This window comes from Melanotaenia boesemani, chromosome 19, assembly GCF_017639745.1.
Source record: "Melanotaenia boesemani isolate fMelBoe1 chromosome 19, fMelBoe1.pri, whole genome shotgun sequence".
NCBI lineage: Eukaryota > Metazoa > Chordata > Actinopteri > Atheriniformes > Melanotaeniidae > Melanotaenia > Melanotaenia boesemani.
Window position 1 is genome coordinate 27,907,787 of NC_055700.1, and position 60,948 is coordinate 27,968,734.

The 60,948-nt window shown below is 41.4% G+C and overlaps 4 protein-coding genes across 5 annotated transcripts; all 4 read right to left on the reverse strand.

The window, feature by feature from the left end:
* Positions 1-1,515: 1,515 nt before the first annotated feature.
* On the reverse strand, positions 1,516-12,354 carry lmnb1 (lamin B1). Its single transcript, XM_041970108.1, has 11 exons — positions 11,510-12,354; positions 7,992-8,148; positions 7,779-7,904; positions 7,445-7,615; positions 5,771-5,896; positions 4,813-5,033; positions 4,513-4,741; positions 4,329-4,433; positions 4,087-4,206; positions 3,747-3,851; positions 1,516-2,168 (listed from the first exon to the last, which is right to left on the reverse strand). Exons 1-11 carry the CDS (start codon positions 11,863-11,865, stop codon positions 2,127-2,129), a joined length of 1,758 nt encoding a protein of 585 aa, XP_041826042.1. The 5' UTR covers positions 11,866-12,354; the 3' UTR covers positions 1,516-2,126.
* Positions 12,355-17,122: 4,768 nt separating this feature from the next.
* LOC121630253 lies at positions 17,123-25,159 on the reverse strand. The gene is made up of 2 exons (XM_041970420.1): positions 25,056-25,159; positions 17,123-17,875 (listed from the first exon to the last, which is right to left on the reverse strand). Exons 1-2 carry the CDS (start codon positions 25,084-25,086, stop codon positions 17,463-17,465), a joined length of 444 nt encoding a protein of 147 aa, XP_041826354.1. The 5' UTR covers positions 25,087-25,159; the 3' UTR covers positions 17,123-17,462.
* Positions 25,160-32,885: 7,726 nt separating this feature from the next.
* On the reverse strand, positions 32,886-46,710 carry prrc1 (proline-rich coiled-coil 1). 2 transcript variants are annotated; one of them, XM_041970017.1, is made up of 9 exons: positions 46,635-46,710; positions 42,081-42,306; positions 40,804-41,160; positions 37,540-37,685; positions 37,328-37,430; positions 37,076-37,239; positions 35,665-35,768; positions 35,488-35,590; positions 32,886-35,384 (listed from the first exon to the last, which is right to left on the reverse strand). In XM_041970017.1, exons 2-9 carry the CDS (start codon positions 42,172-42,174, stop codon positions 35,175-35,177), a joined length of 1,281 nt encoding a protein of 426 aa, XP_041825951.1. In that variant the 5' UTR covers positions 42,175-42,306; positions 46,635-46,710; the 3' UTR covers positions 32,886-35,174. The 2 variants fall into 2 exon arrangements, with proteins under 2 accessions (XP_041825951.1, XP_041825952.1); XM_041970018.1 differs by having other exon boundaries at positions 42,081-42,213; positions 46,635-46,704.
* Positions 46,711-47,423: 713 nt separating this feature from the next.
* On the reverse strand, positions 47,424-60,636 carry LOC121630600 (long-chain fatty acid transport protein 6). Its single transcript, XM_041970998.1, has 10 exons — positions 60,059-60,636; positions 57,540-57,743; positions 57,153-57,311; positions 55,640-55,764; positions 52,912-53,106; positions 51,448-51,538; positions 51,176-51,374; positions 49,123-49,220; positions 48,188-48,318; positions 47,424-48,107 (listed from the first exon to the last, which is right to left on the reverse strand). Exons 1-10 carry the CDS (start codon positions 60,534-60,536, stop codon positions 47,931-47,933), a joined length of 1,857 nt encoding a protein of 618 aa, XP_041826932.1. The 5' UTR covers positions 60,537-60,636; the 3' UTR covers positions 47,424-47,930.
* Positions 60,637-60,948: the final 312 nt, after the last annotated feature.

A 60,948-nucleotide genomic window follows, 5' to 3' on the forward strand; every position in this document is an offset into this window, starting at 1 on the left:
TAGTTAATCTGGACATGGGTAAAACACGGAGGCAAATTTCCCAGCTGGGATTAATAAGAGTAAAAATCTAAAATTATTTAATGCCATCTCTAAAATTGATGGCGTTTTGTGAAGAGAATCTGATTTTCTGGACCACATTTTCTGAAGAGGACATCCCCACAGTGAGACACGGTGGTGGAGACATTATGCTGTGGTACCTCTTCATCAGCAGGAACTGGGAGGTTTTTTAACGTGAAGGGACGATGGTCGATGTTTAATACCAGCAAACCTTTCAAAGGGTAAATGGTCTGTACTTATATAGCGCTTTACATCATACACACATTCACACACTGATGGAAGAAGCTGCCATGCAAGGCGCTCAACCACGACCCATCAGGAACAACTTGGGGTTCGGTGTCTTGCTCAGGGACACTTCGACATGAGCTTGACAGGACGAGGATTGAACTAGCAACCCTCAGGCTACAAGACGACCCCTCTACCTTCAAGAGATAAGGTTTGAGTCTTCCAGAGATTTGAGATGTGTGGAGTTTGACCCAGCCTTCCTGGTCGAACCCTCTTTCCCTCCAGAACTGCTTTAATTCTCATTGATGGAAACCTTCCTCAGAGGTTTTCTCCATATTAACATGACAGCATCACACAGTTGCTGCAGGTTTGTCGGCTGCATCCATTATGAGAATCTCCTGTTCCACCACATCCCAAAGCTGCTCTACTGGACTGAGATCTGGTGGCTGTGGAGGCCGTTGGAGTCCAGTGAACTCGTCATGTTCTAGAAAGCAGGTGGAGATGATCTGAGCTTTGTGACATGGTGCATTATCCTGCTGGAAGTAGCATCAGAAGATGCTCCACTGTGGTCATAAAGGGATGGACATGGTCAGCAACAATACTCAGGTAGGCTGTGCTGGTTACACCAGGCCATGTTGGTACTAAGGGGGCCAAAGTGGGCCAAGAAAGTATCCCCACCATTACACCAGCAGCAGCCTGAAGCGTTGATCCAAGGCAGGATGGATCCATGTTTTCATGTTTCCAGCAGATTCTGATCCTAGCATCTGAATGTGGAGCTGAAATGGAGACTCATCAGACCAGCAACGTTTCTCCATCTTCTATTGTCCAGTGTTGGTGAGTGTGTGTGAATTGTAGCCTCAGTTTCCTGTTCTTAGCTGACAGGAGGCACCCGGTGTGTCTTCTGCTGCTGTAGCCCATCTGCTTCTAAGTTGGACATGTTGTGTGTTCAGAGATGCTTTTCTGCAGACCTTGGTAGGAACCAGTGCTGAGAAGACATGTGTGAATTATTTTGAATCGGGAGGATTTAAAAAAAAAAAAAAAAAAAAAAAAAAAACTTTCTTCAGTTTTTATGATCATGCAGTTCATCCGTTCACCATCAGAGGAAGATAAATCCAACATACTGATGTGTGCAATTAAAAACTAAAACCTATTTTTTGTCTCTTTACATTGAGGATTAAACCGTGAAAACAATCATTTTTGCAGCATCTGCAGATTAAAATGAAGACAAACAAGTACAAGAAAACATTTAATTATTCAACTATGAAGGTTACTTACAACTAAAGCATGCATAGCAATACCAACACAACTTACTTCAAACACTTCAAATATCAAAATTTAATACAATCAGCAATTTAATTTTTCTGTAGTGTCTCGGGTCTGATCTTTGACGGGTCACCGAAGCGTCCAGATACAATCACAAAGCCATGGCTTCTTCCTCAAGTCTATGACCATCATCAGGAGGATTCATGTCTTTAAACTAGCTCGAACCTAAACTAACCAACACAGAGGTTTCTTCTGCTTCTGGAAAGGCCTAAAATGTTGCATCAATAATAACAGAATAATTATGTTAATATCAAACCAAGTACAAAAATTTCAAATTAAAGTTTAAAAAGTGACGAGTCATTTTAAGACTCATGTTTAGCTTCAGGACCAAAAACAGTTTTCTCAATAAACACATTTTGGTTTTTTCCAGATGAAAGTTTCACCTAAAAGCTGTTTTCATGACATAAAAGAAATAAAACCAAACACTGCTCAGAGATAAACTAGAAAAGATAGAAAAATAGTCCTATAGTTGGCAGCAGACTGGCTGGGCTCAAAGGTGGAGGCTGGTTGGTGCAGGTGGATCACATGATGGAACAGCCTCTATTGGCAGCCCGAGGGTCTCCCTGCAGGAAAAACACAAACATTTACACCACAGCTCCATCATCCGAAACTCCACCCTACCAATAAAACTAATAATGTTCAGAAACACAACAAAAAGTATCAACCACCAACAGGTCGGACTGACCTGATAAACCCTCCCTGTTCCCGTACAGTCCTTATCATTTTCACCCAGAAACACCCACCATGTATGGAAACAACACAACTGTTTGGTTTTAAATGTTCTGGAGAAGTAAAGGTGAATCAAACGCTCACATCCCAAGCAACATTCCCAGCATCCTTCCCTGCATCATTCCTAGCATTGTTCCCACTATCTTTCCTTGCGTCATTCAGAGTGTTGTCCCCAGCATCCACACCCCAGCATCGACCCCCCAGGCATCAACACCCCAGCATCCACCCCCCAGCATCAACACCCCAGCATCCACCCCCCAGCATCATTCCTAAACGATTTGTCCAGATAATCTAGACCAGAGAAAAGATCCAACCCAGATGGTCTCATCCAGCTCAGTGATGGTTAGAGATGTCCGACTGTCTCTGAGATCTTCACCACAACAGTTTCTGTCCAGTTAGTCTGACTCTGGTCCAGATCCAAGCAGAACTCTAACAGAAACTTCTGGGAAGCAGAATCTGATCCGAAGTCACTCTGAGATCAGATCAATCAGATGATTTCTCTAAAGACCAACTCACTGCAGAGCTCAGTCTACCCATCCATCCACCTATCCATCCGTCCATCAAATCGTCCATTAATTCATCCACCCATCATTCGTCCATACATCCATTCGTCTGTCTGTCCAGACTGAACATTTTTGCAGTTGCATAAAATCAAATGAATCTCATCTATGTTCATTACTAGTCTATATTAGTTTTATGTACAGCACACAAAGATTTTTTTCTCATTAAAATGTGACAAATGTGTCATCCAGTGGACACATTCACTTCTGTTGTCTTCAGATGCACTTTTGAAATATTTCAGCCACCCCAGCACCATTTGCTCCAGTCCCCTCCGCCTCATTCTGGCCCAGTTACACATCATCAGAACCAAAAGTGCACCAGAGAAGCTTCTCTAGCGTCAAGCTGATTAAAACCTACCTAAGATCTACACACTGAAGCTTCCTTTAAGGACAAGCTGAAGCAACACTAAAATAAATAAATCTCCTGAGTCTTACAACTCAGGCATTAGACTCAATGTGGACTAGATTTATTCACCTCACTTAAAAACAGCTGACCTGCCAAACTCTTTCCACTAGATGGCGGAGCAGTTATAACCTGCAGTGAAAAGATCAGCTGTGGTTCAATCAGAACTGAGGTTTACATCATGTGACTAGGTTGTTTATGATGTGGGTTGCTATGGTGACAACCTCCACAATCGATGAGTCAGAGAGATGAAGTCTGACACTAGCTCTGCTGGAGCTGCTCATATAAACTCTCACGGTCCACTTCATCGGCACCACCTGTTTAACAGCTGTTAACACAAATATCTGACCAGCCAATCACAAAGCAGCATCTGTGTGATGTCATCATGTCAATATGGAGCGGAATCTCCGTATGAGTGTTAAATATGTTGAATGAAAGTAAAACTTTACCTCCTGTTGCAGGAGCTCTTCCTCAACAGCCTCGACTCCATCTTCTTCATCTTCCTCTTCCTCCTCTGCTGTTGTTCTGTATGTGGTAGTTCTCTTTGCCACCTCCTGTCGAACACCATCAGGCCCATAAAATCTTCATCTTATCACCATCATCACCACCACCACACTCATTATTATCATCATTATAATAATAAATGTAGTAGAATAGAGTATTATAAAGCAGATAAGAGTAGATGAAGAATAGAAGAACAGTAGATAAAGGTAGAAGAGTAGGAGTGTAGAAGAACAGAATATGGAAGAAGAAGAAGAAGAGTGTAGGTGTGACATGGGTGGATCTGACCTCTCCTTGTGGGTTCATCAGCACCACGCTGACGTCCTCCCCTGAACCCCAGGAGGACTGATTCTTCCAGACCAGGTCTGTAGGAGGTTTGGAGCTCACTCCAGCATCAGAGGCCCAGACCTGCAGAGCAAACATCCCACGGTGAGCTGGAGAGCAGCGTTTCTCACGTTTCAGACAGGATTTTACACACAGAATATTTCACATCTCGACCAAATCTCCTATTAAAGGACGGAAACTCTTACCATGACTTTCTGTCCGGCCTTTAGGACATATTTTGGTGTGAATTTGTAGGTGGCTGTGGCATTTCCGATGGTCTTGGTCATTTCATAGCCCACCATGGCCTGGTCCTGAGACAACCAACCGTTTAAACTGAGAAAATGAAGAGAAAACGACTCCAGGTATGAAGGACGTAAACCAGCAGCTCACCTCGTCTCCACTGTTGTGGAGGCAGATAAACTTCCCATCGGTGTCAACCTCATCGATGCAGATGGGCCCTGTGGCTGAAGCAGAGTGAGCAATGGACACAGAGCTGCTGGCTTCCTGTTCCTCCACATCGATGCGCTTCCTCTTTCCCAGAGTGGTCCTCACGCTGCGACTGCTGGACGAGGCTCGGGACACGGTGACGCGGGACGAGGGGTTGGGAGACAGCTTCAGTCTGGTGGAGGGAACATGAATCAGAGGCTGTGTGGGGAAACACAATGCTGCTGCAGCCAGGTGGTCACTCACCTTTCCTCCTCTCCCTCCAGGAGTTTGCGGTATGCATTGATCTCCATGTCCAGGGCCAGCTTCACGTCCAGCAGCTGCTCGTACTCGTTCAGCTGCTGCTGCATTTTGGCCTGGATATCAGCCACCTCTCGGTCTTTGTCTGCCAGCAGCCGGCGACTCGTGTCCTTCTCCTGAGACAGAGCTGCTTCCAGCTCAGAGATACGATCCCGCCATCCACGAGTCTGCAGAACACCAGTCGGTCAAATACATGAAACATGGTGACAGCATCTCCACCTACGCTATGCTATGAGGAGCTTTACTTCTTTACCACACAGGATCTTTTCACCAATCCTGACATGTAGCATACCAAAACTACGTTACCCACTGCTAGGACTACTGTACCCACTGCTAGGACTACTGTACCCACTGCTAGGACTACTGTACCCACTGCTTTACCAACTATATGCTTTATTACTTTTATTATTTAGTGGCAATGTAACACAGTCCATCTTAATGGGAGCCCAGTTTATGGTTAAACTGGTTCCTGTTAAACGGGCTCCTGTTAAACGGGCTCCTGTTAAACGGGCTCCTGTTAAACCGGGCTCCCATTAAGATGGACTTTTACATTGCCACTAAATAATAAAAGTAATAAAGCATATAATAAATTATTTTACAATATTTACATATTAATTACCTATAATTAAACATTTTATTAAAATAAGCCATTTAAAAACATAAAACAATGAAATTATCAATAACAACAACAACATGTTTTCCTTGTGTTTATATCAGACTACATCCGATTTGGACAACCAGTGACTGCTGGTTGACATCCAGTATTCTCAAGCTGCCCTACAACCCATGCTTCATGTTGTCTGACATCATTTCTCCATATTTACTACCAAGTCGTGAATCTGTGGGTTTTCTTTAACCACTGCTGGGCAAACCAGTCCAGATTGTGTCCACAGAGTCTACCTACCTCTTTCTGCAGCGCTGCCAGCTGGGCCGTCAGGCTCTCCATCCTCAGACTGGCCTCTCTGAGCTCCTCTCTGGCCATGCTGGCTGATGCCCCGTTCATCTCAGAAAAACGATGCAAGTCTTCTAGCTGGAAACAAACAGATGGGTCGAGAGTCAGTAACATCAGCTCAGCCTCCTTTTCACACTCTGAAAGAGGAACTGAGCAACATTAACCACTTCCTGATGTACAGGAAGTTAGTCAAGAGCTGTCGCATATACAGATGCTTCTACAGGTTTGATATCAAACAACAACAACAGCTGTTGCTAGCTGTGTGGGAGGATTTCAGCTCATCTCTGACAGAAATGATGCTATTAATGCAAACAGCTGGGCCATGCGACCTGACCTGAGGTTCATTTATTTATGTGTTGACAGATCAGAGAAAAGGTCCATTTCAAAGTAAAACAATAAAAGAATGTGGAACATGAGCTGATCACTTTCACAATGTAGCATCACTACCTACCACACAGGTAGGACTGGGTCTTATACACACTTCTTACCCAGAAATCATTTCTCTCTGCTGGATGAAGTTCCAGAATCCCAGTGAAGGAAAATTTAAATAATAATAATAATTTAGTTAATGGACTGCTCAGAGCTCTGGCCTCGATCCAGGTGATAAAAAATCAGCTATAATAATCCAGCTGATATTCATAGATGTCAGCCAGATTATACACACTTTCACGTGATGCCATGACTGATGTTTTTTTTTTTTTTATTTATTTCTCTCCTATCAATCTTGTTTTTATTGTGTTTTTGGTATTTATATTTTTGCATTTTGTTTGCCTGCCAAGGGACTAAAAATGGAAATCATATTGCTTTAATCTTGCATATTTACATGTGTGTGTGTTCTGCTTCTTCAAAGCGAGCTTTTAATCTTGGGTACCTTCCGACCGAAAGTACCACCGTCGACCATAACTTCCTATTAAATCGACCCAGGTGAAGTTGGCTCCCACAAATTCTTAAAATCTAACAAAAATAGTGTCAAATGTTTGTTGGTGCCGTTACTACATCGAGCATTAGCTAAAACAACGCCACTAGCGTTATCGTTTCAAGCTGTAAAGTTCAACAGATGTCTGTTCAGGACAGTTTTCTGAGTATGAAAAAACTTCAAAGCAGCATCACGTTTTATTTATACAGATCACATCGTCATGGCAACTTTCAACAGTGTTATGGCATATTTCATGTTTTCCTGATATTGTGCAGCCCTGGCCTCTTTTTTAACTTAAGGAGGCCAAAGGTCAAACAAAAACAGTCCCTTTTAATGGGCTCGACAGACGGGGGTGAAAAACAACAGCAACATGCGAAACTCATCCCCACACAGGTGAAACCAAAAATCACAGGGCACGGCAAACAGCAGCATGGAGAAGGAGCACCATCGCCTCCTGTGTGTCCAGCCCATTATACTACAAACAGTAACCCTGGCAGAGCATCAGAGGACGAACAATAAGTCTACAGGGTAAAACTACCTGAATTCAGAACAACTGGTTAGCTAACTTTCTGAGACTAATGTTTGATAAAATTTCCAATCTGCTGCACACTTTTCAGCTGGCTTCTCACAAAAACATTACCAGGTAAATAAGGATGAAGAACATGCACTAAATGTCCACAGTGTGTGTGTGTGTGTGTGTGTGTTCATACTTTGGTTTTATAGGTGCTCTCCATGTTGTCTTTATAGATGTTGATCTGCTCCTCGTTCTGAGCCCTCATGTCAGCCAGGGCCTGGGTCAGTTTGTATTCGTACTCCTCCTTCCGGCCAGAATCCACCTCCACCAGCCGGGTTTCGTACCGCTGTCGCGCCTCCTTCACTTCCTGTAGAAAACAGAACATTTATTACTCAGATTCTTCTCAGGTTTGTGTTTTTGTTTTTGATACAAGTCAGCTGTAACATGGCAATGTCCCATAACTGGACAGACTCATTTCTCTCAGGCCAACAGAAACAAACCGGCCTCCTGAGGTCTGCTGATGTCCTCACCTCTTCATGTATGCTCTTACGGAAGTCTATGTCTTCTGTCAGACTCTGGCAGCGGTTTTCCACATCAACACGCTTCAGCATCTCATCTGCAAGGTGCTTCTTGGCCTGAGCAAGACTTGTATCCAACTGACATGACACAAAACAAAAAGCTGTGAGGATCAGAGTCTGAGTCCGGAAGGAAAATAACATATTCCTGTTACAGCAGAGTTTTACCTCCTGAAGCTGCTCATTCAGTTCGGCCAGCATGGCTTCCAGGCCCCTCTTCTCAGATAGCGCTGTAGCCAACATGGCTTCTTTGGAGTTCAGCTGAGCCTCCAGGTCCTTTAGCCTGGCCTGAGCTCCTGCAGCTTCTGAGTCCCTCTTGTTGTAGCTGGCAGGAGGAAACGCATGAAAACATTTAGTGTTGAAAATTTGGAATCAAGCAGGCAAACTCTCCTCCTGATATCTGCCAAATCTGCTAAAACTCCAAGTCATCTTTTGCCATTTTGCAAAACTGCATGTAGAAGCTCAACCCTCTGAATCCCAGTCAACATCCAGACATGATTCAGGACAGGCTCAGTTGTCAGAGTATGAGGCTAAAATGATGTCAAATTAATATATGCAGCTTATAAAAACTTTACTGAATCATCAGCTAGTTAAATGTAGTCTGTATGCTTTTACTTTTAGGTTGGTTTATGACCCAAAATAAAAAACAGCACAGCTGAGTGATCGCCTCACCATCCATCCTTAACCCTTCTATCATTAGTGTCTAAGGAACGGTAGTGTGTAACTCGGTGGGGTAAATTGTGATGGATTGTTTACCCTTTATGTGATCTACGGAAGTTTTCCAGGCACTTATATCCTGTGCAGGAGGTTTACAACCAGCCACAAAATGTGTTGATTCAGAGACCAGGGGCCTCATTTATCAACTGTGCGTAGCAAAGCAAACTACAGGTGGGGTTCATAGGGAAAAAGGGAAATGCGGCGCACAAATTTATCAAAGCGTGCGTACTCACGTCCCACACCTGTTTCCGTTCATAACTCAGAATCAACTCTAAAGCGGGCGCACGTGAAGGGTCGCCTTGCCACACCCCTGTGGTGGCCATAAATGGTCAGGTAAACGCCTTTAATGAATATTCATCACATCATTTCCATGACGGCTCAGGAGGAGAAACTAGGGAAGAAGAGCATTTTTCTGTGTGTGAGACAGAGATCCTGATGGACCACGTTGAACATAAAAAAGGTGTTACTTTCAGGAGGCAAGACAGGCCAGAGACACTGGATGTTGCGGTTGGATATCTCAGTCAGTAAAGCATCTGTCTGCCATACGGGAGACCAAAGTTTGAATCTCACAAAGGTGAATCGCTTTGGAGAAAAGCATCTGCTAAATGACAGTAATGACGCCGTTAATTTAAAGACGGTCTGGACAGAAATTAGGACAAAAATAAAAAGCATTGAGTCAGAATAAATAAAAGGGAAATCCTTTTCTTGTGTGTTTCATTAGCGTAGCATCACTTCTAGACCTCCAGCCTCCAGCCTGGTCCCGCTCTGCTGGAATGAAGGACCAAAGCTACTTTCACCACAGCCTGCTACATGCAGGCAGCAGACTGCACCTTATTTAGCTGGATGGGTTTTATAACATGGAAGTTTTTTTTCACAATGACAGAACATGTTTTAGTGGTTGAGGTTATTATTAATATCATCTCATTTTTCCTGAAAATCCTGTTTTTTTCCCTCCCGAGCATGCGCTATTAGGAGAATATGGAATGTGTCTTCATTCATTTCTGCAAACAGCTTTAATATCTAACATGTGGTGTGAAAGGTAATAGTGGATTGTACACAAATGTCTCACAGTTCACATCAATTCCTCAATTTTATATATGTAAAAAAAAAACGTCAGAAGTCTGGGATAACTTCACGTTAAACTTACAAAATAAATTAAATACATGTGAGATTTGTAAAGTGGACTTTGTGTACCACTAAAGTACGTCTGCAGTGCTCGAACATTTAAAGAGGCGGAGCATTGGACTTACTTAACAACCTCATGCAAGATTTCAATGCTAAAAGTGAAATAAGAGCCATTTAATAATTATGAGGTACATAATCCAAAAATACATAATCTGATGGTTAAATTAATTGTCGACTAGTCGTTTTAATAGTCGATGACTAATTAACTATCAAAATACTCATTAGTTGCAGGCCTAAGTCAGACAAGGGAACGTTATCTAGATGAAATGTAGAAATTATGCTGAATTGGCCCACACAAGCATGGGGAACGGCCCCAAAAATATAGGATGTGTGCAGCCAGTAAGGCTTGATTCTGAACTACCTGTAAGCTGTATATTTATACACATACATGGGGACACACACTGGTCAGTGCACAACATACACAAACCATTTTATTAAGTAACAGTTTTCTCTCCTTCACAAGGAACTACCAAGCTTAGTGGTACTGTGCTGCTTTAAATGGTGTATTTGGTGCATACATCTGCAGCCGCCCTCTCATCCTGAGGTGTGCTAGCTGTCTGGTCTCCTTCAGCTCATCAAGCCGATAGCATCCCCCAGGGAAAGCAGGTGTTTTGACTTCAGCACACTAATCCAGCACTGCCTTTAATGTCAAACCCATGGTCTGCCAACACCCACAGGAATTTAAATAATATATATTTTACATGTACTTTGTAAGAAGACACAAGACGACACAGATCATACATGGATAACAGTGAAGCAAACAGTAAAGTTGTAGGAAAAAGAAAGAATGTAAACTAAAGTCATCAATCACTCCACCTTCACATACAACTAATGCTGACTTTCTACTGTGAAAAATGTGCGACAACACATTCCCAAGCTTTATTTTTACAAAGTTCATAATTTTGCATAATTTGTCCAAAAACACGATGTCTGTATGGTGACTGGGATTAAATGGTTACAGCTTCCACATGCAGTATACACACACACACACACACACACACACATACATACATATAACTTGTAGTTTTTAGTTTGGAAAAAAACTTAAATTCCAGTCACTAAATGAATTAATGACCTGCACCGATGAACCACACATGTTGTCAGACTACATTCAGTCCTCTGTTCATCAGCTCCACACCTGTCTCCTCGCACTGCAACACTTGGCAGCACATGTCTCTTACAGGAACGCATGTCCTGCAGCACAATCACAGCAGTTCATGCTGATATGAGCCTGTGTTTGGAAAGGACGACCCAGTATTTGTTCAATATGGCTTGAACTGAAAACCACGTCCTCAACGAGAAAAATGTAGTGCATTATTTCAGATCAATTACAAACTGAAATACTCCAATTTTAACACTAACGCGCCACCATGTGGCCTTTATCGAGCATTACAGAGTTTATAAATTAATCGTTTATATTACGAGTCAATATCTTTGATTTTTCCTTTTAGTTCCAGTTTCAGCCATGCTAACATGTCTCATCATCACCTGTCACAGTGAGCGTGTAGCTGCTCCGTCACCTCTAAATTAATCATATTTTTAACACAGATTATTAGTAACAAAGAGCAGCCCTCCCCCCCAATAAGATGTGATTCCCTTTGTAAAAACATCATACAATTAAATAGCAAAGCGTTTCTTTTATAGGCAGAGTTCAATGACGTCCGCGTGCGTAACACTGAAAAGAAAAAAAGGCTCGAAAATCAAAACATGCACCCAGTCCTTTAGCTAGTAATGCTGAACTCCTGTTAGCGCCGAACGTTAAGATTAAAACGCTGGAGGCTTACCTCTGCAGCAGCTGCTCGTGGTCGGATTTGATCTTTCCCAGCTCGATCTGGAGCCAGGCCCGCTCCTTGGAGGAATCATCCAAAGACCTTCTGGCGTCGGCTAGCTCCGTCTCGTACAAGGCTTTCAGCCCGGTCAGCTCCCGGCTCCGGACCTCTTCCTTCTCGCTAATCTGCAGGTGGAGGATGTCGTTTTCTGACTCCAAACTGCGGACTTTATCAATGTAAACGGCCAGGCGGTCGTTGAGGTCCCTGAGCTGTTGTTTCTCCTGCAGTCTGGTTATCCTGGTCGGGCTCAGCGGTGTCCTGCTGCCGCACGTGCCTCTTTGGCCGGTCGGAGTTGCAGCCGCGGTCGCCATTGTTAAAAGAGTGGCTTAAAAAGTCGTGTGAAATACGGTAACCGAAACGGAGCAAACCAACTGGCTGTGAAAGTGTGTCGGTTCAGTTTCAAGCGCTCAACAACAAATAGTAATCTTAAAAACAGTCTTGGAAGGCTATCCTCCCTTTTTTAACCGAATGAAAGAGGGGGTTGGCTTCCTAATATGGCGGCCTATTGAAAATGTTATGATCTGTACTCGCAGCCAATGGCGTGGCTCGACGCAATGCGTTCTTTCAATTTCAACTTTTGGTTGAGTTGGAAAATGAAATCGGTGTTTACCGGGGAAAAGGCGGAGTCTATTCCCTCACGCATTAGTTTCAGCTGCTATCTTGACGTCAAACCCGAGCGTCCCGGTACTTAAAACAAACAGACCTTTGACTTTTTCACAACGGCTGAGCATTAATTCTTTTTATTGTGTCTGCTATTGATCACATTAGTGGATCAAACAGGAAAGAAACTCTCTATTCTGTCATTTTTTACTTTTGAAGCCTTTAACACTAAAAAGTATAGTAAATTAATTGAATGAAACAAATGTGTACTTTTAATCCCAGAATTAAAATTAAATGCAAAATATGACATTAAATTATAAGTATTAATATAAATTACTAAGTGAATTTAATTAATAATGAAGTTAATTGGACAAAGGTAATGGTAATGTCCCAGAATAAAACTAGGGATGTTGGGTTAATTGCGCGATACAGTCGTATTTATGTTTTTAATCTATTTTTTAATCTCTAATTTTACTGTTATTGTTTGCGAGTTGCGTTTATTATTATTATTATTATTATTATTATTATTATAACGGGGATAAAAAACAAACAAAACAAAGGTCAGTCACACCCTAAAGTGGACATTGTGGTCCACTTTAGGGACCACAATAAGTGGCTGTATTTTGGCTTGTCTAGCAAAATGCTGATAGGCGCTCGTCGTATTTGGGAGGGCAAGGTCAGGAGTCGTTAGTGGGAGACGTGAAAATGGAGGAACGTGTAAGAGTTGTCGGTCCGATGAATGGGAAATTACCATTGATAAAGGTAGCGTGATATGCCTTCTTTGTAAGGAGTTTGCTTTAATTAGCTCAAGTTTGTAGCCACAGCTAACGTTAGCAGCGAAGATGTTAGCAAGTTAGTGAGCCACAGCAAAGCTTTTCGCCAAGATGAGAAAACCCCGCGTATGAGCAAGTCTGCGACCGACAAGCTGACGATTGTGATTGCCAAGTGGACAGCGGTGAACTGCAGGCCGATAAACACAGTGGAAGACGAGGGTTAACGGAGGTGTTGCAAACTGCGTCCAGTGACCCATCATACAAGCCACCTCGCAGGACTGCAGTGATGACCAAAATCATCAAGATGTACGACGGCAAAAAGAAAAACAAACTAGAGATTTTAGCGGAGGATTCGCCCAACTATGTTGCCATACTGGAGATCACTGGCCGTCTGTTGGCAACCACAGCTGTTTGGGGTAACCGGACACTTTACTGATGGCGAGGTGCGCTTACCGTCATGAAAACAGGAACCAGGCACTTTGCTTTCCCCCACCGTTTCAAACTAAAGGTTGCAGGCAGCAGCACAAAGTAAACTGCTAGGACTGTATCTGTTCAAGTCTAATAAAAACAATAAATGACTTTATAAAGCCACTTTTTTTGTTATATCAATCTTTCGATCAGCCAAAATAATGAATTTAATGCAAATAAAAAAATTAGATTAATTACAGATTACAATTAATTAATCTTAACTTTAAATTAATTGATAGCACTAAATAAAACTAATCAATAATGAATAAATTCTGATTGGTGATTGTTGATCTTTTTGCTTTATCATTCCCTCTTTTGTGGAAATTATTCTTCAAATTCATAGGTAGAGAAAATTTCAGTGTTTTAAGTGAAGGAAAATCTTTTTATTTTACAGAAAGATTAAAACATCGTGGAAATCATGTAAAATAATTTATGATTTGATTATTGATTAGTCACATATCAAAGAATTTGTTAAAGCTCATTCCAAACCTTAGCTGGTGGGATATCCACACCCCACTGATGGTCCACATCACTACAACTCGTAGAGCTATTTAAGAGGCCTTGCGAAGGGAAAAAATGGAAAGATTCCCTTAACTACAGCTGATGATTGCAGGAGTTCAGGTTGTCGTAAGAAGCGGTGGCAGGAAAAATTACTAATTTGAAAATGGTTTATTCAGTTTTTCTGTGACAGAAGCTGCAGAACACACAACAGTGTACAGAAACGCTGCAACCAACACAAACGTTTGAACCGCAAACACACCATCATCAAAGTTAGGAACAAGGCTTGGCTTCAGTCTCAAGTTCACCAAAAATATTCACACACTTTTATCGCTGTATGACTCCTTAAAAAAGACTAGATTTACTTTACCCTCAGTTTAATCTGATTCCATCAGAACACACGAAGGTGTCAGAAATTGTGCGTTTTCAGTCTTTGTGTGATGCAGGAAACAATCCTGATATCACAGAGTTGGCAGTATTTGGTTCTCCTGATGGATGAGACGGCATGAAAAAAGCCACATTTACAGCTGTAACCCAGGAGGAGGCTGATGGTTCGATTTCAGTCTTTAATTTCAAATGTCCTGGACTGGACTTTGCCACCAGTGTGTGTAAATGGGTGAATGTGGCTTCTTGCTACATTAGCTGCATTTGATTCATGTCAAATGTAGACCAAACACAGAGAAAAGACTTCCTGATAACACTCCAGCAGGTTAACACAGTTACTCTCAGGTAGATGTCAGGAAACTGTCAAATCAAACAGAAAAGCCTTAACTTTAGCCGCTAGGCTAACTCCGTTCATTAATGTGCAACATTTCCCTTTTCAAGTAAATAATAATAATCCCAGGAGCTGCACTAAAAATGGCTGGACTTGTCTTTCTCACCTGAAAGGCTTCTTTACTTCTAACTGGTGTGTGCGGATTTTCAGGTTGACCAAACCTGCCTCACCAAGACTCAGTGTGGATGGCTGTGAAACCTCCGGGAGGAGAGTCGATACCTGACCACCTGCTCTGTTCATAGAACCTTTTTCCAGTTTAACATAGATTCTTCCCTCCTCTCTCATGTTTTTCTCTGTCCTTTATTTTTTTAAACTTAACACAAAAAGCCAGTAAATGAGTGGTTTAATCATCCCAGCTGGTGTTGTGTTACACATGTTGCAACCAGGTAGACCTGGTAGGGTGGAGCTTCTGTGGAATGAACAACATGTGGGTAGTGACTCCTAAAAACATCGCTCAGGTTCTGGGATTCAGGTGCTGCAGGTGTGTTTCAGTCACAGATGATGACTGACACCTGATTGATAGATAGACATAGAATGAGATTCTGGAGCCAGTGGTGATCCAGATCTCCACATTCTGGGACGCAACGCCCATAATTAACGTGTAAAAGCAACTGATATGTGCTGTTTTTTCTTCTTACTGTGGGAAAGTTCAATCATCTAATCCACCAAGAAAGTCAGATCTCTGGGGTCAAGGATGAACGGGTCACTGGTGTTTAACCATCAGTTCATGTGGAAGGATGTGCCATAAGGTGGGTTCGGTAACCTCAAACTTTCCATCCACTCTAAATGGATAACATGTAAAAGACACTCAATTCAGTCCAAAAGGTCCTGCTCAGGTCCAGATATCCAAACCAATAATCTAGCTTTAATCTGTTGATACCCTGTTTATTCATTAACTAATCGTTAAACCTGTGGAGGGAGTTTTTTTTACTGCATTAAACCACAGCGGTACTGGTTAAAACCTAACCATCCATAAATAAAACCTACACATGTATGCTCTGACATTTAAATCTAACAACATCTGGAACCAGAAACAGTCATTAAATAGTGTCACAAAGTGAGTGTGTCTGTAATTTACTGACTCAAAAGCAGTTTTAGTGCTACATCACTCCTTTTCTGGCAGCTTAAGTCGGCTTATACGCAGCAGAGAGGCGAGGAAAGAGCTTCCCTGCATGGGTCAGACCCCAGTTTGACAGAAGTGGCTGAGGTCGGACATGTTCAGGCTAAGTTTCTACCTGAAAAAAATATATACATATCAAAAGTTGTAGTACTTCAGTGTTACAAGTCTAAATTTCCTCCTGTTATAAAGAAATTCTTCTTTTCCCATCATGCATCTGTCAGCTGTTCTGACAGTGAAAATCAGACAAATCTCATCCACTCCTTCTTTGATTAGTTCCTTATGAACTGTGGGCCTCCGCAGCACGTTATTCCAGCACAATCCAGTCAGCTTCCTGAATGAAAAGCTCAGGAATGCAAGACTGGAAGTATGACAGGAATGTTCAGGAGGATTTAGCTCATCTGACTTTGAAATAATGTCCATGTCTTTTCCTTCTTTGTCTTCAAATAGTTATTCCAAAGCTTTGAGAATGAATCCTGCTGCAGCATTTCCATCTGTGTAATGTTTCCAGTGCAGCTCCAGAACAGTAAACAATATTTCAGTATTCCCACTAGAGTACTTTTCCTCAAACCCTCAGAGAGATTCTGATGATACACACGGCCCTCTGTTAGTACCACCAATATATAACTTTCAGTCCTTCAGTTATCAGCCCCCCCCTCAATGAACTGAATTGAATGTGTCTGTGCCTGTAAAAGTTCATTGGGATGACTTTGTTGTGAATTAGCACTATATAAATAAAGCTAAATTGAATCACATTTGGTACAAGAACACAGGCTGTGTAGCAGAAACGACAGTGGACGGAAGCCGGAGAACCCAGAGAGAACCCACACATACACGGGCAGAACATGCAAACTCCACACAGAAAGGCCACCGCCCCCGAGGTTCAAACCTCCCACAGCCGAGACTCGAACCAGCAACCTGCTTGCTGTGAGGCTGCGGTGGTTTGCAGCCCTTTAAGTTTAAGAAGCTTAATTTTATTTAATTGTTCTGTGAGTCTAATAAAGAAACTGCATCAAAAACTTAAATTAGTCTCTGGCTGCATGATGCTGATAGAACGAGTCTTCATGATTTTAGCTGCTTTACTGATAGATTTCTGCAGCCTGTAACTATTATAAACTAATGTAGTTCTATAATATTTAGGTGGGTTTGGTGAAAAGAGAAAGAAAATCAAATCCCCAATAAATCCATGAACACTGACCTTAACAGCAAAAATAAATAAATAAATAAATAAATAAATAAATAAAGTATGATAAAAAAAAAACATTAATATTGACTATAATTTAAAAAAAAGAAAATTGGCCTAATCAGCCAAAATTATAAATGTACTGAGTCAAAAACAAAGAGAAACATCTGAGGAAAACAAAAGCAGTAACTGGAGATTTGGGTGAATTTATCATCTTCACAGCTCACAAAATGGAGACATTTTAATCAGATAAAGAAACTGTGATCAGCAGACTCCGAGCAAACCAAACACCAACCTATTAAAGTTACTAGTTAAGGTGCCATCTTTCCCACACCTACGGCTTTTCAGCCAGTAAATATTCACACATTCGGCTGGAATTTTTTCCAAGTAGGATAAAAATAGGATTAAAATCCAGCCATGCAGCAGAATGTGAACATGAGACTGTGGTGTGAAATGTTTTCCTGTCTTCATAAACACTGGTGTGAGTATTACAACTAGGTCAGAGTGTAGTCAAACTGGCCCTTCTCCAGACCATCCAGGCCATCAGCCCAGGTTGAGGTCGGCATGCTCCGGTACGGATCCAGCAGGATCCGGAAGCATCGCACGATGAGGATGAGAAGGAAGACAAAGAGGAGAATCACAAGGGCAAATGTAGTCTTCTGCTCCAGGGACATGGCAGTGACGACAGAATCAGATGAGGAAGAAGAGGAAGAGGAGGAAGAGGAGGAGGAGAGGGCTACAAAGTGTCCCCCAGCAGAGTACAGCAGAGAGGAGAGAGCCGAGGTGAAGGGCTCTCCCTCCATCTTCCAGAACCAGAGGAGAGTAGAAGGGATAAGACAGTGGTGGGGGCGCTGTGGCATCCTGGTCACAGAAGCCCAGTCCAGACCCTGTCCATGGACTGACCCGTCTGGGGAGACACAGCAGACACAACTGCTCATTGACTTTAAAAAGGATTATTTCACCAAGATGACCAAAGTGGTGACCAGTCCAGGTTAACCCTACCTCTCTCCTGACTCCAGATGGATAGATTCCAGCCCCCCCAATTCCCTGAACTGGACAAAGCCGGTACAAAAAATGGATGGATGAATTAAAAAAATAAAAAGAACTAGAAGCACTCAGAAAGTGCAAACCTTCACCAAGTCATTTTCATTTGTTTTTGCCAATGATTGTAGGCAGTATATTTGAGTTCCAGCTCTAGTGGCAAATTATCCCTATCTCCACATAGTAAAGTATTCTTAAAAAAATTCCTGAATCCCGGCGGTGATCTGGGTCACACCCAAAATCCTATCTCTTGTTCCTTATTCCAATTCTGAGATTTCATGAAAATTTACTCAGAATCAGTCCATAATTCTTAGAGTTATGTTGGCGGAGGTAATAATGATGTTGGGAATGATGCTGATAATAATACTGGGTATGTTCCAGGGTAATAATGCGAAGGATGAAGCTGGGAATGACGGTGGGAATGATGCTGGGTATGATGCGGGAATGATACTGGTAATGATGATGCCAAGTTGATGCTGGGAGTGATGATGGGTAAGATGCTGGTAATGATCCAGATAATGATCCTGGTTATGATCCTGTTGATGATGCTGGGGATGATGATGGTAATGAGAGTGGGAATGATGCTGAGTATGATGGGAGTGATCCTGGTAATGATGCTGGGTGTGATCCTGGGAATGATCCTGGTGAGGATGCTAGGGATGATACTGCATATGATTCAGGTAATGATTGTGGGAATGATGGTAGGTATGAAGCTAGGAATGATGCTCAGATGATGCTGGGAAAGACAGCAGGAATGATGCTGGGCCTTATGCTGGGAATGATCCTGGGAATGATGCTAGGAATGATGCCAGGTGTGATCCTGGGAATGATGCTAGGGATGATACTGGGAATTAACCTCAAAATTATGCTGGTAATAATGCTGGAGTTGAAGCTGGGAATGATGCTGGGGATGATGCTGGGAGTGATGACAGGTATGATCCTGGGAATGATGCTGGGAATGATGATAGGGATTATTCTGGGAATAATCCTTGTAATTATGCTGAGGTTGAAGCTGGGAATACTCCTGGAGATTATCCATGTAATGATGCTGGGGTTGAAGCTGGAAATGGTCCTGGCAATGATGCTGTAAATGATGCTAGTAATGACGCTGGGTGTGATCCTGAGAATGATCCTGGTGATTGTGCTGGAGATGATGCTGCGGTTGAAGCTAGGAATGCTGGAAAGGATGCCGAGTTGATGCTGGAAATTATGCTGGGTATGATCCTAATAACGATCCAGGTATGATACTGGGAATGATCCTGGTAATAATGATGGGAATGATGCCAGATATGATCCTGGAGATGATGCTGGGGATGATGTTGGGGATAATGCTAGGGTTGAAACTGGGAATGAGGCTGGGGATGATGCTGGGTATAATTCAGGTAATGATGGTGGGAATGATGCTTGGATGATGCTAGGAATGATGGCAGGAATGATGCTGGGCATTATGCTGGGAATGATGCTGGTGATGATGCTGAGAATGATCTAGGTAATGATGCTGGGTGTGAGCCTGGGAATGATCTTGGTGATGGTGCGGGGATGATGCTGGGGTTAAAGCTGGGAATGATGGTGGTAATGATGCTGGGTGTGATCCTGGGAATGATTCTGGTGATGATGCTGGGGATGATGCTGGGGTTGAAGCTGGGAATGATCCTGGTGATGATGTGGGGATGATGCTGGGGTTGAAGCTGGGAATGATCCTGGTGATGATGCGGGGATGATGCTGGGGTTGAAGCTGGGAATGATGCTGGTAATGATCCTGGGTGTGATCCTGGGAATGATTCTGGTGATGATGCTGGTGATGATGCTGGGGATGATGCTGGGGTTGAAGCTGGGAATGATGCTGTCGATAATGCTGCGTATGATTCAGTTAAAGATGGTGGGAATGATGGTGGGAATGACGCTAATGTTGGTAATAATGCTAATGATGCTGGGTTTAATGCTGGTAAAGATGCTGGGAATGTTTACTAAGGTGGAAGTTATGTTGGGTTCCTCCAGCTGCGGATATGTATTGTCTGTGTTCTGTAACCTGATGGTTTTGGTATTTATTTCTCTTGATTTCTGACAGATAACCTCCTAAATCATTAACTGCTCTCCTTTCTCTCTTTGATATTTTTTATGACTTGAATAACTGAACTAAAAATTCATTTTTTGTTGGATTCAGTCTTAACAGCAACAATTTTTCAGCAGTTCATTCTTAGTGATATGTCCATGACAGACCTACACATTATTATTATTTTTTCTTTTACTAGTGCACAATTGTAGGTAGGATTGATGTTACAATACTAAAAAGTTGGAACTCTGTTTAAACTATAAATTAAAACAGAATTAAAAGATTTATACATCTCATCAAGCCATATTTTATTCCCTGTAGAACATAAACAACATATTAGATGTTGAAACTGAGACATTTTACCATTTTCTGGACAATATGAGCTTCACCTGCGTCACAACCTCCTCGTCAGTTCTATGTACCATGTAGAAGTGGCTAAACTAATTACTGGAAAATTCCTTATGCTTGTTTTTATTTTTCCAATCAATCTATCATGAAAGGGATGGAGCTTCTTTCAAAGTTTCTCATGAAGTCATAAAAAGGGAGAGAGATCAAAGGATTTAATGAAAAGTGTCTTGTGAACATTTGGTTGAGATAAAAAGGAGCTAAGTCAGACCATGTCAGAGTTTGGAAATCACTTTCCTTTGGTTGGTTAGGGTCCTTCTTTGAGGTGAGCTAATGTTAAATCTTCATCCACCAGGATGTCCTAGCTATCTTTCTGATAAAGACCACATGATGAAGACTGGACTTCTATGAAGATCTGGGCCATCATAGTGTCAAACAGCCATCCCACCTGCTTTCACCATCCACACAACAGGAAGTTCTACACTTCCAAGATTTTCCATGTTTCCATCGACTTGGATGTGTAGAAGTTGGTCTGAAGCAGCAGAAAGTTCCAGATATCAGGAACTGAGCTGATGGTTACTTTTCTGATTCAAAGACTAAATCATTCCTGATCCCCCAACAACCACATCAGGATCCAGTCTACCACCACCAGACAGTAGACCAAGGCATAGCAAGTTTATTTGTATATCACAAAAATTCCAGCTTAAAAGAACCAGATGCAGATCTGGGCACTGACTAAAAACTAGTTCCATGCAGCAGAGAACAGGTGGGTCTTTAACCTGGATCTAAATAAACTGAATATTTCAGCTGATCTGAGGTTTTCTGGGAGTTTGTTCCAGACATGTGGAGCATAAATCACTCAGAGCTTTATAGACCAGCAGCAGAACTTTAAAGTGTATTCTCTGATGGACCGGCAGCAGGTGTAAAGACCTCAGAGCTGGACTGATGTGGTCCACTTTCTTGGTCTTAGTGAGGACTCAAGCAGCAGAGTTCTGAAGCAGCTGCAGGTGTCTAACCTGTAAAACCTGTAAAAACACTGTTACAATAATCAAGCCGACTAAAGATGAAAGCATGAACTAGTTTTTCCAGGTCCTTGTTGAGACATCAGATCTTTTACCCTTGATATATTCTGACTTTGTGATTCCCTTAATGTTTGTTTTCAAAGTTAAGGTCTGAGTCCATCAATACACCCAGATTTCTGGCCTGGTTGGTGGTTTTTAGGTGTATACACTGAAGCTCTGTGGTGACCTTTAATAATTTCTCTTTGGCTCCAAAGACCATCACCTCAGTGTTATTTTTGAAAGTTCAGACACATCCAGTCATTAATCTCCTCAGTGCATTTACCAAGAGCCTGTACGGTGCCTCGGTCTCCTGGTGACATTGTAATATATACCTGTGTGTCATCTGCGTAGCTATGGTAACTAATGTTGTTGTTCTTTATGACCTGTGCCAGCGGGAGCATGTAGATGTTAAAAAGAAGAGACCCCAGGATGGAACCTTGAGGAACTCCACATGTAATTCTTGTCTGCTCAGATGTAAAGTTACCTATTGACACAAAGTACTTTCTGTTCTCTAAATAAGATTTAAACCAGTGTAGTGCAGCGACAGAGAGACCAGAACTGATCCCCTAACTACCACATTAGGATCCAGTCTACTACCACCACCAGACAATAAACCAGAACTGATATCCCTACTAACACATCAAACTACATTCTGCACCCAAAACAACCAACTTACTTTCAATGGACCATTCTGAACTTGTAAATATTTCCACTTGGTGATCCAGAGTATTAATGTAAAGATCTTTTATTCCTCATGTCTCTCTAAATACCCCCCATAAAAGTCTAGCTCCACCAATAGGATCAGGCCTGTTAAAGCTTTTGAGCACAGATCTCAGATCCAGATGTTTTGTTTTAAAGCAACACTACATTACTGTCCAACTATAAAACTCTGTGTTTTACAAGATGGATGCCACATTAGCTGTTAGACGGCACCAAAGAGAGAAAATCTGCCAATGTTCAGTAGTCTGGCTTTAATCAAAAGTAGATTTTAATCAATTCATATTAAAAAAAACTGCACAGTATTATTATTATTTTTCAAACAAAGAAATTACAGTAATAATACTTTCCAATAATTTGCAGATGACTTTAAAAAAGCTAAAACATTACTTTAAACATTACATTAAAACATACCACTTAAAGCAATTACTGGCAATTACAGTCATATAAATGAGTAAAAGGTAGAAACCAGTAAAAATAACAGTAAAAAAACAAAAAGGAAATGGAAAACTCAACAGAATTAAATAAAATAAGAGTCACAACGTCTTACTTAGTATTATAACTGTATATAAATAGGTTTTATACTTTTTATATATATATACACTGCTGTTCAAAAGTTTGGGGTCAGTTCCCTATTGAATCCCATGGCAAAGTGACCCCAAACTTTTGAACAGTAGTGTATATATATATATATTTTATACAGGAGGGAGCTTATTCCAGAGTCACCCCACTGTTTACATCTAGATCAGGGTACACTGATTAAAAGCCAGATGGGTAACCTAAAGCCCTTCCATTCTCACAAACAGTTAAAAGCTCAGAATTGTTAAGTGAATTTGTTAGGAGTAATTTTACATAAGCAAAAAAGACTATTTGAAATAAGCAACCGTGAATCAGAGTCCAACTGTGGACTTGACTACAGTTTGTTCAGAATTTAACTACTGGGCTATTCTTGTCTGGCCCACTTACAATGGTTCTATGTACACATCAGAATAATGTCCAAGATCCTCATAATTACATTCATGGTTTTCTTTTCTAAAACTCTGTCTGTAAAATGTTTCCTCTGTTGTTAAGAAGCTGTGGAGTTTTTATTTTCTGTATGTGTTTTACCAAAGGATGAAGCAGCTAAACATCAAACCATATTAGCAGTGACATACATCCATTTCTGTTGTGTCTCTGACTTTCTTCCTCTCCTGTCTCATGCAGGATATTTTAATTCAGGGCTCGCTTTCCCTGAAGGAGCAGAGGTTTGTCCTTCATCAAACCTGAGGGCCAAACTGAACCTGCTTCTATAAAACCAGCACATTTACGGGTCTCTTTTTGACTCTAAAGTAAAAAACATGACAGGATCACAGCTGCAACAGCTCCAGTGAGTATGTGGATCACATCCATGTTGCATTCGTGTAAAGTTGCATCATATGAGGAACCAGAATTAACAAGAAGGCCAGTTCAGCAGCCGGACTCTTCTCCTGTGAAGCCATGCTGCTGTGATGGATGCAGGATGTGGTTCAGCATTGTCTTGCTGAAATCTGCAAGGCCTTCCCTGAAAGAGACGTTGTCTGGATGGGAGCAGATGTTGCTCTAAAACCTCCATGTACTTTTCAGCATTGATGGAGCTTCACAGATGTGGAAGCTGCCCACGCCATAGGCACTAATGCAGCCCCATCCCATCAGAGATGCAGCTTTTCACCTGTCCACTGATAACAAGCTGGATGCTCCCTCTCCTCTTTAGTCTGCAGGACACGCCGTCCATGCTTTCCACAAACTAGTTCACATCTTCATCCAGGTTTCCATTTTGCCTCAGACCATTTTAAATGAGCTTTGGTCCAGAGAAGACGGCACTGGTTCTGGATCCTGTTCACATCTGGTTTCTTCTCTGCATGATGGAGCTTTAACCTGCATTTGTGGATTTCAGGGTGAACTGTGTTCACAGACAGTGGTTTCTTCTTGAGTCTTCCTGAGTCCATGCAGTGGTTTCCAGTAGAGAATCATGTCTGCTTTTAATGCAGACATGCACCAGCATTCAGTATTGTCCCAAACACACAGAGATTCCTTCTGATTCTCTTAATCTTTTAAAGATAATTTACACTGTAGATGGTGGATCTTCAAAGTCTGAGGAACATTTTTCTGAAATTGTTCCAGTTTTAGAGCCAGTTTGTTTCAGATTGGTGAACCTCTGTCTATCTTTTCATGAGAGAGACTCTGTTTCTCTGAAATGCTCCTTTTATACCAGTCATGTTACTGACCTGTTGCCAGTTAACCTGATTAGTTGTCAAATGTTCCTCCACTTGTTTCTGGTTTGTACAGATTACTTTTCCAGCCTTTTGTTGCTCCTGTTCCAACTTTTGCCAGAAGTGTTGCTGCAGCAGATTCACTCATATTTTCCATCACATTTTGAAATGTCTCAGTTTCATGATATGATTATCTTCTGGGAATAAAATATGAGTTGATGAGATTTGAAAATATTGCATTTTATTTTATTTTATTTACAGTTCACAGAGTCCCAACTTTTTTTAAATTGGGGACATCTAAGGGATGATTACTGTTCTTACTTTTTCAACATGATTATTTGACATTTTTATTAATTTAATATGCAAATTTCATAGAGAAAAATGCTGAGATGATGTTCCTCTGTCAGCTGATACCACCTGATCCTGAAGCTTCCTCAGAGGTGTTCTGAATGTGGGGTCATGCAGCAAAACGCTTCAACACACAATGACAGAATCGAACCAGGACACCTGAAGCCGCGCGCGCACACAAACATACACCATCATCATCACTCAACAAGTGCAGAACATCACGCTGACGAGCTGTCGCAGAGACAACATGCACACACGCGCACACGGTGCACAAACCAGCAAAGTGAGAAATACCGTGATGCGTTCGGGCGGATGTCGGATCCATTTCCAGAGTTAGAGGAAGAACTGGAAGGTTTGGTCCATTCCGCCTTCAGCTTCCCTCGTCACAGTCGGCATCCTGGTAGCCAGAACAGTAGAAGAGCCGGGGACACTGGGGGAACTGGACCGCAGAGAGTCTGACATCCCAGGCTGCGGGTTGTGCAGCCTCCGGCGCGTAGGAGGAGGGGGCGGATCAGCGTCCTCATCACCGGTCCGTGCGCATGCAGGCAGTCTGCAGATGCTCTGATTTTTGCATGTGAAGATACAAAGATCCACAAAATACTGTCCAGGGACTGAAAGAAACCTGGAGCAGGTTCTCCTGTTAAAGGCTACGTTCAGTGTGAGCAGGAGACGATCATTTCAAAGACATGTCATCTGTAAAAGATTCAGTTTTTTACAGTTTCTACAGATAAATATCAACACAGAAAACAACTAAAGAATTCCCAGTTAAACCAGTTTAATTTTAGCCCAGTTATAATCAGATTAAAACAAATCCCCTAGATGATCCACATCAGTACACTTTCTAATAACTGTGCTCATATACCAGCTTATTAAATAATGACCTAAGAAAACCTCCAGACTGGATCAGATCTTCTCTTTGATTCAATCCTCCATTCCGAGCTGTATAAGGAGACAGTGGAGAGAAAAACCTCCCTCAGAACCAGAACCAGGAAAGAAAACCTCCATCAGAACCAGAACCAGGAAAGAAAACCTCCATCAGAACCAGAACCAGGAAGGAAAATCTCCATCAGAACCAGAACCAGGAAGGAAAATCTCCATCAGAACCAGAACCAGGAAAGAAAACCTCCATCAGGACCAGGACCAAGAAGGACAGCCATCTTTCTTCACTGGTTGGGGGTGGAGAGGACAGGAAAGAGGGGTGAACCAGCAGCAGAACTCTAATTCAGGGATTCTTGCTCAGAAAGAAGAGAAACACAAATGAATGACAACATCAATGTCAGATATTTCTACATGGAGAGTAAAGAGAGCAGAGAGGAGCCTAGTGCATCATGGGATGTCCCCCAGCAACCTTGGCCTATAGCAGCAGGACTAAGGGATGGATCGGGGTAACCAAGCCAGACCTGCTATTAGATTTATCAGGAAGGAAAGTTAGAAGATGACCTGAAGGTAGAGAGGAGGTCTAAAAGCTGGTTCCACAGAGAGAATGTTACAACTGGAGGTTCTGCCTCCCGTTCTACTTTTAGCTCCTCTAGGAACTACCAGTAAACCTACAGTCTGAGAGCGAAGAGCTCTGAATAAAATGAAGCAGGGTGGTGAAGGTGGTCTACAGACCTCACTACCTCCTGTATATGAGCACCACGGGGTCCTGAAAAGCCAGAACTATTGAGGGAACCCAGAACCAGAGTTACTCTCTGCACAAAGGACCTGACCTTCTTCCCTCAGTCCGTATTATTCCTGTCATTTTCATTGGACAGTGATATTTTCAACGAAACATTTGATGTGTGTTGTTTCTTTCTTTTTTAATTGTTTGTTGTAATGTTTCCATTTTCTGGGACTGTCTACAGACGAAGTTTCCCATCAGGGACAATAAATGAATGGCCTGAACTTGATTAATACTGGTGTTTAACAGTCTGCAGGTCCCATAGACCACTGAGGAACACTGGAATTCATACCAAGTCTACAATGGTAAAAAAGAACACAACTTTTTCTCTGGAGAGAACAGATCAGGTGGACGGAGGTCAGGTTGTGCAGGGCTGACGGTGACTGAGGCAGGTTGAACTTTCTAAGTAAGTGATGAAGAACCTCTGGGATGATTCCAGTTCGGCTCCTCGGAGATTGTCCAGGTTTGCAGGGATGATGGTTCACTGTACAGGTCAGCTGTCTGTCATAGTTTACAGAAATGAAAAGATGGACAGAGAGAGCGATGGGTATTTTCTTGGCCCACTTTGGTGAGAAACTTTTCTATTTTGTCTTTGATCAAAACAGCTGTTAATTCCTCAAAAAGTAACTTTTATTTCGTGCATTTTTTGTATGTCTTATTCCATGTTAGATTCTCTTCTTGGCATTCATTTCCACTCTGGTCTGTATGTTATTCCAAATTCTACTGGGGAACAAAAAGGAAGACGAGGTGGAGCATAAAACTGTGTTCAGCATCCTCTGACCCTCTCGTTTACGTGTCCGGGTCACAAAGTGTTAACTTTGTACCATAAAAACAGAACCAAGACGCATGAAGACGATCATGTTTTAGTATCATTTTAGTTTCTGTTCACATCCTTCAGACAGGAACAGAAATAACTAATATGACAATAAAACAGTAAAAGAACACAACAATGAGTTCACTGGACTCCAACGGCCTCCACAGTCACCAGATCTCAGCCCAGTAGATGCAAAGCAAATTTATTTGTACAGCACATTTCATGTACAAGACAATTCAAAGTGCTTTACATAAAACATTAAACATTACACTGGGGTGCAGGAAGTGCATTAAAAAAAAAGAAAAAGAAAGATTAAAAGAAATAAAATTAATTAAATAAAAACAGAAAGAAAAAGATTAAATAAAAAAGATTAAATACAAGAAATAAAGTTCCAGTGTGGGGAAAGACAATATTAAAACATGATCAAGTTTAACGATTCCAGCTGAAAAGAAACAGATGCTGATCTGGACTCTAAATAAAAACTAGTTCCATTCAGCAGAGAACAGGTGGGTCTTTAACCTGGAGTGTTTCAGCTGATCTGAGGCTTTCTAGGAGTTTGTTCCAGACATGTGGAGCATAGAAGCTGAATGCAGCTTCTCCATATCTGGTTCTGACTCTGGGAACTGATAAAAAAAACTGGATCCAGATGACCTGAGGGTTCTGGTACTATTCAGTGTATAGACTGAATCTCTGTGCTGACCTTTAATCGTTTCTCTTTGGCTCCAATTACAATCACCTCAGTTTTGTTTTTGTTTAACAGAAGAAAGTTCAGACCAGGGGCGTTTCCTGGACCTGGGAACATTAGGGGCTGAGCCCACACCCTCGTAAAGAACCAACACAGTAAAAACCGCTTTTTATTTAAGCTTTCTTGAACATTGTGTCACCTTGTTTAAAGCCAAATACTGTAATATGTGCTTCGATATGTATTTATTTTCAATCTTAAACGTGACAATGTAAACAAGATCTCTAAAATCAGTATTAAACTTTTACTCCTCCAGACATCTGCTGTTTATCTCCACAACCTGCTCTTTAGTGCACATCTTCTGCAACAAAATGATGAACGTGAACTGTTTTCAGTCACTTGCAATTTTCAGAATAAAGATCATGCTTTAGTATTTACTGTACCTCTATTATCTCATCTGTCTCTTCCTTATTTCCCTACATGCTTCATTTGTTTTCCTTCCATCATTTCCCTTCTTTCCTTCTTTCACTTGCTGTTTTCCATCTTTACCATCACTACTTTTTCAGTAGTATAGCCGAGTTTAAACTAGTGGTAAACTCTGATTTTTCCTTCCCAGTTTCAAACATCCCTGTCCTGGAGCAACACACACATACAAGAACCACCAACCTCATTAATACATAAAGTAAACACCCACACAAAGGTGAGACCATGAAAAGACTGGTTTTGTATCCCAAATATAAATGTATTGTGAGCAACATAAAATGTAAAACTCTTTAACTACTGACCAGCCAGTGACCTGGAGGTGAACAAAAACATCAGTAAATAAATTTATAATAAAGCTGTTCTTTATTTATCTATATTTAAACTAAAGCAGCATCTAGAAACCAAACAACCAACACTAATGGGAAAGCCGTTTCCATCTACTACCACACAAACGCATGTATGCATGCGCGCGCGCAGACACTCACAGCACCGGGTAAACCAGTGAACCACGTCGACTTCACCACTGAATTTAATGCAAATGTGTAGAACAGAAAAGGGCAGGGCTAACGGTTTAGTACAGCTAACTTAACCTTCGAAGTACCAAGTACTGTCACGAATGATCTGCCTAATGTTCATTTAATTTTAAGACATACTGGGTTTAAATTATTTGTGGTTTACCTGTTTCATGTGTTGGCCCACAGTCTTGCAGCCCATCGGCAGCGACCACAACTGAAGAGTTTCTCTCTTCTCTAAATAAAAAACTGATTACCATTTTTATAATAATGACCGCTCGAAATAACACCAGAGTTCAGATTAGGGATAAAACGCCGGGCTGTTAGCCAACACGGAGGATTCCCTCCTTCCATAAAATTACTCTGTGATTGGTCATATTGTACCTGTGTTGCATCACATACGCCAGGAAATTACAAAACTACCATCTTCTTTAATGTCATAAGGCGGCTGAGAGAACGTAAACTTATTCCTTCTGGGATGAAAAAACATTCGGGGCTTGATGTGAAATGTTCGGGGCTAGAGCCGGGAATGCCCAGGCCAGGCGACGCCCCTGGTTCAGACACATCCAGTCATTAATCACCTCAATGCATTTAGTCTCCTGGTGACATTGTATAATATATACCTGTGTGTCATCTGCGTAGCTATGGTAACTAATGTTGTTCTTTATGACCTGTGCCAGTGGGAGCATGTAGATGTTAAACAGAAGAGGCCCCAGGATGGAACCTTGGGGAACACCACATGTAATTCTTGTCTGTTCAGATGTAAAGTTACCTATTGACGCAAAGTACTTCCTGTTCTCTAAACAAGATTTAAACCAGTGTAGTGCAGCGCCAGAGAGACCAGAACTGATTCCCCAGCTACCACATTAGGATCCAGTCTACTACCACCACCAGACAATAAACCAGAACTGATATCCCTACTAACACATCAAACTACATTCTGCACCCAAAACAACCAACTTACTTTTAATTAAACCAGTGCAGTGCCAGAGAGGCCCACCCAGTTCTCCAATCATTTAAGTAATATATTGTGGTCGACCGTATCAAGCACTGAGGTCCAGTAAGACTAAGACTGACATTTTTCCATCGTCTGTATTCACACATATGTCATTAATGACTTTGGTCAGAGCATCTGGGTGCTGTGGTGCTGTCTAAAACCTAACTGGAAGACATCGTAGCAGTTGTTTTGTGTTAAAAAGTCGTTTAGTTGACGAAAAACAGCTTTTTCGATGATCTTACTTAGAAAAGAAAGATTTGAGATCGGCCTGTAGTTGCTCATTTGTGTCTTGTCTAGGTTGTCCCATTTTAGCAGGGGTTTGATTACAGCTGTTTTTAAAAGTTCTGGGAAGACGCCTGAAATTAAAGAAAAGTTCACAATCTGTAACAGATCTGGCTCCAGTCTTTGAGACCTTTTTGAAGAAACCTGTGGGCAGGATGTTCAGACAGCAAGAGGAGGAGTTCAGCTGATGTACGATGTCGCCCAGATTTGCTGTTAATGGGATTAAACTGTGTCATAGTGTTAAAACTGGTTTTCAATGGACACAGTTTGTCTCTGAATCTGTTGCTGCTGATGAACAGTTTGTCTGATATTCTGGATTTTTTCTGTGAAAATTTTGGCGAACTCACTGCAGCCTTGGTGGAATAAAGTTCAGGTGCTGCTGACACAGGAGGGTTTGTTAACCTGTCGACAGCAGCGAATAAGACCCGAGCTTTATGATAGTTTTTGCTACTAATGTCAGAGAAATAGGACTTCCTTGCATTCCTCAGGTGTAAATTGTAAGAGTGAAGTTTCTCTTTATACATGTCATAAAGAACCTGTTGATTTGTTTTTCTCCATCCGCGTTTAGCTTTCTGACAGTCTTTTTCCATTTTTAAGCAGTGGAATTTCTCCATGGAGACTTTTTCCTTCCAGAGACAACCTTCACCTTAATAGGAGCAATAGCATCCATAATATTTAACATGTCAGCATTAAAACTAGTGACAAGCTCATTGGCTGAACCCCCTGATAGGGCAGGTGTTAAAGAGAAGACCTGGTTATACATCCCACTCATGTTTTTAGTTATTGTCCAGACTGTTACTCAGGTCTTTAGTCCAGGGGTGCCCAAAGTCGGTCCTCAAGGGCTGCTGTCCTGCAGATTTTCCAACGTTTCCTGATTCAACACACCTGACTCAAATTAAATAGATCCAACAGCCTATTAAGTTTTGCACAATGACTCATCAATTTGAGTCAGGTGGTTTTGGGGCAGGGACACATCAAAAATTGCAGGATTGTGGCCCTTGAGGACCGGAGCTGGGCACCCCTGCTTTAGTCCTTTTGTCCCTAGGGTTGTCTACATGGATGTTAAAATCACCAACAATAATTGCAGTCAGAATCTACACAGATAGTTCACTAAACTCAAAAAAAGCTGTGCGGTTCCCCGGTGGTCTATAAATATTTAAATACATTATTTTAAAATAGGCTTTCAAGTGAAGAGCCACGTATTCAAAAGAAGTAAAACTTCCAAGAGACAATTGCTTAATCTGAATTGATTAATTAAATAAAACTGCAGAGTAAAGCAGTCAAGCAGCTTTAGGATGTGGTGGAACGGGAGATTCTCATCATAGATGTAGTGGAACGGGAGATTCTCATCATGGATGTGGTGGAACAGGAGGTTCTCATCATGGATGATGGTGGAACAGGAGGTTCTCATCATGGATGTGGTGGAACAGGAGGTTCTCATCATGGATGACGGTGGAACGGGAGGTTCTCATTATGGATGTGGTGGAACAGGAGGTTCTCATCATGGATGTGGTGGAACGGGAGATTCTCATCGTGGATGATGGTGGAACGAGAGGTTCTTATTATGGATGTGGTGGAACAGGAGGTTCTCATCATGGATGTGGTGGAACGGGAGATTCTCATCATGGATGATGGTGGAACGAGAGGTTCTCATCATGGATGATGGTGGAACGAGAGGTTCTCATCATGGATGTGGTGGAACGGGAGGTTCTCATCATGGATGATGGTGGAACGGGAGATTCTCATCATGGATGATGGTGGAACGGGAGGTTCTCATCATGGATGATGGTGGAACGGGAGGTTCTCATTATGGATGTGGTGGAACGGGAGATTCTCATCATGGATGATGGTGGAACGGGAGGTTCTCATCATGGATGATGGTGGAACGAGAGGTTCTCATTATGGATGTGGTGGAACAGGAGGTTCTCATCATGGATGTGGTGGAACGGGAGATTCTCATCATGGATGATGGTGGAACGAGAGGTTCTCATTATGGATGTGGTGGAACAGGAGGTTCTCATTATGGATGTGGTGGAACAGGAGGTTCTCATCATGGATGTGGTGGAACGGGAGGTTCTCATCATGGATGTGGTGGAACGGGAGGTTCTCATCATGGATGATGGTGGAACGGGAGGTTCTCATCATGGATGATGGTGGAACGGGAGGTTCTCATCATGGATGATGGTGGAACGGGAGGTTCTCATCATGGATGTGGTGGAACGGGAGATTCTCATCATGGATGATGGTGGAACGGGAGGTTCTCATCATGGATGATGGTAGAATGAGAGGTTCTCATTATGGATGTGGTGGAACAGGAGGTTCTCATCATGGATGTGGTGGAACGGGAGAGTCTCATCATGGATGATGGTGGAACGAGAGGTTCTCATCATGGATGACGGTGGAACGGGAGGTTCTCATCATGGATGTGGTGGAACGGGAGATTTTCATCATGGATGTGGTGGAACGGGAGGTTCTCATCATGGATGACGGTGGAACGGGAGGTTCTCATCATGAATGATGGTGGAACGGGAGGTTCTCATCATGGATGATGGTGGAACGGGAGGTTCTCATCATGGATGATGGTGGAACTGTGTGATGCTGTCACGTCAATATAGAGCAAAATCTCTGAGGAAGGTTTCCACCACCTGGTTCCATCTATCACACTAATAAAGACAGTTCTGGAAAAAAAGGGAGTGAGATTAGATAAAATATGTTTTATTTCACATTAGAACCAGTAAGAAGTTCTGAAATCACTGAACAGACACTGGACAAAGTTGCCAAGTGTCTATGAGGAGCAGAAAACTTCGAGTTCATCATTGATCCATCATAAAACATTTATTTTAAAAAGGCACATTTATAAAAGAAAAAGTTTTTTTTTCTCTGAATAACTTCTAATCCTGACAACATCGTGACCTGAAGAGACAGAAAACTATTTCCTTCTAAATCTAATCCAAAATGCCCATCACCAGGTCATCCACGGATCAGATGATCTGCAGGAGCAGCCAGAAAGAATGAACTCATGCTAGCAGACCTTATCCCACTTCTCCATCTCTGTCCCAGCTGCAAAGTCACTGCAGCAAACGGGACTGATGGAGAACCAAAGATGAGCATAAACAAGGCCTGATTACAGGAGCACTCAGAAACTGGGGTGAGGTAGGACAACACCCAGCAATCCTGTTTTAATCACCCAGTAGGCAGCTAAGGCAAAACCATGGTCCAAATCTCTGTTCCTGCTACCAGATGAGTAAGTAGATGAACTGATATAGCAGAAAGTTAAAGATGACGCATTTTTTTTACATTTTAGGCAAAATCTATTTTTGTTTTATTTCAACCTTTTAAATTTTTTGGGACAGAAAAAGAAAATAGGCCCAAAGTAAAAGTTTGGGAACTGAATAGTCAGTATTTGCACGGCTGTCAGCCGAGTCTTTTCGGTTCTGTTTGCAAAAGAAAAGATCACAACACGGACTGGGACATCATCTGAGCGGCAGGCAGTCGGGATCAGGAAGCCGCCATCCACCAGCTTTGTTGATCCCGTACGCCTGGGACTGAAAAATGTCAAGGTAAAAACTAAATCTATGACCTAAACTTTGGTGACAATGGGGCGGTATGGCTCAGTGGGTAGAGTGGTTGCCCTGTAGCCCAAGGGTTGCTGGTTCGATCCCCGGCCAGAGCTCACGTCCAGGTGTCCCTAATTGCTCCTGATGGGTCGCGGTTGAGCGCCTTGCATGGCAGCTTCCGCTGTGGATGTGTGTGTAAATGGGTGAATGTGACGTACAAGTAGAGCGCTTTCGGTAAAAGCGCCATATAAGTACAGACCATTTACCGTTTATGAAAAGAAAGCATGACATGTGTCTTTCTGCTCTGGTTTAAGGAAATTTCAGTGATGCTAGTGTCAGGATGGGGAAGGCCATGGTAAAACTTTGAGTTTGGACCTTGAGTTTTGGATTTTGAGGTGTTTGGGATCATTGTCTATTTTACTGAATCCATTTTCCCTCTGCCAGTGAAACGCTGCCTGTGCTGTTGGCTGCAACACAAACCCTTAACATGATTCATCCCCTGCCGTGCTTAAGAACTAGACAGGTGTTTTCATGACATTCTGGCTCTTTGTCTTCTAACATACTAGTTATAAATAAAATAAAAATGTTTTTTTTACAGGGTTTTTTTTTTCTCCATAAAAACAGTGAAATCATGTAACTAAATTGGCATTTAAAGTCTTCAAATCTGAAAAACTGCACATTTGGTCATTTTATATAAAACTTAAGATAATTTATTAATTTGAGCAGGAAAAAAGTGGAATAAATGATTGACCTGTGATGTTTTTGTAAGAGGAATTTGGTTCTCTAGAGTCTGTCATCTTTAACTAATTTCATCTTACACTCGCTGAATCATTAGTGGGAACGGACATTTTACCACCAGGGGTGCCCAAACCTTTGGATGCCAGTGTAGATAGTAAATATATAAAACCTGTTAAGCATGAATCCTCCGGTGTGGCACTGAGACGCTGACACGGAGGTTTTATTTACAGCAGAGGAAAAAAAGGATGGCAGAAAGCTCAGGAAAGGTCTGGAAACACATCTGATGCAAATGTGAAACTGGCAGTAATGGGAGGAAACTGTCTTCTCTTGCTTGCTTTCTTGTACAACTAACCCAGTCATCAGGGCGTCTGTCCACATTTCTCAGCTGATAACTGGAGTACAACTGGGACATAAGACCTCACTAACAGGACAAAAACATCACAACGAGTTAATGACGTCCATGTAAATGATGAGTAGGAGGGTGAAGACATGGTTACTTCATACTTTCTTTAAAGCATGAGACAGTATTGATTTAATAAGTAACACACTGGAATGTGGCACCAATGTAAAAACCTTTGCAGAAATGTGTATTCAGTTTTCCTGACAGGACAGATGGAGGGTAGACCTGTCCCATCAGCTAGTTAATCCTCCAGTTCGTCTCCGTCTTCAGAACGTGGAGCGTTGAGCCTCAGATAGTCCTGGGAGGCAGCTGCTGCTTGTAGAGTCCAGCCAGAGCTCTGGCAGCACTCTGGATCATCTGCCGCTGGCTCATTCCCGTCATGGCCTGGTGCCAGTCGGTCCTGTTGATGTTGGGCAAGCTGCGCTCCAGGACCTCTCCCACCGTGACCACCAGGCCGGACCAGCGCAGACTGTAGTCAGGGGGGGTCAGGGACTGAGCCTGCATGGGGTCACAAACCAGCGTGATCATGCTCCGAGGCTGCAGCTGATGTTAGCCTTCACCAGTGACAATAAACCCGGTCTGATATGTGAGGTTAATGTACCTGCTGGATGTGATTCAGAGCCAGAGGAGTCGCCTGAGTGAAGACCTCGATGTGGATGCTGTGACCAGGGTCGTCCAGGATTAAACAGCCAATGTCAAACCACCTGGAGACGAGACAACAGGGGGACATTCAGCTTCTTTACACAAGATACAGAGATTAAACAGGTTTCCGTCTTACTTGTCAGGGAAAAGTTCTGCGATGAAGTTTTCCAAAGAGACCACAGGTTGCTTCTCATGGATCACACCAGCTCGCCGCAGGCTGTCGGTACGCTCCTGAGCCCCCTGCAAACATCACATTCAGATCCTTTAACTACAGACTCACATTTAAATCGTATCCTTTATTCAGACAAAAAGTCTTTTTTACAAGTTTTGTAACTTAAATCTACGAGTCTAAAAATAAAAGTATATATTCTACATGTCAGATTTTCTTTTACGCTGGCGTGTGGAATCACACACTGATGAAGCTCTGAGGCGCCTCCGCTTCAGCATGGATGTCTTTTTAACTGTCAAGCTGACGTGTGAAAGGGATCTACACTGAAAACAGCCCACACCTCAGACTGTTCCACATTCCTGAAGAAAATTCCTGAAGCCCCACACCGGACACACAGAAGTGACAAAAAATATCTCAATCACGAATAAATGAAGCAGGTCTCAGATTATAAATCACTCCATATCTTTACTCTCCATTAGTACTTCCTTACTTAATGTACGGTATAAAGGTTTGAGGCAAAAATGCTAAAGAAAATAGACTAAACTCACTGATAGTATTACCAAAGAATATCCACATATAAGGTCCTGGAACAGTACAGCAGTAAGGATGCTAATTTTCATAAGGATGAAACAGGTTATTACTTGTAATATAATCATTATTAAAAATGTATATGCCGACCACTGTATTTATTACCAATTTTGTTTTCATTATCATCATTAGATTAATATAACATTAAATATTATTTACTGCATAGTTCAGTGTAACATGATGTATTGCACATTATTGCACATTATATTACTTAAATAATATTAATTATTTAATAAATGTATTTAATTAATATGTATGTATTTAATAAATATATCAAATAAATTTTGAATTTGTCATCCCAAGGGATTAATAAAGTTAAGTCTAAGTCTAATAAATGGGACCATGGCATGCAAGGTGACTATTTTTTTTCTTTTATTTGCTGTTCCTGCTTCTGTTATATATTGGTACTATGGTGATCATTATCATCATTGCATTTTTATTACTGCATAGTCTGATTATAATATGATGTGTAGTATATTATGGTATTGCATACTGCTTGTTACTATTAAAGAATGTGACTGTGGTATATATAAAAACTATGATAATGATATTTTTAATAATTTAATTGGGTATAGAGAAGGGGTGGTGTTAAGTCAGCATTGGATTCTTCTTGCTTATTTTATGGGATTTTTAACTGGCTTCATTTTTTTTTCTTGCCTTTATGTTCAAATAAACTCAAATAAAAATTTAATTTAAAAGGTACATCTTAAAGATGAAAGAAATCTCTTCCTGTTACTTTGGTAAAGCAAACTGCTTAGAAATGATTCTGGAGAATATGTGATGAACCCACCTTGACACCAGCGGCGTAGCCCACCGGCTGGGGGGCGATATTGGACTGACTGGGCTCACCGGTGACCATCGCCAACCCAAAGACTTCCTGGAAGGCATCTCTGACCGCCTCCACGTTCATCTCCTTATCCGAAGCCACCACGATATCGATGTCCCCCCCAGACTCTGGAGATCAAGCAAACAGAGACGATAATGGAGGATGTGGGAACATTGTTGGTTACTACGGTGACGAGGAGAGAAGGGGTCCACTCACTGATGTACGGGGCCATGCCGGGGTCCAGAGTGGTGATCATGGACTCCACAGAGTGTTTGGTTTTATCCAGGACAGTCTTCACCACAGGGTTACCTGCTACTCCCTGAGGACACACAGATAAAACACACACACACACACACATTAACACACCGAACAGAAACGCTGACTTCACTAAGTCTAACTTCATGGATCCCAGGTAGGAGGGACGCTACCTTGAAAAAGCCCCAGATGCCTCCACCAGGGTTGGTGTCTCCAGACACTCGGGGATCCTCCTGCTCCTCTGGGAAGGTGATGGGAGAGCCAGGATCCAGACCTCCTGTGGTAGCTGGCTGCTGAACCATGGTGCTGGATACCATTCCTAGAAGAGGAAGGAAATAAATAAGTAAATAAAGACAAGAGAAGGAAAATTTAGATCTCACCAAACATGCTGCCAGAGTGGGCTAAGATAGGAACTTATGTTTAAAAAGTACAAGTTTAAAAACTCTTGATGAAGTAATTTTCACAAGCTTCAGAAACATTTGTCCTGAAATCCCTCCTCCCTGACGACGGCCAGGTTTCCGGATTACAACAACCTTCCTGATCCAACCCTGGCTTGGTTTTCTCTGCTGCAGTGATCACATATGACTGATCTTATTGTTCTGTTTTCTGTTCTGTTGTCTTGCTGTTTTGTGTTCACATTTCATGTGTCTGGGGTGCTTCCTGTTTCAATCCATATTTTGTTGCAGATAGGCAGGGTACCTGGTAGATGACGTCCATCTTAATTTCTGTGGGTAATCAGGCTCTTGGTGCACTAATAAAACATTTTAAATATAAAAATCAGTCATATGTGTTTACTGCAGAGAAAAAAAGAATCATATTATGGACCAGGAAGAGGCCAAGGTCATCTACTTTGAAAGAAATAAATACCACCATAGGAACAGGGAGGCCATAGATCTGGAAACCTGACCGTCATCTGGGATGAAGGATCCTTCACATTATCATGGGTGCCAGCAGGGGGTGCTGTCATCCTGCCGTCTGGCAGACCTGAATGCATCACAGTCACATGACCTTTTCTGAGGAATTCTACAGGAGGTAGCTGAAACATGTTGAGATTAATAAGTGTAACTGACCCTTTCTGTCCAGAAACATCCTCCATCCTGAGGTCAGTATAAGAGTAAAGTATGTATTCCTTCAGTTCACAGTACAAATAAGGTTAACGAGTAAAATGCCTCCAATTAAATCATATTTATCTGGTAGATCCCAGTTTGTTCATGTAAATGACGGGTCACCCTCATGTCTTGGAGCTCCTCAGGGCTCTGTAATTGTACAAATACTTTTCACGTTGTACATGCTTGCATTAGATAATATCATTAGCCAGCATTCTATAAATGTTAATTTCTATGCAGATGATACTCAGACATACTTCTCTGTGAACCCTGATGAAACCAATCAGATTACAAAGATATCTTGAAAACATAAAGACCTGGATGAATCCGAATTTTCACCTTCTACACTCAAGACAGACTGAGGTTGTTGTCTTTGGACATAAGAACCTCAGGAAGACTCTGTCTAACTATGGAATAACTCTGAATGGTATTACCTTGGCTTTCAGTACTACAGTGAGGAACCTTTCAGTTATTCTGGGCCAAGATCTGTCTTTTGACTCACATATGAAACAGGTTTCTGGGACCACCTTCTTCCATCTACATAATTTTCCCAGAATGAAGAGCATCCTGACGCAGAAAAACTGGTCCATAGATTTGTTACTTCCAGATTGGGCTACTGTAATTCCAGATTATTGTTTTGCTTCAAAAATGTTCTAAAAAGTCTCCATCTCATCCAAACTCTACTTTTCTTAGTGAATCTGAGCAGCACAAAGTCAGTTTGCCAACAAACGTTCTTTTACATGATGTGAACATTTCTGCTTCTAAATGAAACACTGAGCTCCATAATAATCCCAAAACCAGGAACATCCTGTCTCAGAATGATGCATAAAACCAATCAGGCATGTGTTATTTCCATGCTGGATTACTGTAATCCCTCAGCACCAGGAATGATTTGGTTATTCCATGTCACAACCTAACTGTGTTTCTGTTTAAGAGTCTAACCCCTAGTTAGAACAGTTATTGCTTAATTCGCAGGAATAATTCTCTGAGGAGCCAATGACCCCACATAGTGGAATTATTGAGCTACAAAGTCAATATAACACTTGGACAGGTCTGATATGTGCTTTTATACTCCCCTTATTAAAAGGTAGTGACCCCTAGTCAGTAAACAGCTACAGACCTCTCTCTGGATTCAGTATCTAAGCTGAGGCTCTTAAGAGACTGATGAACAATGAGCTGAAAAGCTGGTATTGGGAAATTCCTCAGCATGGCAACTGCTTCCATAAACGCTTTCAAAAACATCTATGAAGCTTTAGATGCAAAGATTTATTCAGTTGGTTTATTTATTATATTTTCGACCGTAGGCAGTGTGTCCAGTTTAAATTCTCTTCCAGCTATTTAACTGCTCCCAATGGAGTACCACAGGGTTCTGTACTGGGTCCACACTGTTTACAATTTATAACAATACGGTCAAAATATAAATAAATCTTTTCATCTTCATGCAGGCAACATGATTATTTATTGCTATGGTTGTACCGCTGACATGGTTTTAAACACAGCTTTCAATATTAGATTAAGCCAAATAAAAAGAAGATTCCGGCAGAACTTCCTGCTCTTGTATCTTCCAATGGAATTCCTACTGAAGCTGTGGCCTCATAGTATTACTATCATTTATTGTTGTCGACTATAGTCTTAACTTTCTTATTGATCATCTATTGACGGTTCTTATTCAGAAACAGATCATGTTTCCCTTTTACTGCGAGGAGACGCCCAGTTGCCACCACTTTCTTCCCCCTTCTGGAGTAATGCGATATAATTCCCACGAACGCACCAACTCATTCTCTTCACCTCTTGGAATCTATTATTAATATTTATAACTGGTTGTAAGCCTTTAACAAACCACTGGCGGATTGGTTTTCACTGGCTTTATACAGGATAGTCCACTGGTATTATTCATGTATAAATCTACTTCTGGTTACTTTCACTCTCATTTATCAGATTATATGTCACATAAACCATGTAGTTACAGTCTGACATCTCAGGAGTTTCATTTCCATCAGTCTGGTCAGAGTTCGGGAGGAAAGTGTTTTCCTTTTCTGCTCAGTTATGATGGAAAAACGCTACAAAAGGACCTGAAATTGTCTCGGTTTAATAAGTTGGAGACTGTAAAAGACTTACAGGTGAAATCATCACTAGGAACTTGTTCCAGGTTTCAAGCTGTTGCTGTTTCTAGCATCCTGTGTATACATTCACACTTCATCTGACATTCATTGTTTGACTTTATAATTGTAAATTTATCTGAAACAGGTCTCTCTTAAAAATGAGACCTTCGGTCGTCTGTGTAAATAAAGGTTAAATAAATAAACCTGACAGAGGAGGTGAGGGTCTGACCTGGCATGGCAGACGGGCTGGAGAATGTCGGCATCAGCGGCGTCTGAGGTGTTCGCATGGCATGACCTCGTGTGATGTCATAGCCTGCACTCATGGAGAAGCTAGATGTGGGCGGGCCTACGGGAGGGGCCGACATGCCGGCTGCTGGAGGAAGTCGGATGGAAGAGGCCATGGGTGGCAAGGAGGGTGAGGCAGAGGGAGGGAAGGGAGAGCCGCTGGTGAAAGGAGCAGGGGCAAACTGGGAGGGCATGGTCAGAGGTCCACTGAGGGAGGTAACAGTAGGGAGGGGGGTGGAGCCTAAGGACGAGCCAATGGAGACGGAGCTGCTGCCCAGGACAGGCAGAGGACTGGACAGACCTGGAAAGAAACACAGAGTCAGGTATCCATACTTCTTCTCAGACAGTCATCGTTTCCACCAGGAGGTTGAAGCAGAAACATCTGAGTTTCCATCCAGCTCCATCAGATGAACCAAAACCAGCCGCAAAGATGGAAGCAGGAAAAATACCTTTAAATTCTTCTGCCATTTTTTTCTTTTTTACAACCCTAGTTCCAAAAATGTACATAAAAACAGATTTCCAAATCTTATCAGCCCATATTTTATTCCCAGTAGAAGATAAACATCTCACCATCTACAGTGTATAATATCATTAAAAGATTAAAAGATATTATTAAGAGATTTAAGAGAATCAGGAGAAACATCCCCTGGAACAACTTCTTCCAGATGTGTTGCTTATTATGTGGTTTATGTTCTACTGGGAATAAAATGTGGGTTGATGAGATTTGGAAATCAATGCCTTTTTTTTGTTTTACTTTACATTCCACACAGCGTCCTGACTTTTTGGGAACTGGGTTTGTATTGAACAACATGTCTGAAATCAGCTCCTCCTCAGTATCTATTGTGAAAGTCCTCATTCAGGAGGAGACTTACAGAAGCTTCTTCCATGTTTGGAGAATTATTGAGGAGATTTTTGATGAAACAGCAAATGAAAATTTTGAGAAAAGTTGGCAAATTTTTTAAAATGATTGTTGACTGTGTTGTAGATCTGTATAGATTTTCTAAAAATACTAAAGTTGGTCAGTGGGAATACTTTTCTTTCATAAACACTAACAAAGAAAATAAAGTACAAATAAATTCCAGACTGAATGTCCTGTTCAGATAAAAAACTTTTCCAGATGCTTCCGAAGCTCACTCCACATAAATATTAATACTTGTGAAAGCAGAAGTTTTCCAGTATCTCATCTTTACTTGTCGGCATGTCTGCGGGTAGACGTTTCACCTGCGGTGATGGGCGGGGAGCTGACGCCGGCAGCCACCGTCAGAGGAGTCGGGCTGGCTGGAGGAGTCGTCTCAATCCCACTTTCTTCCATCATCTTCTCAGACGTGCAGATTAACTTCAGCCCAGAGTATGGCTGCAACGAAGAGGTGAAATGAACGATATGTTGATACGAAGCGGCTCCAGGTCTACTGTAATATCAGAACCTGGTCTGCTGGATCAGTTTTCCCTGGGATGGGACTGATTTTTAACTTTGTTATACTCTTGAAGAGGACAGCGAAATTTAAATTTATTACAGAAATCTGGATAATTGAATAGTTCACCTGTATCGTCCATTAGGTGGCTGAGAGACACATTCCCTTTTCCATCCAAGTTTTTAAGAACATTTTTTTTATTACATTGGACGTATCGGTTGTTCCAAAGGGGCGTATTGTGTGGTGTAAAATTATGGCAATCAGTCAGCAATATCAAAATATGGGAATCAGATCATTTTGCAGGTAATTTGCAAACATCGTAGTAAAAAACCTGGAAATCAAAACCAAAAAGAAACCTCGGATCTAATAAAGGAATTCATCTATTTAAGTTTTAAAGCTCCATTCATTACAGCAAAGTCTGCGGCGTTTAGACTAACGTCCTCGATGTTTTTCACTGTACCTGCTTTTCTTATGTCGAGGCTTTTATTCTTCCAAATAAAGTAGAAACTAAGACGGTTCATTTGCTGGATCATCGTGTCAGAGATTTCCAGTGAGAAAGCAGGATAACTAGCCCCTGATAAGCTTTCCATTTCAGTTAAGAGCACTCTTCAAATATAGCTGTGTCCTGTTGAAGCCATGAGTTAAGATTTAATTTTCTATATTTTTTTAAATGTTCTCTTTTCTCGTTTTTCTGTGACGGTGATACCCAAGTATGTCCCTTCAGTTTTAACTTTGATATTACAAACTGATTAAACTGCTTGATCATGAAGGGCAAATATCTCACATTTCTCAATATTTACCTTTACACCTGATGCCTTGGAAAACTGGTTCATAAATTAAAGCAGGATTTCTCTCTCATGTTTCAGAAACAGTCTTTTGTCATCTGCAAATCGGCTTATCAAAATGTTTGTGTCCAAAATATGAACACCTTCACCCCTTACTGTTGCTACCTTTAGCCAGTAGCTCAACAACCATTACGAGGGGGAGGTGTTGCATGCTTGTCCGATCCCCCTCCTCACTAGAAACCTCCGACATGTACCGTGCTCCAAAGCTACACAGCTGTTGCTGTCATTGTACAGCATATCAATCAGATAAATAAATGTTCTTCCTAAGCCAAACTGAGTGAGTGTTTCTAACATGAACGGATGTTCGACTGAATCAGAGTTTATGGAAGTCCAGGAATACCAGGAAGCCACTTTCTGTACACGTATCACTGTCATTAAAATCCAGGACCAGCCTTGTGTTACTGTGAGTTACTCGTCCGCACAGGAAGCCAGATCGTGTTTCATTTATGACTTGCATGTCCTAAGTCTTGCTGCAATGCATCCTGGTAATTTAGAATCTGTGTTTAATAGCGTGATGGGTCTCAGGCTGCCCTTACCATGTTTTGGGATTAGTGTTATAAGACCTTGTGTCATGCTTGGCAGTAATTCCTTTTTTCTATGCATGTGTATATTGTACGGAATATGAGTCGTTCCAAAAGAATGTATAAAAGTCTGCCGTCAGCCGGTCAGAGCCAGGCGATTTGTTTCTTAACATCTGTGTCTAGCTCTACTATTTTTGGACTCTGATTTTTTCTTTGAATACTCTATTAATTTCTGGTATTTAATCTTTGATGGACATTATAAATGCAGTAGAATCTGGATGTATAGAGCAAACTGTAAAACCCCATATCCTCTTTTTCTATTTTGTAGTCATTTACATTCCACAGCATCGTTCAATAACTCGTCACAGCTTTGTCTTCTTTTCTAAATGACTAAAATTGGTCGTATTTTTCTCTCCCTTTTCGATCCACTTTGCTTTTGACCTTACAAATGCACCATTGGCCTTTTTGATGTACGTATTCTCATTTTGGTTGTAATGACATCAACTTGTCTTTATCATGCTTGTTCTTGTCCACTTTGTTGCAGCATTGATTTAATTCTGCAAACAGCTTGCTTTCCACGGTTGTCTCGTACTACTTCTGTTGTATTTTGCGGTGAACACCTGGGTGTGTCGTTGCAAAGTTTTACTCCCCACTAGAGGCCTGGCATGTGCACTACATCGTTTCTGGTCCTCTTTGTGTTTTCTCCTGCACGCACAGTTTTCATTTGTGTAAATGCTTTTTTCATTTTTATTTATTTTTTTTAACCAAAAGAAACATATTTGAGTTTTGCTTGGAAACATTGTCGAGGAAAAAGGGCCTAAGAGACCTCAATTTAGACCTGGACATGATGATGAAGCCACTTCCTGTCAGACTTTCCACCAATCAGAGCACTGAAGGTAACGTCCAATCAGGAGCAGCCAAAGATCAACCAGTGAGCAGAAAGTTCTGTGTGTGTGTGTGTGTGTGAAAAGAAGGAAAATAATGCTCCTCTATGGCTGGAATAAAGCCAAGAAGGCATCTCCGTTCTGTATAGGGATGTTATGATTACAGATTTTCTTGGTAAGATTATTGTCAAATAAACAATCACGATTTTACTGGTATCACGATTATTATGCTTCAGTTCATATCCCAGCATTTTAAAATCACATGGAAACAAACACTTCTTACAGGTCTTTAAGTTTTATTAGGGTTGTCAAACTTAATGTGGCAATACAAAAAGATTCATCTGTGGAATAACGTATTTTATTTATCATTTTTACGTATCATCTGATTTTGGGCATGCGGGTGCTTTGTCAGCGCGGTGAACTGCATCCGCCAGAAACAGCGTTCCAGCCGTACATTAAGAGGATGCTGCAGGATGAGCCTTCTATCACATGACCTTGTTTTCGTCCCACATGCAAGCTGCAAGCTGCACCGACCTGCCGTCGTGGTTCAGACATGATCTTTAATGGAAAGTGAGATTAAATAATAGTGACATCCCTAGTTGTGAATCCATTTAAATACTGGAAACACACTTCTGTCTAAAATGCATTTAATCAGATTAAAACGATGGATAGATATTTTTAGATGAACAGTAATGTGGAAATCAGCCTGAAATGAAGGAGAACTGAAGGGGTGAGGCCAGATTTGTACATGTTATCCAGTTTGAAGAACCCCAGCAGCGTTACGGCTGATTTTAGCTGGGACAGAAGGTCCAGGGGATGAGTAATGAATCCTTCTGCACTGTGAACGCCTCTTATCCAAATCAGTCCCACACTGGAGCATGTTTCCTCTGAGTTTATCTGATAACACTGAAACAAAGACGTCCATGAAGCAGGAATCTATAACGACTTCTAGATGGATATGGAGGAGTTTTTATGTTATAGTTACTTGTGATTGTATTTATATTCTGTGTTTTATGTCACTGTGGGAGGAATACCCACCCAATTACAAGTGTGACAATGACAATAAAGATATTCTATTCTGACTGTGTGAAAAGCGACTGACTGTACTTACCAGATTTTACTGATTTAATGTCACTGGAATCTGAGTGGTGTTTCAGTGGATGACACATCCCAGCTCAAACTGGATGCTAGCTGGACAGAGATGGCCTCTTTTTTAACATTTTAGCCATAATTGGAGTTAAATATTTTATGTGATGTTGGATTCAAACTGGGTTATTTAAGCTTTGGTTCCACCACAGCATGTTTAATAATGCTGGGGAACAAACCAGTCAGATGTTGAACTGGTTTACAACCCAGAGCGGCAAACCTTCACAGACTGACTCACGGATTTACAACAACTCTCAGAAAGCGGTCCACCTGCAGGTAAATAACACCTGCTTGATGACGTGGAAGAGGCAAGCTGATCGCTTCACTTCTCCGTTCAGTTTGAATAAATTCAATAAACGTTATTAAGAGCAGACCAAAAGTTCAGGTGTCTTTTGGAGGGTGGGATCCGGTGCTGGAACCTGGCTCTGTATGCAACCTTTCTCCAACACACCTGAATCAAATGACTGGCTCGTTACCAGGCCTCTGCAGAGCTGAATGACCTGCAGATTACAGCTGATTCAGGTGTGCTGGAGAAGGGCTGCATCTAAAAGTTGCAGGATGGTAGATCTCGAGGACCGGACTTGGGCACCCCTGGTCTAAATTATTTCCCCAGGTGAAGGAGAACAGGTGTTTAGGCCTGGCTTACTGCCCTCCATCGGAACTGTTTGCAGACCTTCACGATCAGAAACTCCGTAAATTGTCCCTACAGCACGTGCCTCACACAAACGTTGCTTTTTTGCGTGTAAAAAGAGCCGAAAACCTCCCTGCGATTCAGATTTTCCTCATCATATGGGTCACTTCAGGGTGCCACTGGAGTTTTTTTTTTTTTTTTTTTTCTAATCAGCTGATGCACGTGCAGCTTTCACACCAACCTGAAGCAACCAAGCGCGGACTGTCTGGGAGGAAAGCTAACTTGTGGATAAAATGAGTCGGTAAAGACGGTTCGGATCAGTTCAGAACTACTCACCAGCTAGACGGACCCGCACAGCTCACCCATGAAGAAAGAACCACCGACAACTTTTGATGACGTTGTCTGTTGCCACGTCTTCTCGATCGTGACTCCGCCCATTACCGGGAGCGACCGGGTTGTCGCTGCATTCGCGGTCACCTGGTAAATCGAAGATTCTACTTTCCTACTAGTAAATTCACTCAACTAAAACCTGCTTTTGTGAAACACAAATCTTGTAAAAATAAATAAAATGACAGGCTATATATATATATATATATATATATATATATATATATATATATATATACATATATATATATATACATATATACATATATACATATACTGAATTAATTGAACTAATGCGGTGTTCTCGGTGCTGATTACAGATCAGCCATGCTTTAAGCTGTTTCTTGAAAGTGAGATATGTGGAGCTATTTGTGATGGTGAAGTATTCCAGCTTGAACATCCTTTAATAGATGGAACATTTTTGTGTCTCTGAAGGTGATGAACCCCTCCAGGAATAGTGGTGCCGTGATAATGAAAAGCTACCTTCTTGTTCTTGAACGCAGCACTGTATATCGTTCAAGAGGTACAGTAAATTTGAGATATGTGCTTTTTTATTTACTTGCTGAATTTCAAGCACATTTTTGCAAAAAAAAAAAATCTTAATTTTGTTGTCTGCTATGTTGATTTTTTTTGTAAACCATCGGATTAAATGCTAACTGCATTTCATGTGCAACAGTAGAACATCTTGAACAAAAACAGATGTGAAGAAATTCAAGAATGTAGCATATTTTTTTTAAAATTATAAATAGAAATTCAGGAGCACGTAATAACCCCTACTACTAATACATTCTGATTTGTTCATTATTTTTTTAATAAAACGGAGAAAATAAGAAATTGGAACAGAATTGATTTCTTTATTATTACTTTTATACTCAGCCTACCAGCATCATGTGATCAGTGAGCTCATGAAGAGCTGCACCGCAGCTTGGCTGGGAAAAATGAACTAACCTGGAACAAAATGGCAGGTTTAACATGGAGGAAGTCAGAATAAAGGATGGTTTAAAAAAAAAATAAAAAATCAGAAACAGTCAAATTGTTGTGATTTTATTGATTATACATTAAAAGTAAGTTATAGAAATAAACGTCTAAAATAATCCTTTCTTATGAACACACATCTGTTGTTGTAGCCAAGGTTTAAAGGAAAAAAACTTTTATACGTTAGAATTACAATGTTAGTTTCATAATTAGGTTTTAGATATAAAATGATTTCTAAACCATTTCTGTGTGTCTGTACACCTGAGATGTTCATAAGCTGATGTTTCCTGACAAAATATCCTGATAAACGTCTGTAGTCAGGAGGATGAAGTCTTTCTGAGAAACGTCTAAGAAGTACAGAGGATCAGCAGCAGTTTGTGGGTTAAAACCTTCCCGGACCAGCTTCAGCTTCTGCTGTTTGAAGGTTTCTGTCACATCCAAAGACGTCTGGGAACGAGCAGAAGCACCAATCATAACCTCACACTTCATAGTGTTAAACACAGACTCAGAATACCTGCAGGGCTTACTTGTATTCTGAGGAACCAGGGCCATGCGTACACAGCAAGAGTTTCCACGAGGTGGTTGAAGAGCCTCTTTCCATCTAATTTCAGACCTTCTTTTAACACGATGGCAGCCATACCTGCTCGGCCTTCATATCCTGCACAAGGACACATCGTTTGTTCCCATTTCTTTAGGTGCATCCTTGCAATGCCAAATATATCACAATTTGACAAACAGGAAATAATTTTTCTTTTTCTTTTTGCAAAAACCACAATGATTTAACACCAGTTCTGATGTGCAGTACTGTGAAACCGAGCTTTTGTATTTTTTAAAACAGTTGTGATGTTTAAGCGAGGTATTCAGGGAGAGTCTGAGATTTTGGCAGCATGTCTGTTTATTCATGAAACATTATTATTGTTTGGATTTAACCATTTAACTACATATTGTAATCGATTTGCTAGGAAATAATAAAGGACATTTGGTGCTTCTAGTCAGCCCTGAAGTTGATTTTCTTGATGGGTTGAATACTTGATATTGAACAGGTAAGTAACTGGAACCTTTTCTGTTGGAGTTACAGGAAAAATTGAAGAGAAGTCATTTATTTGGGGTGAAATTTTTATTTTGACAGTTGCTATGCATCCTAAAAGTGAGAATGGGAGACTCGACCAGTATTTTAGATGATTTTGCACTCTTCTAAGAAGTGGTGAGTATTTAAGTAAAAATCGCTGACAGCCTGGGGGAGACACTAATACCCAGTTATTTAATATTTCCAATCTTAAGTGATGAAAATGAGGTCTGAGCTGCAGAATCCCAGGAATTATCTAACAGTGGAAGTATGGTGGATTTATTCCAAATTACAGGGACATCTAAAAAAAATTATATTTTACCAATTATACCAAAAGAAAAAATATATATATGTATGAGAAAATGAAAGATATTGACAGATGAGAATGTAACAGACCTGGAACTGAGACGCCGTAAACGTTGACCTCCTGGATAAAATCGAGAAAACCTAGAATCTCCGACACCTCGGTGGTGGACACATTCTCTCCTTTCCACCTGTTGAACACCAGATTAGATCCTGTTAAACCTGCAGAGCAGCTGCAGAGTCAGATCATTACTGTTTACACATTAACCTCTGACACACATTTAACATAAAATATTTCCCTGCATGATGGCGCTTTAACCTGCATTTGTGGGTTTCAGGGTGAACTGTGTTCATAGACAGTGGTGTCTGGAAGTCTTCCTGAGTCCATGCAGTGGTTTCCAGTAGAGACTCATGTCTGCTTTTAATGCAGAAGATCACCAGCATCCAGTTTTCATCTTCTTTCATCATCTTTATCATCTGAATCAGTCTGAGTTTGTTTCAGAAACTTCAGATGGCAGAACCTCAGTTACATCATAATTCATCCCAACATTAAAATAAAATTTAATAAACTCAGAATTATCCATAAACGTGTTCTGTAGCCATAAATTCTAATGCAAACTAATGTATGAGGATGAGTTAATTATCTTGTTCCCATGAGGTAATAACCTATGCTCACAGATCCTCCAGTGTGATCAGACTTGCTCCATTAAATAGCAAACGTGACGCATTTCTCTCGCACACGTCTGCAGGTTGATAATCACAAACACAGAAGTAAAACTGATGGTGCACATATATTGGGTAACGTGGAGGACGCTGGGAATGACTAAAGTTGAATTAAAGTTGTAGTCATTGCAGTTTCTAGAGGGACTGTCCAGCTAAACACTTCCAGTGATGGATCCTGTACATCTGCTTGGAGAAATTCTAGGATTCGGACGTTGGCAGTTTTCCTTGCATGGATTCTTCATTTCAGAGACTTCGTTATGATGCGGTCACTCCAAAATATTCACTTTATTCTCAGTAATCATTCTGGCGTGAAGTAGGTCGTTGTGTTGCTATGGAAACTCCATTTGAATGTGCCAACATGAGTTATTGTTCCATCAACAATGGTGAAATTTCCTGACCCAGATGCAGACCCAAACCATCAAAACATTTTAAATAAACAGTAAGAAGAAAATTGGAGTATTTATTCTTGGTTGATGGGTGAGAAAAAAACTTTCAAGGTGCTCTTTGGTAATAAGGTAAGGGGTAATAATGTGACAAAGAAAGAAAAAGGTGACCAAGACACTCCTGAGGTCCAAAATTTAAAAAGCCTTTATTAAAAGTGGCTAAGTTGAAATGCACCTGTGCGGATTTGTCAGCCTGATGAAGGTAGAGCACATTTTAACTCGCATTCTGGAAGAAATGTCTTTAGTTTACTGGCTGCTACTTCGTTAAATATAGTTAAAACCATGTCATAGAAGAAGGAACGATCAATTCCTCTGCTATAGCGAGAGGTGTTTTAAACCGGAAACTGGAACAAGTTGAGCAGTTTCAAAGTAATGAACAGGCTTTTCCTTGTGTTCAGGATGAGACGTCCCCATGAGGTGTTGTAACTCATCTGGTTTCGTGCTGTCAGATGCTGATATGTTGAGACATACAACACACTGTGGTCTCTCTTCTTCACCCACCATTGACTATTTCCATTACCTGACCATTACCTGGTCAAGCCAAGGGCAAGATTTGCCTCATCATATTTTCTTGTCTTTTTTTTGTTAGCTGAAATCTCTGTTGATTCTTCATTGTTTGTCCATTGATACTTTCACAAATGTGTCCATGTTTTACTAGCAGTGCAACAGCTATGTTTTATTTAGCCTTGCTGCGTCCCCTCTGTCACAACTCTGCCCCCCCGTTTGGGAACCACTGCAGTAGAGAAACCTGCAGGACACCGGCCCTCGAGGACTGGAGTTGGTGATCCCTGGCTTAAACCTTACTCTTGACACTTTTTGACCTGGCAGATTCCTGCACAACTCACTAACGTCAACTTCTCCTGGTGATCATGTCAAATCTGTCCGAGGCCCACAGAAATGCTCCTGCTTTGAAACATTCCCACATTCCCAACAATTCCCACCTGCCAAGTAAAATGCATGCGTTCTAACTGAACCGGTACCTGAAGGTGTCTCCGATGCGGTCGCGGAAATAAAGGAAGTTCCAGTGGTCGCGGAGCAGAAGGTCTCCAGTGTTGAAGAAGACATCTCCAGCTTGAATCACATCCCTGAGCAGCTTCTTCTCAGACTGGACCTTGTTCCCGGCATAGCCCAGGAACTGGTTCCCTGCCGTCAGCGGTGTCACCAGGATCCCTGCCTCTCCTGTGTAGGAAAAGTTCTGAGTGCACACTGAAGAAGAAGAGGCCTGATTTTAACAGACGAGTGATTCCTTCACCTGCTTGTGCAGGTATGCACCTTCCAGAGTTTGTTCGGACCGGATCGTATGTTTCTGGATCGTATTTCAGCAGCTCAAAAGGGATAGAGAGCTGGAAAACAAGGAAGGAGAATCCTCAGTGAGATGCTGCTTTTACGTGTCTTTATCTGGTAAAATCTTCAATTAAACCTTCATCTGTTAAACCAAAAGAAACTTCCATTAATGCGTCACATCTAAACGTTTCAGAAACAGTCCATAAACGAGTGTTTGGTAGAAAGTTTGTTGGTAATTAAACTTCTACTGTTGGAAAATCTGTTTATTTCCCTTTGAAATGGACCATTATTTGGAAGGAAAATGCTAAATATTTGATCATTTAAGAGTATGTCGGTAACGACTAATGTGGCTAAATAGACTACATGTAAATGTTTTACTTGCTATGACATCTTGTTATTCAGACCTTCCGTCTTTTTAATGAAAGATGCTGAAAGCAACACAGTTTTTTTGCACATGCTCAGATGTATAAATAAAAAAGATAAATAAATAGAAACATAATATAATTAAATAAATCAGATATGCAGGTCTACAGGCAAGAAGACCTCGCTGTATTTGGAAGAAATCCAGGTGTGTTAATCTCATAATCAGATTATACTTTCTACACAAAATAATGTGATAACTCCAGAAATCAGAAAATGATCTAATTTGATCTAATAAAGCTCATAGTGTAAAATTTTCTATAGCTGATTTAGTCCTTTTGTTATCAGAAACTTAGCTTTCGCATAAGCCTACCTGACATGCTTCAACAGCAGTCTTCCGTCATCTGTGGTAGGCCTAACTGTTTGATAATGTAAGAACTAAATCAGCTACTTTATTCCATTTTACAGATCGGACAGGGGTGTTAAACTCTGGTCCTGAGGGGCTGCTATCCTGCAGGTTTTAGCCGTTTCCCTTTCCTACTCACCAGACTGAAACAAATGGGTCATTGTACAGAATTCAAAAAGAAGCTGTTGGTTCCATCTGATTTAAAATCAGGTGTGTTGGGAGCAGGAAAACAAATAAAATCTGCAGGATGCCTCTCATACTGGGCCGCAGCAGGTCTGGCGACCCCTACACAGCTGACAATCACAAAGTCCAACCACAGCAACTGAAATCTAATGAGTTTTATGGATCAGTGCAAAAACTGAAAGAAAGGAGTATAATTCAGTGAATTAAATGAGGCTGATGTCACACTGAACATGAATAAACCCATCAACATGATCGGTTTGGTCAGTAGTACCCTCCTCTGTAGCAGAGACCACTGGTGCCAACTCTTAAATATTTGATCATTTACATAACATTTAGATGTAAGTGCATGTGGCTAACAGAGCTTTTATCATCCCAACATCAGCGACATTCAGATGTCTTCATTCTCCAGGATTTTCTGCCCATGGAACCATGATCACCAATTTCTGTTTCCATGACGACCTGTGTGAGGATTTCCCTGCTGACCTTGTTGAAGTAGCTCGCCCTCCCAATTGGCCCGACCTCATCAGTGTAGTTAAGGAATCCGATGCTGGTCTCAGTCAAGCCGTAACCTTCTCTGATCTTCTTGATGCCGAAGCGTGTGATGAACTTCCTCCATATGTCCGTCCTGAGGCCACTTCCTGCTGCCAGCCAAACAACGTGAGCCTTCTCCTCTGGAACCTGGAGGCAGGAAAAGGGTCTTTTCACAGTTTCAAAGGTGTATCCAACTTTTTCCATTGACCTTCTGTCACTTTAAAGATATAAATATCACATCCATCTTTGTTTGATGAATAACAATTCCTGGAAACGAGAAAATATTTTACTTTGAAACAACAACAAAATGCTTTCAACATTTCTGAGGAAGTTTGTTTAAAAACTATATTAGCTGTAGATATTTACTGGAGAAAACCGTCAAAATGTCTTATTTTTATTTGGTGTATCAATGACTCAAGTTTCCCATATTCTCTAACTTGAGGCTTCCGAACAAAGCTCGCTGTAATTCTAAGCAGACATGAAACATTTAGGAAAAAATGAGTAAAAAAGGGTAAAGGTAGAGAACTTTTAACTGATGAAATAAGATACGATAAAGATAAAAATAAATTATTAAGCAACTTTCACAGATATAGAATCATAAGTTGTAAAGGTCGCTGACATGAGTTAATATTTTAAAGAATTTAATCTTGAATTGTGAATGTATTGTTCATTGCTTTTATTTTGGAACTTCCTGTAAACACAGAAATGTTTTATTTTGAAAGGGCTGCATCTCAACAGCAACTGATGATGTAACAAAAGGATGATAAACGGTGTAAAGTGTATTCCACGGAGGTAAAATACAGTTATTAGACACAGTAAAAGGCAGAGTACAGTCTTTAAGGTGTGTAAGAAATCTGAAATTATTCCGGACGTAAACATCACTAAACTGTTGTAAGTTAGTTGAGGTAACAGGTAACGCCTTATATAAAATGTATGTTTGGTGTTTATCTCTTGTTTAGCTTTTATGTTGGTTTATGTTGGTTTTAAGAAAGTCTGGATGGAGTTAAACCACTTCAGACCATCAGTTAAGAGTGTTTATGAGTACTGGCTGGACGGAAGAAGCTAAAGGACCAAGCGTTCACTCAGAGTTCACTTATAAATAATTATCACTTAACCATTAGTTGATGTCAGACAAGTAGTTGGTTAGGGAAGGTAGGAACATAGTAGCCTTAAACTATAACAGATTTAAGAAGCTTTATTGTCATTGTACAAAAATACAACAAAATTCCATTTGCCACATTTTCTTGTAGCTGCTAAAATGTCACAAGAAAGTTGGATGTGAGTAAATTATCTCAATTAATTTTGTAAATTTGGGTCCTAATCCAAATTTTTAAAGTGTGTACATCATATTCTACTTGATCAAACGCATGCTGTGCATCCAGCGAAATAACCACAGTCTCATCAGGATGTGTTGGACATTAAAAAGATGGTGCAGATTTAAAAACGTGTCTTCCTGGCATGAAGCCATATGATCAGGATGGACTAGTAAACATATAATAGGAATATAATAAGAATTTTGGTCTCTAGAGGCAACAAGATGGCAAGACCTCCTCTGGATCTCGACCCCGCTTAGGGATCAATGAGATATTGGCTCTGTAGAGAGTGTTAGCTGGTTTAACATACGCCAAAGCAGAGACGATGTTTGGGGCTGAATACTCTGAAAATCTCTACACTGAAACCGTCTGACCAGGTGCTTTACAGGACCAGGTGCAAGGTTACATCGACCTCCAGTGCCTCAACTTAATCTAATGACAGCTTCGGTAGATTTATACGTTCAAAAAGCTTTTCCATAGTTTCAAGGTTCAGTTTGTCCTGTGACTGGTACATTTACATAGAAATCTGCAAAACACCCGTTGATTTTATCCAGGTCTGTGAGTAAAGTGCCATCTCTTAACACGGTGTGTGGCTCTGGAAACCTGTGATTGTTTAAGCTGCGGGCTACTAGCTTATCGGGTTTATCACTGAACTCCATGTACCTGTTTAACTTGCACCAGTAATTTAGAAACATTTTTAGACATTACAGAGTTATATTCATGCTGCAAAGCTGTATTTTTATTGAGTAGTTTTGGATTCTACAGGAGGTGTCCAGGTTGGTCAGCAGGTTATCTATTTCATTCAGTCTCACCTTGGATTATTTCTTTTCCGCTGCTTCATAAGACATTATATGTCTTCATTAAAATTGCCCTCATTTCCTCCCAAGTTGTTGGTGCTAAAGTATAACTCAACTTCTCTTGAGATAAAGGAGCAGAATTCCTTATCCTTCAGCATGGTGTTGTTTATGCGCTAGCTTTTATAGGCGCTCTCTTTTATCATTTAGTTTAACATACAGAGACACAGAGGTGTGATCCGATAAGAGAATACTGAGATATGCACAGCATGATACTGATGCTAAGAAAAAAAAAACAATCCTGGAGTAGGACTTATGCACAGCAGAAAAGTAGGAAAAATCTTTTGGTAGGGTAAAGAAGACCCAAGATGTCAACTAAACTGTCGGACTGCATTAAACACTGTTTAAACACAAGCTGTCATTGAACCAGAGCATTTAGTGCTCCATTCATGGTTCAGACTCTTCTTCTGGGGTTTTGTGGTGAATCATCTTGTTATTGTTGTGCAATAAAAACCGTTGGTGCAACAGGTCACATGAAAACCATCTTTAAGGAGAAAATTATCAGATTCTCACCACAGGATGGTTGAGCAGGTATCTGCAGAGCTCTCCGATGTACTGCACCACAGTAACGTTGTGTTTTACACAATCCCTCCAAAACTGACTGGCAGAGAACTTCTTCTTCAACACACATGTTGCACCTACGATCCAGAGAAGAAAACAGCATCCATTAGTGGAGCTGCAGGGAGAGGTTTCCCTGGTTTGTTTCGCATTTTTTCTTTTCCATGAAAGGAAGTGAGAACTCCTTGAAGGCTTGCAGCACAATCAGGATTTCTGCCATCACGGTGGTTTCCTCTTGTGGTGGTCCCAGACTATAGAAAGTTCAGAATATAAAGATCAAAATCTCCAGAGGCTGTAAGTGATGGAAAAAAGCTGCAGAACAGTCAGCCAAAGTACATTTTATATAATAATAGTCTAATAGTTAAACCAGTTACAACAACTGAAACTGCTTGACATTAACATGTTGCATCCTGTTTGTTCATCTGCACACACACACCAAAGAAAACAGCTTCAGGGGGTTTCAGGGGGAACGTGCTGGAACGAGGTCTTGGTGAACACTAGAAAGCGTCGCTGCAGCAAAAATATTTCAACTGTGGCTGCAGTAGCACCAGCTCCAAAAAGTTGTCTCTGGATAAAATAAAAATAAAGTAGAATGAAAATGAAACAATAAAAAGATTATTTCCTAATCTCATCACGCCATATTTTATTCTCAGTAGAAGATCAACATTATATCAGATGATCAAACAGACGTTTCACCATGTGATGGAAAATATGAGCTGATAGTGAATCTGATGGAAAAAGTTGGAACAGGATTAACAAAAGGCTGGAAAAGTACCTGGTACAAACCAGAAACACCTGGAGGAGCATTTGACAACTAATCGGATTAAGGGGAAACAGGTCAGTAACATGACTGGGTATAAAAGGAGCATTTCAGAGAGGCAGAGTCTCTCACATGAAAAGATGTTCAGAGGCTCACCAATCTGAGACAAACTGGCTCTAAAACTGTGGAACAATTTCACAAAATTGTTCCTCAGACTTTGAAGATCCACCATCCACAGTGTAAATTATTATAAAAAAATCTGAGAATCAGGAGGAATCTCTGTATGCATGGGACAAGACTGGATGCTGGTGATCTTCTTCATTAAAAGCAGACATGATTCTCTACAGGAAACCACTGCATGTACTCAGGAAAACATCTGGAAATCACTGTCTGTCAACACAGTTCACTCTGAAATCCACAAATGCAGGTTAAAGCTCCATCCATCCCAAGCTCCAGGGAATAAAATTTGGCTGGATGATGATAGAATTCTGTTTTTATTTACATTTTACAGAGTGTCCCAAGCTTTTGTGAATTCTAAAACATTTTTCAGGTATCAGGGTTGTAGATGACAAGAGAAAGAAGATACTGTAGTTTAATTTCTTCCCTGGCTGACCAAAGTTTGCATTGCAAAGCTACATTTGAACTGGATGGAAATTTCAAATAAAAACCAAAAAGCCAGAGGACATCAAGGGTGAAACAAAAACTTACCGAGCTGTATGCATCCCCCAATCCCTAAGAGGGATGCAGACATGTGGTACAGAGGAAGAGTGATGTAGATGATGTCTTCAGATGTTGCTCCACACAAGTCAAAGAAAGCCATGCTGCCAATGGCTTTCAGGTGACCCACCCGGGCTGCTTTGGGCAGACCTAACAAAGGCAGTGATCTGGTGTTTTTATTTTTATTGTGCCATCATGTAAACATCTGTTCAGTTAATTAACCCCACGAGACAGACATACATTAGAAAGAGTCCTTCTTTCATGGTATCTTCTTAGCAGGGTTTCCATGATGTTTGTTATCATTATTCTGACTAAATTCAGAGTAAATCTGCACACGTTTACACATAGTAAACTACATGTGTTCCACACGTTTAGTACCTGTGGTGCCGGATGTGAAAATCATCAGGAAATTGGACATGATGTCAACCTTGGGGATGTGACTTAAGGTTTCTCCGGACATGTTTTCCACCTTATCCAGCAGACTGTTGAAGCCATCAGAGGGCGATGTGTGATCCACCAGCCACACACCAACACCATCCTCCTTCAGATCAGGCAAGACCTCCTTCACCACATGGACCAGATCTGCAGAGACAGTCACAGTGGGTCAGTCCTGAAGCAGATCCACCACATAAACCTGCACACAGAGCTGCTGGTTCAGATCCACCACAGAAACCTGCAGACAGAGCTGCTAGTTCAGATCCCCCACAGAAACCTGGAGACAGAGCTGCTGGTTCAGATCCACCACAGAAACCTGCACACAGAGCTGCTGGTTCAGATCCACCACAGAAACCTGGAGACAGAGCTGCTGGTTCAGATCCACCACAGAAACCTGGAGACAGAGCTGCTGGTTCAGATCCACCACAGAAACCTGCACACAGAGCTGCTGGTTCAGATCCACCACAGAAACCTGCACACGGAGCTGCTGGTTCAGATCCACCACAGAAACCTGCACACGGAGCTGCTGGTTCAGATCCACCACAGAAACCTGCAGACAGAGCTGCTGGTTCAGATCCCCCACAGAAACCTGCACACAGAGCTGCTGGTTCAGATCCCCCACAGAAACCTGCACACAGAGCTGCTGGTTCAGATCCACCACAGAAACCTGCAGACAGAGCTGCTGCTTCAGATCCACCACAGAAACCTGCAGATGGAGCTGCTGGTTCAGATCTCCCACAGAAACCTGCACACAGAGCTGCTGGTTCAGATCCACCACAGAAACCTACACACAGAGCTGCTGGTTCAGATCCACCACAGAAACCTGCAGACAGAGCTGCTGCTTCAGATCCACCACAGAAACCTACACACGGAGCTGCTGGTTCAGATCCACCACAGAAACCTGCAGACAGAGCTGCTGCTTCAGATCCACCACAGAAACCTGGAGACAGAGCTGCTGGTTCAGATCCACCACAGAAACCTGCACACGGAGCTGCTGGTTCAGATCCACCACAGAAACTTTGATTTACTTGGTTTTGTTTTCTCCAAGTTAAAGTTTGTAAGTTAATGTTATTTATAACTGAATATGATAAAGTTTGTAATCACTGTTTTAAATGACCAGTGTGACTGAGGAGAAAATGCAGCCTGTGTGTGAGGCACTCCCATTCCTTCAGGAAGGCTGAGCTTTTCCTCTGGAGCAGTGATGATGATTTGTTGGTGAATGAGCCGGCTCTAAGAGTTGATTCATTATAATGAACAAGAAGAGCCAACTCCCTTTTTTATTACCACACTGAAAAAATGTTGGCTAGAAGGCGTTATTATTAACTATTTTTTAGTCTGCCTGTTTTATTTTGTTATGTATATCCAGTCTGTAGAAGCTGGAGCTTTTAATCCCAGTATAAACTAGTCTGTAGCAGCTGTCAGATTCTGAGGCTAAAATGATGTAAGATGAATGTATGAATAGATATAGCAGCATAAAGGTCGACCAGAAGAAGAAAGCAGAATTTATTACTAACAGAACTTTGTAGAAATAACACACAGACCAACAGTGACCAAACCTTTTCTCATCTCATCGTTCTCTCAAGTCTTGGCTTCCAGGAGAAAAAATATTGTTATTGAAACAAACAAACAACAGAAACTATTTCCATGTTTCCACTTTTTCCTCATTTCCAGTTATTCCTGCTACTATTTACCTGCTATCCTCACTAAACCAACTCCAGCTCAGCTGCTTTGTGGTGCCACCGTGCATCAGAAACGTCTTCTTGGCTTTATTCCAGCCATAGAGGAGCATTATTTTTCTTCTTTTCACACACACATAGAACTTTCTGCTCACTGGTTGATCTTTGGCTGCTCCTGATTGGACGTTACCGTCAATCTAAGCTCTCTGATTGGTGGAAAGTCTGACAGGAAGTGGCTTCATCATCATGTCCAGGTCTAAATGGAGGTCTCTTAGCAACATAGTAGTGATGGTGATGTTTTTATGGTGAAATGTGATAAATAATGCTGTTATCATGGATCATTGTGGATTTACCAGATAGAGTCTCTGAATAAAACTACATTTAGTGGCTGGACTCTAAACCTCCTGGACGGGATAGAAATGCCTGGAAAACTTCCATAGATCACCTAAAGGGTTACTATCCATCACAGTTTACTCCACAGAGCTAAACACTACTGTTCCTGAGATACTGGTGATTATGGAAGTGATGGACCTCGGGTGCTCCAGAGATCTGGTGGAGTTTTCAGGGTCTCCACACACAGTGATATTTAGTGACTGGCCATCCAATTAAAAACGTCCTGGATACGCCCCTGCCCACTAGGCTACCATCTGAAACAAAAGATAAATACATGAAGAACGTAGGAGCCGACTCGTCTAATTGAACCAAAAGAGTCGGCTCTTTGTTGAAAAGAGCAGAACCACCCCAGGTAAAGCAGCCATCCTGCGCGTGGGACTGAACGAGTCATACCTGCCCCAACAACCATGTTCCGGGCTCCACACGTCCGGACACAGTGCAGCAGAGACCTGGCTTTGACGTTGACGTTAAGAAAGGCCACCTCACAGCCCAGCTTGCAGAGTCCCAGCCACACGCACATGAAGTCCGGTTCGTTGCACATCAGCACCGCCACAATGTCCTCCTGCTTCAGAGACACCTCGGACCGCAACGCGCCCGCAAACTGGTTACTCCTCCTGTCCACATCCCGGTAGGTCAGAGTCTGGTTTTCAAAGATAATAAAGGGTTTTGTAGGATTCTTCTTTACTTGGAGGAGAAAACAGTCGAGGTATGAGATGACCCCCTGCTGCATACGAGCCCGAACCGTCCGCGTGTAGCTCCGAAGCTTCCAGTAGTAAAACAAATCCTGCCAGAAGAAGGGGAAAGAAAGTTTCTGGTACAACAGAAGAGCCAGTAATCCGGTAAAAACGCTGCTTAACACCACAGCGACCATCTTCACGCAGCGACACTGAGCCACATCCCAAGTCCCCAAAAGTTGGAATAACAGGCTGCAGGTCGCGCATGCCTAAAGGAGACCCACAAGCTGGGAGGAGGCTGACAGCAGACCCATCTGATCATCTCTGAGAAAAACTAGAAACAAGGAGGATCTAACAACACACGCTTACATTCATTTGACATGTTAATTATATTATATTTACCATAAATATACAAAGACACATAAAAACCTCCAGTATTTGCTCTTATTGTAGTGGAACATGAAGAAGCCTCTGACTGAAGGCAGTATGTTGTTAAATCATTAGGCTGTGTCAGAGATGCTCATTGTTAAGATAAAATAACATAAAAATATATTTTATTGTCTTTAGAGGCTCAATTATATATTTTGGTGGAACATTTTCCAAATCCCA

Excerpts from the sequence above, each read along its gene's own strand:
- LOC121630253 (XM_041970420.1), bottom strand. The coding sequence starts at position 25,086 with ATGGATCCGACATCCGCCCGAACGCATCACG. Across the intron at positions 17,876-25,055 it reads ATCCGCCCGAACGCATCACG|ACGGGTCAGTCCATGGACAG; the intron begins GTATTTCTCACT and ends GTGTCTCCCCAG.
- LOC121630600 (XM_041970998.1), bottom strand. The coding sequence starts at position 60,536 with ATGGTCGCTGTGGTGTTAAGCAGCGTTTTTACCGGATTACTGGCTCTT. Across the intron at positions 57,312-57,539 it reads TTTCACATCCGGCACCACAG|GTCTGCCCAAAGCAGCCCGG; the intron begins GTACTAAACGTG and ends TGCCTTTGTTAG. Across the intron at positions 48,319-49,122 it reads TTACGGCGTCTCAGTTCCAG|GATATGAAGGCCGAGCAGGT; the intron begins GTCTGTTACATT and ends GTCCTTGTGCAG.
- lmnb1 (XM_041970108.1), bottom strand. The coding sequence starts at position 11,865 with ATGGCGACCGCGGCTGCAACTCCGACCGGCCAAAGAGGCACGTGCGGC. Across the intron at positions 7,616-7,778 it reads GTAAGAGCATACATGAAGAG|GAAGTGAAGGAGGCGCGACA; the intron begins GTGAGGACATCA and ends TGTTTTCTACAG. Across the intron at positions 4,742-4,812 it reads CTGGAGGGAGAGGAGGAAAG|ACTGAAGCTGTCTCCCAACC; the intron begins GTGAGTGACCAC and ends TCCCTCCACCAG.
- prrc1 (XM_041970017.1), bottom strand. The coding sequence starts at position 42,174 with ATGATGGAAGAAAGTGGGATTGAGACGACTCCTCCAGCCAGCCCGACT. Across the intron at positions 37,431-37,539 it reads GCATCTGGGGCTTTTTCAAG|GGAGTAGCAGGTAACCCTGT; the intron begins GTAGCGTCCCTC and ends GTGTGTCCTCAG. Across the intron at positions 35,591-35,664 it reads GCAGAACTTTTCCCTGACAA|GTGGTTTGACATTGGCTGTT; the intron begins GTAAGACGGAAA and ends TCTCGTCTCCAG.